This window comes from Helianthus annuus, chromosome 17 (assembly GCF_002127325.2).
Source record: "Helianthus annuus cultivar XRQ/B chromosome 17, HanXRQr2.0-SUNRISE, whole genome shotgun sequence".
NCBI classification, from domain to species: domain Eukaryota; kingdom Viridiplantae; phylum Streptophyta; class Magnoliopsida; order Asterales; family Asteraceae; genus Helianthus; species Helianthus annuus.
In genome coordinates, this window is record NC_035449.2 from 45,260,485 (window position 1) to 45,332,573 (window position 72,089).

Sequence of the window (72,089 nt, forward strand, 5' to 3'; positions counted from 1 at the left end):
GTGAATAGCAAAAGAATCAAAAATAATAATATAATATTTTGTTCATACGTGTCTAGTTTGCAAAGAAGAATCAAAACTATTAATGTAAAATTTATTAAATATGTGTATGTGTCAAGAATTAGTATACGTGTAACAATTCCAATAAAAAGGAATCTCATAAAAACTTACTCTAACATTCATGGAAAGTAGTATAAATAGCAAGCAGGGTAGACATTGAGAAGTCGCTCAATTTCTTGCTCTTACTCTCAAACGCCCCTCTCTTTCTCTAATTCAAAATTTTATCTCTTTTATATTATACTGATAATAATAAAAGCCTTGCCTCGTTTTAAGTATTGTAACCCTCGATCACCGCTACCCTTTCCGATTGATCTGAGCCTCAGGGCTCTGCCTGACTAAGTTGTTGGGATTTGGTCTCGGGACATCGGGACAAGGTTGATTTAGGGGTACTATACTTAACACGGGTGCATTATATATTTTAAAAGTTATACCCAAAATTTATACCAGGAGTCCTTCTAGTTGAACCCTAAAGTTACACAGTGGGTCCATTCCTTTTTCTCACCATTTTATTCTCTTTTTGTGAATTATCCCAAAACTATTATTATTTATTATTTCTATTTTGTAAACAAACTTTCATCAAAAGTCATGCCTATTATTTTATTTACCCAATAGGGAACCATAGTTGAGACACCCAAGTAAACCTGCACAAATCCTAAAATTTTCATAGCAATCAGAATCAGGATCAGAACCCCTAAAACTCAAGGGGGGCAAAACCTAGTTGACGATTATCTTCGTAAAAACGTTGTCTAAATACTATTGGCCGAATTATCGACTCAGCTAGCCTACTCCTAAGCGTGGCAACCCTATGGTGAAAGGCGACCTGTCGCGCCACGCGACAGGAACAAGGGGACCCCTCGCGTGGCGCGAGGGGGACTAAATTCCAGCTATAAATAGTAGAGGTTGGGACTGGCTTCTGTGCGTTGGTTCGACGAAGAAATTCGCTTCAGGCACCGATTTCTGTTCTGTTTATCACAATTAACACACACACCTCGAAATTCTGCCGCAATAACAGGGTAATAACTCAATCGCTATTACGATTCATTTTCCGAGTGATAAATATATCCAAGGAATACCTAAGTGCCGCCCACATTGGGTTATGCTTTGTCGTTTGTCGGTAATCCGATAAATGAGTTGAAGCATTGTACTTTGTCGTTGTCGATAATTCGATAATGAGTTGAAGTACTATACTTTGTCGTTTGTCATTTTGATAAATGAGTTGAAGCATTGTACTTTGTCGTTGTCGATAATTCGATAATGAGTTGAAGTACTATACTTTGTCGTTTGTCATTTTGATAAATGAGTTGAAGTATTGCACTTGGTCATTCATTGTGAGAATTTGATCTCGGGAAATTATCGTAACTGCTGTATTGATCATTAACCCGGTTTTTGTGAAATTCGTTAAGGTTCGAATCTCATGACTACCGTTAAGGTTTGATTTGGGTTTTACACCAATACGTATTCTATTCTGTTAAACCACCAAAAACACTCCCAACTACACCCTTACAATCAAACAAACTATTAAATCATCAGAAGATCCAGAATAATAAAGTACATGCTTAATTATCGGAAGAAGTAGAATCAGGAAGTTTGTTAACTCAATCCTGCATGCTGATATGTGAGTCATTCTCTTTTTATCAACTGTTTTACAATACTCCAAATCATTTTTCAGAGTTATAATTACAGTGATTAAGTTTATGTAATCACCAAATTACAGCCGGTATGTGGGGTATTGTGCACAGTATTGTTATTATTGTTTCCTTCACATTAGGTGGGCGAGCCTAATTGTGACATACGTCACTCATTGGGCCAGCCAATGGTGATATGACCACAGTCACAGAGCTGGTCTGTGACAAATACCTATTCTTGGAAATGTTGGTTGATAATAAACATATGTAAAAACTCTTAATACTGTAAATTATAACAAATGTGTCGTTTTCAGTAAAATGAATGAACTCACTCAGTATTTCCCGCTGACAAAACCTTTTTAAAACGCGTTTCAGGTGATTACAGTAGATTGGAGTAAGGATTGAATCCGGCACTAAAAGACTTCAAGAAGTGGCTTATTTTATTAAATCAACTTAAGAAATATTGTTTTCATTAAAAGCTACCTTTGTAAAACTTGGAATTTATTCCATCCATTTAAATAAAATCCGGTGTTTCTAAACTCTGATATTTTTCCTAACTCACGGTCCTGATGAAATTTCCGCTGCAATGTTTTTAAAATAATCACCGGTACCACTGGACTGCTCACGGCACCGATTCCGGCTAGATGGGGTCGGGGGTCGTGACATTCGCTGCCTTGGCATTCGTCAACTCCTGACGAGCACGAAACAAATTGTCATTCTGCTTAGCACAGGATTCATTCCACTTCTTGCGCTCATTGGAAAACTTTTCGTTCCAACTCTTGCGTTCATCAGAAAGGAGTTTGGCAAGAGTACGAACCTGTTTCAGCTGAGCAGTGGCAGCCCACTCCGAGGTCTGTTTATGCTTCTCAAAAGCAGCTCTATCCCTCTCAAGCTGCTCCGCACCCGCACGAGCAGCCTTAACCAACTCTTCCGCTTCGGCCCGCAAGCGAGCAGCTTCCTCCTCCCTGCGGCCTAACACCTTGTAGTCTTCCAAAATGGCGTTCGCCACTATGGAACTTCCTACTAGCATGGTAGAAAGTTGGTTGATGCGCAGCTCACGGGGTGCGGCACGGGCACGTTCAACTTCAAAGGGGGTGCCCAGACCACCCAAAATCTCCCTGCACGCGGAAGGGTCGTTGGAGATATCATCCCCCTGCATCACAGTCCAGGGGGGTCGGTGATAAACAGTACTTCGACCCTGGGTATAGGTGCGGTAATAATACTCCAATTCAGACTCCTCAGGCTGAATTGGAGGCCCATCATCACCCGCACCACCGGCAACCGAACCGGTAACCTTCTCACCAGCAGAAGATTTCTGCGGCTCAGCACCATGCTGCCGCACCTCAGCATCAGACTTCTGTTTCCCAGCATCTGAAAACCTAAAGTCCAATCCATCATCCTCATTGGGAGAGATTAGATTGTCGGAGGAATCCACAGTATCAAAAATCTGGGAAGCAGTCTTCTCCACCGTCTTCTCCACCTGCACGGTGGGATCGCGAACAAATGGTGCCGCAGGCTCCTTGGGCACCGCAGGCTCCGTCGGCACCCCCGCATCCGCAGTAACGGTATGCACGGGAGACGAAGGGAAATCAAAAAATGAAAGACCTGCCTCTTGGGATTCTGCAATACAAAAAGCAATAACTGTTAATCCAATATGTTGTGCATACAAAACAATGAAACAAGTTATACTCACCAGCAGCAACCGCAGGTTTCTTTTGCGCCGGAGCAGCCCTTTTCGACTGCAGTTTCCGACGTTTTGGTTCACCACCACCAGCAGCCTTTTGCTCTGGTTCTCTCTTATCACCAACAACGGGGGGACCCGCAGCAGTTCCACCCGCAGCCGCACCACTACCTAGAACACCCAAACCCACAAGGGTATCAGATACTACCACGTAATCGGTATATCTGTGATAACAGGATTGATAGGTACCTGCGGCCTGAGACACCGAAGGAGGGACAGTTGAGCCTTCAGCCCTCCCCTTACCACGACCCCGCGTGGTTTTCTTCACCTGCTTCTTCTCTACGTGCTTCTTGGGGATGCGCTTTTCAAACTTCCCCAAGTCCGCAAGAATAGCTGCATGGGAGAAATCAAGCAAACAAATTACAAAGACGAACGGGGAAAACAAGTACAACTTAGAAAATACCTTTTGCGCCTTCTGGCACGGGTGCCTGCACCACATCACGTCTGGGTACACGGAAGTTACCAACAATTTCTAAATTGAAACCTTCCCGCAACTCAACCGGAATCAGATCAACTTGGCCCTCGAAATCGGGCTCAAACATCCTCCACAAGCCAACCGCATCCACTGATACAACACATGCATGCATATTACTACAAGGATAACGAAGCAAGAAAAACAATAAAAAGCAACAGGCTTACCACCACTTTTTTCCCGCAGAACGGGTCTTGCCTTCCTGTCCGGCCTCGTAAGCATCATCCGCAACACCCACAGCTGGTTGTTGTCTAACTTCTTGAGTTCAATAGGCCGCAGCCTAGAGAACCAATCCACAGTCTTCGCGGTGGCAACAGGGATGTCCTCATCAGTAACACCAATATTGACATCCCGGAAAGTCATATTGGCATATACCGCACAGGCTTTAACATAGAAGAACTTCATCTTCCAATGGGTCACACCCTTCGGAGGTGTCATCAACTTCAAACTCCCACGACGTTGATTAAAAGAGAAAAATCCGGTGTTCACCGTCAACTGGTAAAACCGCCAGAAATTCTCAACAGTAATGGGCAAGCCATGGGCACGGAAGGTATACTCAAAGTTCCTGATTCGGAACATCCCAAAGGGACTAAGTTGGGAGATATGGAGATGGTAGTACTCCAACACCTCCGCAACGAACACCGTCACCGGCAACCGAAGGTTGCCTTCGGTGAAAAAATCTACCCACAAAGTAATATAACCGGCCGGAGCATCGGCACCGGTATCCCCCTCTTGTGGGTAAGTAGTGTCACACCCCCAAAATCCCACCTGCGGAGTACTACCGCTTGGAGGCGTGACTGACCAGGATCCAGCCACCAATCATACTGAACAAGCATATAAATAGTTATAAAAGTTTAACCATTCACGATTGGTGTTCCAAAACAAATAAGTTTAAGTTGCAAGCGGAAGCATAAGTTTAAAGTTATAACATAAGTTCCAAAAGTTTCAAGTTTAACATAGTCTTGTAGCAATCCCTGTCCCACAACGATCCTCCTCCATGCAAGCTCCCACTGAGTACCTATGGTCCTGCAAAGCATGTAGTAACGAGTCAACAACTAGTTGAGTGAGTTCACGGGTGGGCGTTCGTTTTAGTTGTTTCGAAAACAGTTTACTTTATCTGGCATCCTGCCGTGGGGGTTACCCCTTAGTTTAAAAACGTGACCAGTTCGTTCCCAGTTACTCCGGCACTCCGGCCGTGGGGGCTACCCCATGTACATCATCTGGCTCTCCAGCCGTGGGGGCTACCCCATGTGTATACTAGACTCGTTACCGTATCGATTGCTGACTGTAGTCATGTTTATGTGCCCTGAAAACATCAATGTCTATCATCATTGACGTGCCCCAGATCCATTAGTTCACGCCCGTCCTCTGCGGCACGGTGTGAGGCTTGTCAGACCTAAATAGCGCTATCTAACTAATGACCCGCTCGCCATTGGCCCGGCGATTAGTCGATACAAAAAGGAGGGACTTCGTGATAGAGTTTTAGTCTAGTACGTTTATCCGTCCATCCGGACGAGGAATTACATTCCTGAACCACTGACGTCCTACCCAAGGTAGACGAGGAACCCACGTTCCTTAACCCCGTTCCCAACCCAGGGAATCCCATGCTTTGTAAGGGTGTGAACTCACCTTGGTTTGCTCGGCAGTCAAACACAGAAAGTCAATCAAGTCGCAAGTAGTCAATAACGTCCTAACACGGATATCACGTATAATCAGATTCGAACCAAGTAGTGCACAAATGTTCAACACGTTTGGCAAGCACGTTTAATCAGTAGCAGTTCATAGGTAACAGTTAATCACATGTTCAAAGTCCAAACAGTTGGGCTCGTGATAACAGGCCCAAATAACTCATCAACAGTAGCACAGAAGTTCATAAGTCCGGCCCACTAACTAAGGCCCAAAAGTGTGGTCTCGAGTCGCAACCGGACTCGCAAGCATGGTCTCGAGTCATGCTGTGTGTTGATCATGGATGGTTGCGAGTCGCAACCGGTGTCGCAACCATGGTTTCGGTTCATCATGCTGAGGTCTCGAGTCGCAACGGGACTCGTAACCTGCGGTCTCGGCTTGTCCTGTTATGGTTGCGAGTCGCAACCGCGTGGTCTCGAGTCATCACGCTGTGGTTGCGAGTCGCAACGGGTGATTGCGAGTCGGTAAGCTGTCGTTTTCAAGTTCACGTGTTGATGCAGATGGTCAGATTAATGGTACAGTATAATCAGGCCCAAATCCGGAAATAACCAATAGAATTCCACTAACAGTTTTCCTAATCAGGTTACTAGTCAAGGATGGATCAAAATCACAAGGGTTTTCATATTCTTAACTATCATTCAAAGTGTTCTTCACATATTCAAACACATATATTCAACAAGTTCATAACATATTAACCACTTATTCACCCAAAATCATGAACAACTATCAAGATACAATTTTACTAGCATGCATCCTACTTGACAAACATATTCATTAGCCGATTTTCATAGTATAAACACCCAAACTTTTCGGATCTAATCCAAGTGCAACCAATATCATCATTCACCCTTTTTAACATACAATGAACCCATTTTCAACATCAAGCCTTTATGCAAATTTCAACACATAACAAGAACATTCATGAACCGATTTCTATGTATAACTCAACAACTTAACATATTGTCACATAATCTCATACAAACATAACATGAACACACTAACATTCAACAAAACATCAAGAACACTAACCGGTTATGGGTTTCGAGGGTGTGTGAAAAGCTTCCAACCGGGTGTGAGTGTGAGCCGATCCAAGTCCAAAGATCCAAGAATGATGGAGTGTGTTTGTGTTCTAGAGTTTAGGTGAGAGAGAGAAGTAGGAGAGTGTGTGTTGTAATGTTCAACAAAATGGTAACACTAACTAAGGTAGTGTATTTATAGTCAAAGTTCCAAGTGTGTGCACCCTATGGGTTTCGGCTAAGGGTTTTCGGCCCAATGGCCCAACCGGCCAAAGGCCCAAACCGGCCTAATGGTTCCGGTTCACTCGAGACCACATGGTCTCGAGTCGGGTCCTTGTAGTTTCGTGTCGGGTTCTCGGTTCACATATAACACACATACATATATACATACAATGCACACAAAACAAAGCACATAAAAGTTCACGTTATCATTAAGTTTAATCATTCAACTAATCACATAACGTACAAGTAAGTTACAACGAAAGGTTCTAAATTTCGAGTTGTCACATCATCCCCAAGTTGAAAGAAATTTCGTCCCGAAATTTGATGGCACTCACTGAGGAAGCTAGTTAAGTTGCATGGTTTTCCCGGTTTTCCTGGGGTGTCACATCCACCCCCCGTTGATCTGGAATTTCGTCCCGAAATTCCGTAGCTTCAGCCTCAGTAGCGTTTGTACTGTTCTCAAACAGTTGGGGATACTTTTGTTTCATCCGATCTTCGCGCTCCCAGGTAAACTCTGGGCCGCGATGTGAGTTCCAACGAACTCGAACAAGAGGTATTCTAGTGCTCTTGAGGACCTTAACATCCCGGTCCGTGATTTCGACAGGTTCTTCGACGAATTTCAACTGTTCGTCGATCGTGAGTTCCTTCAGAGGAACTACGTGCGTCTCATCTGACAGACACTTCTTCAGATTTGACACATGGAAAACGTTGTGAACTGCACCGAGTTCTGCTGGTAATTTCAGTCTGTAGGCCACCTTGCCTATTTTCTCAAGAATTTCGAAAGGTCCAACGTATCGTGGGTTGAGTTTGCCGCGTTTACCAAAACGAACCACACCCTTCCAGGGTGAAACTTTGAGTAAAACCCGCTCCCCAACCTGGAGCTCGAGTGGTTTCCTGCCCTTATCGGCGTATGCCTTCTGACGGTCACGAGCGGCCGCCATGCGTTGTCGTATTTGAGCGATCCGCTCAGTAGTGTCTACCACATGTTCTGGACCAGTGATTTGACTATCCCCCACCTCTGCCCAACAGAGGGGTGACCGGCATTTACGTCCGTACAATGCCTCAAACGGAGCAGCTTTAATGCTGGTGTGGTAGCTGTTATTATACGAGAATTCCACGAGTGGCAGATGTCTTTCCCAGCTGTTGCCAAAGTCGATTACACAAGCGCGAAGCATGTCTTCTAAGGTTTGAATAGTACGCTCGGACTGCCCGTCCGTCTGTGGGTGATATGCTGTGCTCATATCTAAACGTGAGCCAAAAGACTTGTGCATTGCCTGCCACAGTTCCGAAGTAAAACGTGCATCTCGATCAGAGATGATAGAAGTGGGCACCCCGTGCCTCGAAACAACTTCCTTGAGGTATATCTCCGCTAGAGTGGAGAACTTATCCGTTTCCTTGATTGCCAAAAAGTGTGCGGATTTCGTGAGTCGATCCACGATCACCCAAATAGTATCGTTTCCGCGCTGTGATCTAGGTAGGCCAGTAACGAAATCCATGGAAATTTGCTCCCATTTCCATTGTGGTATCTCTGGTTGCTGAAGTAGGCCTGAAGGTTTCTGATATTCTGTCTTGACTCGCGCACAAGTCAAACACTTGCTGACGTAAGTTGCTATGTGGGCCTTCATGCTAGGCCACCAATACGTGGTTTTAATATCGTGGTACATCTTGTCCGAACCAGGGTGTACCGAGTAGCGAGATTTGTGCGCTTCATCCATCACAAGTTCTCGTAAGTCGCCATAGAGTGGGACCCAAATGCGTCCTGTTACATAATAAGCACCATCTTCCTTCTGTTCTAAACGTTGCCTTGACCCGCGTAGTGCTTCAGCTCTAATGTTTTCTGGCTTCAGTGCTTCTATCTGAGCAGCTCGTATTTGCGAAGGTAGACTAGAATGGATCGTGAGTTGTAAGGCTCTTACGCGCTTAGGCGTAGTGTCCTTCCGACTGAGGGCGTCTGCCACAACATTGGCCTTGCCCGGGTGATACCTGATAGAGCACTCGTAATCATTCAGCAGCTCGACCCATCGTCGCTGCCGCATATTCAGTTCCTTCTGCTTGAATATGTGTTCTAAACTTCTGTGGTCGGTGTAGATGGCGCACTTGGTTCCGTACAGGTAATGCCGCCATAGTTTAAGTGCGAAAACAACAGCTCCCAGCTCTAAATCATGTGTCGTGTAGTTCTTCTCGTGAACTTTGAGTTGTCGTGAGGCGTAAGCTATGACTTTATCTCGTTGCATCAATACACAACCAAGACCTTGAATTGATGCATCACAGTAAACCACAAAATCTTCTGTGCCCTCTGGCAGTGAAAGGATAGGTGCACTGCAAAGTCTATCCTTTAGATGCTGAAAAGCTAACTCTTGTGCATTTCCCCAATGATAAATAACGCCTTTCTGTGTTAGTAGGGTGAGAGGCTGCGCGATCTTAGAAAAATCCTTAATGAATCTCCTGTAGTAACCTGCCAATCCCAAAAATTGGCGAATTTCCTTTGGTGTGCGAGGCGCAGGCCAGTTCTTAATAGAGTCCACTTTGGATGGATCAACGTGAATCCCATCCTTGTTCACCACATGCCCTAGGAAATGGACTTCACGAAGCCAGAAGTCGCATTTCGAGAATTTTGCGTAAAGCTGTTCCTTCCGAAGGAGTTCCAAAATAAGTCGTAGATGTTGTTCGTGCTCTTCTTTGCTCTTAGAATAGATCAGGATGTCGTCGATAAAGACTATAACAAACTTATCCAGGTACGGTTTGCACACTCGATTCATCAAATCCATAAAAACTGCCGGTGCGTTCGTCAGCCCAAACGGCATGACCAGAAACTCATAGTGCCCATATCGAGTCCTAAAGGCCGTCTTAGAGACATCCTCTTCCCGAACTCTCAGCTGGTGATATCCCGATCTCAGATCGATCTTTGAATAGTAGCTCGACCCCTGCAACTGGTCGAACAAGTCGTCAATACGCGGTAGAGGATAACGATTCTTCACAGTCACCTTGTTGAGTTCTCGATAGTCGATACACATTCTGAAGGTACCGTCCTTTTTCTTCACAAATAGTACTGGAGCTCCCCAAGGCGATGAGCTAGGACGAATGAAACCCTTATCCAAGAGTTCTTGTAGTTGCGTGGAGAGTTCTTCCAATTCTGATGGCGCTAAACGATAAGGTGCACGGGCTACAGGCGCGGCTCCAGGAGCTAGATCAATCTGAAACTCGACTTGGCGATGGGGCGGAAGACCAGGTAATTCCTCAGGGAATACCTCGGGATAGTCGCGTACAACGGGAAAATCTTCTAGCTTCTTCTCCTTTCCTGTGGTATCAGTAACTAGAGCCAAAATCGCAGTGTGGCCCTTTCGTAAGCATTTCTGGGCTTTAAGAAGAGAGATAATGTTCTCAACAGCACTTCTCTTGTCGCCACGAATCATGAGAGGTTCACTACCTAGACCAGGAATACGGACGATCTTCTCGTTACAAAGAATCTCTGCTCGGTGTTGGGATAACCAATCCATTCCAATGACAACGTCGAAACTACCCAAGACAATAGGAATAAGATCAATAGAGAAGGTCTGGTTAGCGAGAATAAGCTGGCAACCCTTGACTACGTGTGAGGCTTCCAAACTCTTACCATTAGCTAGCTCTACAGTGTGCTTGTCGCTCAGGGGTGTAGGAATACGCTTAAGCATCTTACTAACTTCTAGTGACACATAGCTAGTATCGGCACCCGAATCAAATAAGACTGTAACATAAAAGTCGTCGAGAAGGAACTTACCCGTCACCACGTTGGGATCATTCCTTGCTTCACCTTGACCAATCACGAACACTCGTCCCCTAGCACCATTGTTGTTGTTGTTCCCATTGTTACCATTCCCCTGATTGTTGTTGTTGTTCTGGTTCAGTTGGGGACAATCTTTCTTGAAGTGGCCTTCAGCTCCACACTGAAAGCATCCTTTGTTGTTACCCTGCTGCTGTCGTTGGTTCTGCTGAGGTTGCTGACGATTCTGATTGACAGGATATGCGCTCCTGCAATCCTTTGCAACATGACCAGGCTTGTTGCATCGATGACAGTTGCCCCTGGTGCATGGCCCACTGTGGTGTAGGCTACAACGATTGCACTTGGGGTGATTTCCTTTGTATCCACCATGACTTTGACCACCAGACGACTGCTGACTGGGGCTCTTGTGATCATCTGTCTTTCTCTGCTGAGACTGAGTTTGCACTGAAGTTGAACCCCTGCTTGAAGTTCCATCCCATTTCCGTTTATCCCCACTAGAAGCACCAGAAGTAGTTGCAGCACCTATACGCTTCGGTAACTTGTTCTGCTCCACCGCTTGATCAGTAAGACGGTGAGCCAACTGTACAACCTGCTGGATAGTAGTCAACCTCGCTGAAGTCACATGACTTTGGATCTCTGGCACCAAGCCCTTGAGATAGAGTTCAATTCGCTTATACGGAGGATCCACCATAGTAGGACACAACAAGGCAAGCTCATGCGATCTCTTAGTGTATGCCTCAATTTCTGATCCTGACATCTTGAGATTGTAAAACTCATCCTCCAGTTTGTGAATGTCGTCACGACTGCAGTATTCCTCCCTGATCATTTCCTTGAAGTTTTCCCATGGGGTGGCGTTGGCAGCAACCAACCCTAACATCTGCACTTGAGCATTCCACCACGTGAGAGCCAAACCCTCGAGAGTACCAGTAGCATACTTCACCCTGCGCGCTTCAGGGCATTCGCACATTTCGAACACAGACTCCAGTTTCTCAAACCAGTGTAGGAGACCTACTGCTCCTTCAGTGCCGCTAAAAGTTGTGGGTCGACAGTCCATAAAGGTCTTAAAAGTGCACACCGGTGCCTGACCTAAGGTAGGTGAAAGAAAAGGCAGAGTTTAACACAAAGGTTGGTTCACGAGAGTAGGATCCAAATGATCCTAGAACAATTTCAGACTGCAGGATATACCTCCTGCGTGTGCAGCTGCGAGCGCTGCGGCAACTCGTTCGTTGATCAAAGCCGTCAACTGGGCTTGTGTCATGTTAACGCGTCCAGACATGTTTCTTCATAATAAAAGCAATACGTGTGAGAGAGGTTCGCGAAAGCACGATAGTAGGACAGGGTAAGCACGCACGTGTTCAAACAACAGTAGTTATACTAATCAATCATACCATGAGCAATGTACTACGCAACTAACAAGTAGGCAATATACATACATCATATTACCTAGAACGTCGAGCCTTGCATGAGGAGCGAAGTGTCGTTGTGGACCGTTGAGCACTAAACCGGTTATAGTCTGGTTTTAACAAAAACGTTTCTCCTTTATTAAAACCAAGTTCACTATAACCAATGGCTCTGATACCAATCTGTCACACCCCCAAAATCCCACCTGCGGAGTACTACCGCTTGGAGGCGTGACTGACCAGGATCCAGCCACCAATCATACTGAACAAGCATATAAATAGTTATAAAAGTTTAACCATTCACGATTGGTGTTCCAAAACAAATAAGTTTAAGTTGCAAGCGGAAGCATAAGTTTAAAGTTATAACATAAGTTCCAAAAGTTTCAAGTTTAACATAGTCTTGTAGCAATCCCTGTCCCACAACGATCCTCCTCCATGCAAGCTCCCACTGAGTACCTATGGTCCTGCAAAGCATGTAGTAACGAGTCAACAACTAGTTGAGTGAGTTCACGGGTGGGCGTTCGTTTTAGTTGTTTCGAAAACAGTTTACTTTATCTGGCATCCTGCTGTGGGGGTTACCCCTTAGTTTAAAAACGTGACCAGTTCGTTCCCAGTTACTCCGGCACTCCGGCCGTGGGGGCTACCCCATGTACATCATCTGGCTCTCCAGCCGTGGGGGCTACCCCATGTGTATACTAGACTCGTTACCGTATCGATTGCTGACTGTAGTCATGTTTATGTGCCCTGAAAACATCAATGTCTATCATCATTGACGTGCCCCAGATCCATTAGTTCACGCCCGTCCTCTGCGGCACGGTGTGAGGCTTGTCAGACCTAAATAGCGCTATCTAACTAATGACCCGCTCGCCATTGGCCCGGCGATTAGTCGATACAAAAAGGAGGGACTTCGTGATAGAGTTTTAGTCTAGTACGTTTATCCGTCCATCCGGACGAGGAATTACATTCCTGAACCACTGACGTCCTACCCAAGGTAGACGAGGAACCCACGTTCCTTAACCCCGTTCCCAACCCAGGGAATCCCATGCTTTGTAAGGGTGTGAACTCACCTTGGTTTGCTCGGCAGTCAAACACAGAAAGTCAATCAAGTCGCAAGTAGTCAATAACGTCCTAACACGGATATCACGTATAATCAGATTCGAACCAAGTAGTGCACAAATGTTCAACACGTTTGGCAAGCACGTTTAATCAGTAGCAGTTCATAGGTAACAGTTAATCACATGTTCAAAGTCCAAACAGTTGGGCTCGTGATAACAGGCCCAAATAACTCATCAACAGTAGCACAGAAGTTCATAAGTCCGGCCCACTAACTAAGGCCCAAAAGTGTGGTCTCGAGTCGCAACCGGACTCGCAAGCATGGTCTCGAGTCATGCTGTGTGTTGATCATGGATGGTTGCGAGTCGCAACCGGTGTCGCAACCATGGTTTCGGTTCATCATGCTGAGGTCTCGAGTCGCAACGGGACTCGTAACCTGCGGTCTCGGCTTGTCCTGTTATGGTTGCGAGTCGCAACCGCGTGGTCTCGAGTCATCACGCTGTGGTTGCGAGTCGCAACGGGTGATTGCGAGTCGGTAAGCTGTCGTTTTCAAGTTCACGTGTTGATGCAGATGGTCAGATTAATGGTACAGTATAATCAGGCCCAAATCCGGAAATAACCAATAGAATTCCACTAACAGTTTTCCTAATCAGGTTACTAGTCAAGGATGGATCAAAATCACAAGGGTTTTCATATTCTTAACTATCATTCAAAGTGTTCTTCACATATTCAAACACATATATTCAACAAGTTCATAACATATTAACCACTTATTCACCCAAAATCATGAACAACTATCAAGATACAATTTTACTAGCATGCATCCTACTTGACAAACATATTCATTAGCCGATTTTCATAGTATAAACACCCAAACTTTTCGGATCTAATCCAAGTGCAACCAATATCATCATTCACCCTTTTTAACATACAATGAACCCATTTTCAACATCAAGCCTTTATGCAAATTTCAACACATAACAAGAACATTCATGAACCGATTTCTATGTATAACTCAACAACTTAACATATTGTCACATAATCTCATACAAACATAACATGAACACACTAACATTCAACAAAACATCAAGAACACTAACCGGTTATGGGTTTCGAGGGTGTGTGAAAAGCTTCCAACCGGGTGTGAGTGTGAGCCGATCCAAGTCCAAAGATCCAAGAATGATGGAGTGTGTTTGTGTTCTAGAGTTTAGGTGAGAGAGAGAAGTAGGAGAGTGTGTGTTGTAATGTTCAACAAAATGGTAACACTAACTAAGGTAGTGTATTTATAGTCAAAGTTCCAAGTGTGTGCACCCTATGGGTTTCGGCTAAGGGTTTTCGGCCCAATGGCCCAACCGGCCAAAGGCCCAAACCGGCCTAATGGTTACGGTTCACTCGAGACCACATGGTCTCGAGTCGGGTCCTTGTTGTTTCGTGTCGGGTTCTCGGTTCACATATAACACACATACATATATACATACAATGCACACAAAACAAAGCACATAAAAGTTCACGTTATCATTAAGTTTAATCATTCAACTAATCACATAACGTACAAGTAAGTTACAACGAAAGGTTCTAAATTTCGAGTTGTCACAAGTAGCCTCCCACTCATCGGCCATATGAACGGTGGTCATCAGGTTTTTAAAACTACCCTTTGACCACTTCAACACCGGTAACCCACCACCGGGAACATCAACGTCATCATCTTCGTCTTCATCAGCCGCTACTACCGGCTGTTCAGGGTTCTCACCCTCCACATTGTGTGGATTCGACGGTTCAGCCATCAGGAATAAAGAAGACGAACACTACAAACTCAGAAAACCTCACCGGAAACTTCAAACAATTGATCAGAGAAGACAAAGTAACTTCTTTTCTCTCACAGGTAAATTTTTGAAATTTCGAAGAAGTGAGGGGAAACCACGAACGGTTTCCCCTTATATACCCATCGTAATTAATGCGGAGGGAGAAAACGAATCATCACGTTCAAAAAGAACGAATTACGCGACACCACGTGTCAAGCGCCGTTTCCGCTGACGGTTATCACGCGCGCGTGGCCGCCCACGCGCCTGACAAGAGAGACCTTTACACTCCTTGCTACAGTGCATTTAATGCCTCGGGCAGTGCAAATGTCCTTTCATTTCAGCACATGCCAGAATGATCTCACCAACTTCCACCAACTCACACGTGAGATCAGCCACGTATGCAACAAAAAGCGACTACCTTATCCAATTACAAGCGACATGCGGTTTCTCTGGTACCGCACCATAACCCATACCGCATGTCGTTTTTTTACATACCCCTAAAAATAGGCAAAAATATATATCTCCACACTATAAGGGGGTATAATACCTGTCCGCACTACCCACGAGCACACGTGGAATATGCGGAAATGACACACACGAGCCCGTTCAGGTGTGTCAGATACTCAGAACCAGCGTTGTTCTTTGGACTGAACCGCATCTCAGAAACAGGTAAACCGCATTGCCTTCATTCTCTTCAAGCTTCAAATCCCTCCTGTCCGGTTCACAACCACAGAGGGTGCATAAACACCTTCTTTAACAAGAAGAAGGAAGGGAATGTACGCGCGCGTACATCAGCAACCCTGACTCCTGAACCTTCAAGAGCCACATCCGAGCAACACACCGTTTCGAGCGAATATGGGAATGCAAAACCGCAGACACTCATGAGTCACTGCGGATATAACCATAGCTTCCGCAAATGGTTGCTACGGAAGAGCCACAACTAACTCCACATCGAGGAAGGAAACTACTCCAAGGAAAACTCCTCGGTATTGGAGCGTGAAGGAAGGTGCCTAAGGAAGAGATGCGGACGAGATCCCCAATGATCATACGAGCCCTTGTCGAACAACAAGCGATCGAACAAGCGGTAACAAGTCTGCTTATGACTTTGTTACCCTACTTGTAAGCTGGATAGAATAAACAATGGTAGGCATGACCATGCCTATGACCATGTTTATTTGACCATTATCCAGAATCACATTGCTCGACCAAACATGGCCAACAATGACGCAAGTACCCAACGTTGTACCCACAACCGTGGCCAACAATGTCAAGCAACGAGGTAACCGCAAAGGACGTGCGGTTACTTGAGAGCTAATGGGAAGAACATGAACACCCCACGAAAGGAATCATCATTAGATATCCAATCATGGGAGCAGCACGCTCTTTTCTTCGTTCACCACCTCAAAGGTTGGTTCGAAGTTTGTGCACACCTTCAACCACCATCTCAGAGATTGGTTCGAAGTTTGTACACTTCCTCCAACTAATTCCCACAGTTGGTTCGGCACACCAACAGGTGGCAACCAGCCAAAGGCTGAGAATTTCGCATCAGACGAAACATTTTCACCGGTACGGAAGAGGTGTCAAATGACTCTTCCAGACCTCCAGCTTGATTTACAAAGAGCAAAGACCATCCACTTGGTCTAGGATCTTCTCCAGACTCCAAACTACCTTCTAGACACCATAGTCCAGTACTCCTCCCACATGCAACTTGCATATGGCAGCAACACTATACTGGGGGGACTTGAAGGGGTATGGTCCCAGATCTCGTGTCAGCATCGACCGCGAGTGACCATTACCCTTATCAAAACCCCCACTAGCTAAACAACCTACTTATGTCCATGCGGGAACGCATCGACACAATGGTTGAATCCAATCGGTCCAGTGATGGAGGACTTACCTGGAATATTAGAACGGTAGAGTGATGCGGCATAACATCACATCTGGTGTATGAAAACGGAAGTATTCACAAGCGATGCGGCCTAGCACCGTGTCCAGTGAATACTTCTATCAATACAAGGAAGCTGGATAACAGCAACAGTCACCACAGGCGACGATGCGGCCAGCACCGCATCTCGCGTATTTCTTGATCACAAGCAAGAGACGCGATAACATCAGATGTTACCGCAGGCAGCGATGCGGCTCGCACCGCATCCTATACGCCCAACAAGTGGGACTGGCACACCAGTGCAAGTAGCGCCAATGACAGTCATCTGTCAGGACTACGTAAGCAACAGACTGACGTGGCGTAACCTCCACACCCGACAAGCCTGACACACCTGCAAAGGTGCAGCACGTCGTCAGTCTGTCCTCATCCTCCTCCTTCACTCCTCGGCTATAAATACCAACCCCAAACCAGGTTTGAGGTATCTCTTGACAACTCTCTCACTACTACTACTATCTTACTTTGCTTCCCAAGCAAATTACTGATTCTCACGCCGGAGAGTGGTAACAAGGAGCACCCCCCACCCCATCCTCCTTGTTACGAGTCACGGTTTGTTTCCTTGTGCAGGAGATCAACCCACCGGTGATCCAGCCAGCGATCCTCGAGAGGAAGGGATTAACCCTTCTTGACGAGACCAGTGTGTTAACCCTGCCCGGTTAACCATTGTTTCATCAGTTAGAATGAAATTTGTCGTTAAAAAAAACTTCGTTCGTTAATATTTTCTGGACACAAGTACTGATTACATCGATATCTTTCTGTTTATTCTTTTTTAACTTACTCAAACATGCTCCTCATATAAAGAAATGTTATCTTTTAACTTACCAAAACATACTCCTTATATCCATGTATACCTCTTTTCCTATACTTTCTAAACAAACTCCCTTTTTATACATGACTTTGCTAAACACATACCCTTACTTTTAACACCCTTTTCATTGTTATACATGCCTTCTAAGTACACACTTCCTTCCTATCACATGATATAATCTTCTTAAATCACTTTATATGACTAAATTAAAAGCAAAATTTATAATGTATCAAAACATAGTTATTTTAAATATAACTAAGATAGGAGTGGTATTTACTATTAAAGATAAATAAATAAACAAGTGTTTCTATATACACACGTCTACATTTCTTATTTCGATCCACTCTTTCATGCTTTTTCTATTTATCATTTTAAATCACTAAAACGGAGAAATAAAAGCATGAACACCAACACACGTACTAAACACAATCTTACTTATAAGTTATGACAAATTTGTTGCTAACGTATGAGGTGAGTTTGATATGAGCAAACGTGATTGATACCCACACTCCAAAACAAAGAGATTCCGCTGACACTGATTCCTGGACTCCAAAACAGAGAGATTCTATTCACACTGATGCCCCGACTCTAAAACAAAGAGATTCTGTTGACAGTGATACCCGACTCCGAAACATGGATATAAAAGTATCTAACTTTTTAAAAATTTGTAACCAAATGTGCTTGGAATAATAAACTTTAGCTTCTTGTTATAGTTTTGTAATCTTTACTTTTTTATCAATACTTAACTTGTTAATTAAAAGCAAAATTTACATAGAGTCAACACTTGAGCTACTCCCTCAATTTCAATTTTCATCTTTCCCCTTCTCTCTCGCTCTTCAATCTCTCTCTCTCCCGTTAAATCTCCGGCACCTCCAAATTCCGGCAACAAACCTCTCCGTTTCCGATTTCGATTCTGTTTCCGTTTCACTCACCTCACACACACATCTATCCTACAACCCGAATCCCCCCTTTACGACATCGTTTCGCCACACATAAAAAAAGCCCTAATTCAAATCCACACCCTTGTTTATTCAATTCTCAATCAAGCTTCCGTAATTCGAACTTTCTGTTGTTCGATTGCTGATCTGGAATCGTTGATGCGCTTATTATATTCTATGATCGATTGATTCTACGACCTAGGGTTTGTGATTATTGGAAATTAGAAAAGGGGATCGGAAAATTGGGCAGTGTAATTCATGTGATTGTTATTATTATTGTGATGGAAGAAGGTTATTATGTATGGGCGGTTGGACGGTGAGGTGCGCTTCCACCGGTGGCACATGTGGCCGGTCCCTAGTTCCTCCACTCCCTCTGTAGCTGCTCATTCCAGTTGCTTCGTTTTCATTGATAATCACACTTTTTCCAAAGTATATATTTTAATTTCAGTGTATATATTTGTTATTTACATACGTCTTGATTGGTATACCTGTTGTTCTAAGATAGTATAGTGCTTGAATTCTGTTATTACATTAGGTTATAGTGTCAGTTGCTGTATTTAGTATTTAGAGACATTATGTGGTCACTTGCTGTTTGGTTTACCATTGTGGTTTTATTTGATTATGGGGGTATGATAAGATAGGTGAAACCGATGTTAGTCATCGGTATGTTTTGTCGTGGATCATTTCACCTATCGCGTATACACGGATGCGTCCGAAGTATAAAAGAAACTGCCTTTTTTTTTTCTGAAATCTTGGTGTTTTTATGTTGAATTGTGATCGGTTTATTTGAGAAGATAAAGATGAGGAAAAAATTAAGATAAAATAGAAGATTTAGTTAACTTGTTTAGTTTAAGTGTTTAGATTTATCAGTTAGATCTATTTAATCATCATTTAAAGGTTTGAGTTGGTTGGGATGAGTTTATGTCTAGTATAAGTAGAGGGTTATGTATTCAGTTTTATTTGTCGGTCGAGTTTACAACAATAAAAGAGTTGAACTCGAGTTTATCTATTATTGAGGCATATATTTTGTTTAATTTTTTTAAATTACCTGAATTTATCCCCGTCAGCTATGCATTGACTATGTTTGCTATTAGTAATGTGAACGTATTCTCTGATTATCTCGTTTTTTATTATTTTATAGTTGAGTTAACGATAAAGACACTGCTTTAACATGGTTCATTTCTTGTAGGATGGTAGAAAGATTAACGTTGGCGACTGTGCTCTGTTCGAGCCACCCCACAATTCCCTTCCGTTTGTTGGAAGAATCCGTAAATTAAAGTTAGGAAAAGATAACAATATAAGTCTTTTTGTGAATTGGCTTTACCGGCCTGCAGACGTAAAGCTTAAAGACGGTGCTTTGCTTAAAGCAGCACCAAACGAGGTTTTTTACTCATTTCACAAGGATGAGATACCTGTTGCATCATTACTTCATCCGTGTAAAGTCACATTTCTTCGTAAAGGTGTTGAACTTCCTTCAGGGATATCCTCATTTGTGTGCAGACAAGTCTATGATGTTAAAACTGGGCGTTTATGGTGGTTAACTGACAGAAACTATATTAACGTAAGTTTTATTGTTCGATTTTTGTCTTGTGTTCTATAACCTTATCCGTTGAAAGTTATCTTGATTCGATATGTAGTCTTCTTTGACACAGGACTTACAAGAAGAAATAAACCAGTTATTAGATAAGACGTTGATAGAAATGCATGGATCAGTGCAGACCGGAGGTCGGTCTCCGAAACCCTTGAACGGTCCAAACGGGTCAGCAAACCGAAAACCTAATTCAGATAATTTACAAAATAGTTCCTCGTCTATTTCATCACATGCAAAGAGTAAGAAGCGAGCGCATGGCGTTCACAATTCAGAATCTGTGAAACGTGATCGTTTATCTAAAGTTGACGATGCAGATTCTCGTCAACTTAGACCAGAACACAGGCTAAAAACCGAGATTGCTAAAATTACTGATAAAGGAGGATTGGTGGATATTGATGGAGTTGAAAAACTAATACAGCTCATGCGACCCGAGGGTACTGAGAAACAAATAAACTTGGCTTGCAGAAAAATGCTCGTTGACATAATATCGGGTACTGACAGATTCGATTGTTTAGGTCGATTTGCGCATTTAAAGGGATTGCAAATTTTAGATGAATGGCTTCAAGAAATCCACAAGGGCAATATTGGCGATGAAAAATCTGTTGAGCAGTTTCTTTTTTCTTTACTTCGTGCACTTGATAAATTACCCGTAAATCTTCATGCTTTACAGATGTGTAATGTCGGGAAGTCGGTGAATCATTTACGTAGCCATAAAAATCCTGAAATTCAGAAGAAAGCCAGAAGTTTAGTCAGCACATGGAAGAAACGTGTGGAAGCTGAAATGAATTTTATTGAAACAAAGTCTAGTACAAGTCGAGGCGGTTCTTGGTCACACAAGCCAATGATTTCAGATGTTTCTCCTATGGGTAGTACTAGACGTATAGGTGGCAGTTTTTCAGAGGTGGGTTCCAAGAGTTCTGCTTCACAATCTTCTGCGTTAAAAGCTCCGCAACCGAAACAAAGCTCAGGTGAAGCTATCACCACATCACCAACATCTCCGGGGTCCACAAAATTGTCCCCGTCATCAGCTAATAGTCAATCTTGTTCTAGTGATCATGTGAAGACTCAGGTGTCAAGTGTTTCTCATAGTAAAAACTCACGCAACGGTTTTGCTTCTGACAAAGAATCGCCAGCTAGACTTACAACAGAAGCAAATATTGGAAAAAGCCGGAGACTCATTGTGAGGTTGCCAAACACGAGTCGAAGTCCTGCACAAACCGCCAGTTTGGAATCGCCCGAAGATTCATCTAGGATATCCGGCAAGGGCTCGCTTCCGGTACCTTCCAAGAAACAAGACAAAAAAGTGAGTGGAAGCGATGTACCAAACACAGGTGATGATTTGTGTCGGGAGAATGAAGGGCTGATTGTCCGTGATGACGAACATGGTAAGAAAGATGCATCCTTTGGCAGCGGTTTATCATCAAGGGTTACACCAAAAGTATATGAAACTTCTTATAGCTCGATAAATGCATTGGTGGAGAGCTGTGCGAAATTTTCGGAAGCTAGCGTGTCTCCGTCGATTGGTGATGATGGTGGAATAATTCTTCTTGCCAGCGTGGCTGCTGCTGAAATGTCGAGATCTGATGTGTCACCCGCATGTTCCCCTGATTGTAACTCACCCGTCCCTGAAGACGTATGTTCTGTGAATGCTGCTAAGTTGAGACAAGTAGCTCATGATGCTCATGTCAAGGTGGAGCAGATCGGTTCCGTACGTGCGGATGTTAATGGTACAGGGTCGGTGAACTTGGCACCTGACGTAAAACCACTAGAGGAAAAGAAGTGTGTTGATGATATTCTGGTTAGAAACACTGTGAGTTCGCTTGATGCAGCTGAGACATGTGTCAAACCTGAAACTGCAGAAACTAATGAAGAAATTAATGCAGCTTCTTGGTCGTCTTCAGATATGCGCAACGATGAGAAGGAATCGGTGCACAAACAGTTAAATGATGAAACCGTGGTCCCCACTTCTTGTGCTGATGTTGATTTAGCACCAAAGTCTGAAGAGACTGATGACGAGAAGTGTCGTATGAACATGGATTCCGGGACGTCTGTTAGTGAACTTGCTTATGAGAATACAGAAAAAGACGATAAAGCCTCTGTGGTTGCATTGCAAGAAATAGGAACGTGTGGAAAGGCTACCTGTGTAACAGAGGCCAACTGTGTTGAAGACCGTACGGTAAAGTTGAACTTTGATTTGAATGAAGTTCTTCCTAGTGATGATGGAATACAATGTGAGGATGAAAAGGCTGCCGTTGATGCACCCGACCTGTTACCTTCTAATGATAGAACGCAGTCTGATTCGATAACTGTAGCTGCTGCTGCAAAAGGACCGTTTTACCCCTCTGAGAGTCTCTTAACAGGTAAGCCTGAGATTGGGTGGAAAGGTTCTGCTGCCACCAGTGCATTCCGTCCAACAGAACCTCGAAAGGTAGATGTTCCGGACCTTCCGGTTCCTGATACTTGTACTGATAAACCAACTCATGCTCTTTTTGACTTTGACTTGAATGTTGGAGTCGATGATGCTGGTCAACACAATGCTCCATCGGGACTTGATCTTGATTTAAACGCATGCGAGGAGAATCCCGAACCCGTCCAGTTGTCCGTTAATACCAGCAGTAGACCTTCCAGGTCAACTCTACCTGGCTTTGACCTAAACGGGCCAGGTACGGAAGAATTTGGTGGTGAATCGATAACATTTTCGAAAAACAGTATGCAGTTTATAACCGGTGTGCCTAATGTCAGAGTGAATAATACGGACCCCGCAAACTTTTCAAATTGGTTTCCACCAAATAACGCCTACCCAGCAATTACAATCCCGTCTCAAAGAATGATGACACCCGTGACTTCCAGCACATCACTGAATCCCGATATATTCAGGGGGGCCGTTTTATCGTCATCTACCGTTCCATTGCAATATCCAGCTTTCCCGTTTGAGACCGGTTTCTCGTTACCTTCGGTTTCAAATGCATACGCCGATTCTCCGTCATACGGTGGTGGGCCGCTTTGTTTTCCAACTTTTCCCTCGGTGGGACCTAACGGTGTGGTGTCGATGCCTTACTATACGAGTCTACCTGGTGGCTCGAGTAATGTTGGCCCCGATGGTAAAACGTTTGGAAGCCAAGCTTTAGATCTAAACGCGGGTCCCAGAGATGATAAACTGGCAACCACTTTGAGGCAGTTACATGGTGGTGGTGGTGGTGATGATGAGCAGTTAAGGATGTTTTATCAACTGGCGGCAAGTGGTGGTGGTGGTGCAGCGAAGAGGAAAGAGCCGGATGGCGGTTGGGACGGTGATATTAGGATTAGCTACAAACATCCACATCGGCAGTAGGGATACATAGCCTGGTGAGTTTTGTTTGTTTTTATACTGCTTTAGTGGTCGAATGTGAATGTTTTGGTTTGTTTTCTCATGTGTTTGATATGGATTTTTGCAGGATATAAAACTGTCTTGTTTATGAGAAACGTTGATGGTTGTAATGCATAGGGTTGAGTTGTTTGAAATGGTTTGAACAGAGTGGCCTGTGTTGATGTTTAGTCATCATGCAATTTTATGCTGCAAGTTTAGTCAACAATTCAATATTCATACAGTTAAATACTTATCATATAATAACTCTTTATACCGTTTAAAAAATATATAATAACTCTTTATCTCATCCTTTATTGTCATTAGTTTCTCTTTCGATTAATACGCACTACTATAAATATTAAATAATCGCGCTAAGATGCTTTTCCGCTTTTTTTATGGAACACCATCTTATGACTGCTTTACTTATGAGTTTAAGCTGGAAAAGGGTTGACTTATGGCATTGAGTATAGAGTTGTTTCGGGAAAAAAATGCAGGAGACCGGGTACAGTTAGTCCTGTCAAAATGGGTCGTATTGGGTGTTGGGTAAAACAGGTTTGAGTGAACTCGAGTTCGGGTCAAATGGGTTCAAGTTGACTCGACATTTCATTTTTTTCGGTTAAAGGCGATGGCACCCCAGTAAATTTTAGAATCTTGATATCACTAGGAATATGAAAGTGTTGTGAGTTTTGCATATGAAAGAGGATTTTTAAAAAATTGTGAAGAGAGATGCCTAGATATCCAAGAAGAAATCCCAGAAGGTCATTTCATGACTTAGACCGTGCATCAAATGTGGATTTCGCTCTCAGGAATTAATCCATTACATCGTCCAAAAGTAATTTAAACTTTATGATAAAATTTAAACTTTATGATAAGACTTTTTGCATAGTGGAAATCAAAGAGAATTTAGTTTATGATTAAGTTTGACATAAAAGAGAGACACAAGTTTAGCATGTTAAGCATCTTTGTTTACATCATAGTCTGTCTTTGTCTCTTTACCTCTTTGATTAAGCATTCCCCATTTGTATAATAATCCAAATAAATTTTGAAATAATTCCTCTTGGGGGAGATCTCATCCAATATTTCATTAACCACTAAATATATATAAACCATCCTTATAAAAATTGTAATATTATTTGTAAAATGTTTTGTACTTTTAATTAAACATGGTATAGAAATAATAATTGTATATGATATATTTACAGAAAGAAAACATTACAAAATTGCAAAAGTTTAGGGTGTTACACAAAATTTGTGGAAACATGGTCAAAATTAGGACATTTAATCTAATTAATTTTCCTTTACAATCATTTATCATTCTTGAAGAACTCAGGTCACGAGGATTGATCAAGAAAGATCTCTTTTTTCTTGTTATAAGATCGTGATTGCATCTGCATATGTTTGATAAAGAGAATAATAAAAAAAAAAACGGAAAGTGTTCAAGTGGAACATTAAAAGTTGACCAAATTGGTCCTAGTTACTCTTCGGGACGGTGTGGAAGAAAGGAGGGGATTCTCGAATGCGGAAAAGGAGTATACCATATACAATTGATTAATAATACATGATACATTTCGTGATTTTCTTATTCCATATAGTAGGCCTCTTGCCTTTCTCTTTTCCCTTCCTCATACCCTTCTGCACTGCTAGGGTTGTGCAAAGAAAAATTGAAAACCCCAAAAATCGTATCGAATCTGATGCCGGAAAACACCAAACCGAATTCGGTTCCTATCCGTATCCAAATTGTGAATTCGGTTATCGGTTCCACACATCTTGCTTATCTGGATAACCGGACCGAATTCAATTGAATACACCGAATAATGATCAGTTTAATCAGACGAAACAATATTAATCAGTTGAAGTCGAGTAGGATCAACAAAGTTCTAATGATGATCAGTCTCGTTTTCTGTTAAGTCCAAAAAAAAAATTAAAATCGAATAAACTGAGATCTAAACCGATGGGCACCTTTATTTGGGTGCTCACCACATAATCTTGGTTGGCTGTTGGATTTCTTCCAAATCGCCTACTGGTGTGATAACTTACTTTCTCTTTTTATCCCCATCATCGAGATGTGCTATGCAAATAACATATTAGGTTTTATTTTGTGTTATCTCTTATTGTCGTTGTTGTTGTTGTGTTGCCATAGTCATAGGTCACGTCTATAACACTCCAAAAATGTTTAGTATAATAATAAGTGAAAATAAACAAAGAATTTAACATAGTTAATGAGATATGGCAAAATGGTAGTTAGTTTATGGGAAAGCCTAAATTAAACACTCTTTCAAAGTGGGAGGGTTCAATGTGTAAATAGTAAACTAAAAGGTTTTACTAATAAACAAAAATTAAAAAACCCCCACATTTGGGTACTGACCGGGGAAGAACAAGCAAACCCTTGTTTGCAAAATTCCAGCAATATACTTGAAATCTCAAGGAGAATCTAATGCATGAGCCTCTATTTTCGAGTATCTAACCCTAATTAGTGAAGTGGTAAGTTTTATTTTCTGAAATTATGATTTGTAGGATGAGGGTTACAACCCAATCTCGAATTCTTGTAACAAATGTGGTAAAACTGAGTTAGGATTACCTTTTTGAACAAGAATCAAGTTTGATTTCAGGTTATTTGAAAGAGAATTGTATAAACCCACTTGATGAGAAATTAGCATGAAAGAATGATCATGCAGAGGTAGATATGTGTAATCTTGATATATGGTCTTGTTTGTAATACCTGAATGCTAAATAAATTGATGTAGAATAAAAGAATTGTATGAACTTGATTGATTCTCAATGATATATAAGATGAACTAGTAAAGTCATGCTATGAATACTTGTACATTATGCTTTATTAATGTGACGCACACCAAGTGTTTGATAAAATGCTTAAGAGAATAAATGTGTGAAATTCTGAAAATTAGTGATAATGTTTGTCACTTGAAAATGAGAAATTTATGTAAATGATGGAATGAAAGTGTTGGGCTAAATGAATGAATGCGTTTAATGTAGGCGTGAAAGAAGAAGGCTCAAACACTAAGAAAACGGGAGACTCACAGGATCGAGGTACGTTAGTGTACATCATATTCTATAATGTTGTCAGAAGTTTAATAGTCTCATTTTGAATTGTGTTGTTATGTTAAAATTGTGAGATTTGAAATCTATGGTTCTTCGAAAGCAAAAGTAAGATCCGTCATAAACGGATTGTGAGGAATGAATAAGTTATGAAAGACAATGCATCATATCCGGTTCTTTTAGTTGAACCGGGTATGGGAAATTAAGTATGTGATGAATGAAAGTCTACTCGATCCGTCCTTCTCGGATCGGAGTATGAGGAAAGAATGTAAAGAATACGTTTGTTCGTCATGAACGAATCGAATGGAAGTTATGTAATGTTACTAGTATCCGTTCTTAGCGGGTATGTTGAGAAAAGAATGCTTAGTCTCTACCTTGAGGCAAGCATGTAATGAACCGTTTAACGGTTAGTTAAGTAATTGAATGATATAATACCGTGAAAGAGACGAATCGGTTTATTATTTAGATGTGTTAGTGACGAAATACTAAATTATTTGTTTATGTTGAATGTAGGTAAATCCTCAATCTAGGCGGTCGGACGATTTGGAATGAGCACACTTGATCTACGCCCACTACACGCTTCCGTCATAAGTGAATATAATGTGGTCTAAACTTTTGGTCTTATGTACTTTAACTTGTGTAGTATTTTGATGTCTTTATGGTTTGGTTAAAAACTTATTAGTGGTAGTCTTGTTGTAAACAACTTAAACGTATGGTTTTGGGTTTTTGTCAAGGATGTTTTATGTAGAAATGGTTTATCGTATAAAACAGGTGTTAGTGGTCTATTTACGTACGGGTCATGCCGAAATTTCTAACATCTATTATCCACGTTAAGATCTTTTGAAAATGATAAGTTAGAGGCGTTACAACGTCACATCACTTTAGCGATGTTGTCATGCCTCTTGTCAATTGCCACTATTTCTCGACCCGCGGGCAACGTTTCGTCATATAGTTTCTTAGTGTTCATTTTTTGATGATTTTTAAAGATTGTATGTTCTCCTTATACCGTAATATTCATTGTTTTTTTTTTTTTTGAATGAGCGTCATATTTTTTTCCCTCTCCAACTACGAAGGAGTATTTGATTAAATAGTGGTTATGGCTTATTTTTATGATCTTTTCATAATTATGATAGGGGTAAAGTTATCCTATAAAGTCTCCTAAATATAAACAGCGTATAAAGACGCAATGGATTGCAAATATAACACAATGTCGAGAAAAAATGACAACGAATTGCAAAAAAGACACAGTGATGCCAATATAGAAAAGACACAATGCTAAATAAAAGAGTTAAAAGCCATTTTAGTCCCTGTGGTTTGGATCATTTTGCCAGTTTAGTCCAACTGTTTCATTTTTTTGTCCGTGTGTCCAAAAAGGTTTCACCGTTGCCGTTTTACTGGCTTAAATTCATCCATTTTTTCTGTTAACGAGAAGGGCAATTCGGTTATTTTTAATGTAGTTATGTTAACTAGAAGGACAATTTGGCCAAATAAAATGACCGAATTGTCCTTCTCATTAACAGAAAAAATAGATGAATTTAATCCAGTGGATTAAAATGGCAACGATGAAACCTTTTTGGACTCACATGCGAAAAATAAGACCTTTGGACTTAACTGGAAAAATGGCCCAAACTACAGGGACTAAAATGACATTTAAGTTTAAATAAAAAGACACAATGATATAAATAAAAATTCTAAAATCTAAAAGCTATAAATTCAAAAGTAAAAACCTAGAATCTCATAATGTAGAGTTCAATGAGACGGTTTCAATGTCGTTTGAATGAGATCAATTGGAGTCTGTTTGATACCCTTCTTACGACATTTATATTTAATAGTAAGCTTACAGTATGTGATTTGATTAGATATTCTTTGTAATAATTATCACTATATATATATATAGTTTATTAATAAAACAATACATATTACCATATAAAGTTTTCATTTTGACATTTTCTATATCCTTAAAATTTTTTCAGTTATTCATTTTTAGATTTTTTTTTTTGGAAATTAGAATTTCATTTCATTTTGACATTTTCTATATCCTTCAAATTTTTTCAAGTTATTCATTTTTAGATTTTTTTTTTTTTGGAAATTAGAATTTCATAAAACACACGGGCTCACCAAGACGGAGAGACCACAAAAACCAATTACATCAAGTATAAAGGAATCACAAAAAGCTTCATCATTATGAGAGATTGTGTGTTATTTTTGGAAAATATCAAGGTTAAGGTAAGATGGGTAAAAGTGACCTTAAGATGGAAAAAGATAAAGGATGATCATTACATTTCAAAGAACAAGAAGAGCGAATCAGCCAATCAGGTGATGTTGATGTTATTTTTTTTATTCTTTTAACGATAAATTTAGATTACTGACGAAACACAAAAGTATTAAAAACATTATTAATTGAAAAAATTGATATATTCACATATTCATATTCATAGTAAAATAAATTTTGAACGTATTGACTTCAAAAGTAAAAAATATGTTAACATATGAGGTGTGGTTTAAGTGGAAATGAGGTCTAAAAGATGTAATTTGAGCATTACATCATTTTTATACATTTTCCACATATGAGAGGTGTAGCATTTCACTTTCATTTCGATGATGTGGTGTACACCCTCAATGCCATTTCTTTAATCAAGCACCTTCTCCACGCCCGTGACCGTGGAAGTCTCTACGCTAAGCCAAGCTCCTCATGTCGTGGCCATGCACACTATTTGAATACAATCAACAATGATACCATGTTATGGCACAAAGTGTAAACATCAATCAATAATGATAATACAATGTATGGTATGGCCTCCCTCTATATATATAAACCTAAAGTACGGATAGATACCATACAAATGCGGAATAAGTATAACATCTAACTAACTAACTATAATAACTGTCTAGTACACATTCGACAAAGTGTTTGATACCGTTACCTAGTGCCACAATCCCACGCCGCGTGTTTCCGATAGTCTTAACAGAAATACAAAAGTGTGAACATTATACATATTAAAACAAAGTTGCCATGAATAGTGATTTTCAATTTATAAACAATTTTTTTAATAATATTTATTTATCGTATATTTTTATTACTTTTGCTGATAACTTGCATTCCATGTTTATTTTTTTAACATTGCAATATAAATATATTAGAAACGGGTAATATGCCACTATTATACTAAATCGAACAAAACTGATTGTTTTTTTTTCAACATTGCAGTATTTTATTGAAACGAATATCGTGCCGCTATCGTACCAAAAAAGAACTGAAACCGATCGAATAACATATGTATTGATACCAATATTTATTTATATTGTTTTTGCTTTTGATAAACCGGTATTTATTTATATTGTTTTTGCTTTTGATAAATTGACATTGTATCACTACCATATCGTATCGAACAACATCGGTACCTGTACATGTACTCATTTGTATGGTTTCTGCTTGGTAATGAGTTTTGTGCCGCTACCGTAGTAAACCAAACTAAAACCAACTGAACATCGGTATTGGTACCGGTATTTATTTTTATTGTTTTTGCTTTCGATAAATTGACGTATCCTACCGAACAACATTGGTACATGTACCTGTGTTAATTTTTATGGTTCCCGGTTCCAGTTGTTTTTATTTATACAACTATGTTTGCGATTATAAACATGTATCATTACCAGTACCGTGATGATTTGAACTGGTCGATACCGTTCGGACAACATAGTTGTCGATACCAGTGTTCATTTTTTTCTTTTTCGGTCGATGTAAAACATGTGTTGATTTATATACCGAGTGCATTTATGGTACAGTACTATAGCGAACCTAACCGATACTGATCAAATGTCCGTGATAACGTACCGCTACAACGCGCGGAGAAACAACGTAGTTATTATTATTTATATAAGTAATTTTATTTTTATTAGGTTAATTACAATTTTTATTTACAGAAAAAACATAAAAAATTCCGTTGACCATGGTCAACACTTGATCGCAGTTTGGCAGCAATACAACCCCATCTCTCTCTCGGCTTTCATCTTTCCCATTCTCTCTCGCACTTGAACGTCTCTCTCCGGCCATATCTCCGGCACCCCCAATTCCGGCTACAAATCTCTCCACTCTCACTCATACATACATACATACATCTATCTGATAATCCGAATTCTTCCTTTACGACATCGTTTCACCACACATAAAAAAGCCCTAATTTAAATCCACAACCCTCGTTCGTTCATTCATCGCTGATTAATTATCCGTATTTGACGTTTCTGCTGTTCAATTGCTGATCTGGAGGCGTTGATCGATCATTTCAGCCACCTAGGGTTTCTGATTATTAGAAATTTGGAAAGAGGATCGGAAAATTGGCTACTGTAATTGTTGTGATTTTGATAATGGAAGAAAGCTATTATGTATGGGCGGTTGGAAGGTGAACTGTGGTTCCACCGGTGGCACATGTGGCCAGTCTCTGCTCCCTTCAGTTCCTTCCTGTTCATTGATACTCACACTTTCTTCAAAGTATATACTATACATACACATATTTATTATTATTATTATTATTATTATTATTATTATTATTATTATATGTATACCTGTTTGAGCCTTGTATGTTAGAATAATATTGAATGTTATTATTACTTTGATTTAGTTTCAACAGTAGTTCATAGTTATATAGATCAAATTGTTTCTTCATGTTTCACTGGATAGATGAATATATAACAAGAATTGTGGTTATATCTGTAGTTTATTGAATTTTAACTCAATTCACTGCTGTAGAGTTGGCGGGGATTATTCGACCCATCACAAGTTGTTGATGGAAAGGACAGTCGAAGAATCCAAAACCAGTTTAGGATCATAGTTGTCAATAGCGTATAACGGTCAATAGCAACAAGCTACCTATATGTTACCTAGCGATAGTGACAAAATAGTGCCCGCAGTTTCATGTTTAGCATAAAGTAGAGAAACAGAAAAACACTTGTTATCAAGCAGCGGAGATGAGAAAAAAATAAAAAGTTGTCACTATTTATTGCTATATACTATATAGCGACATATGACCTATACACTACATAGCGCGCTATAGGGAGCTCTATAGCTGCTATTGACAGCTATATTAAATTCAAAAGTCAAATAGTTTGCTTATTTACCAAGTCGGTTAGGTAATTAATAGCAATTAGCAATACGAATTTGAGTCTTAATAGCAATTGGCAACTAGCCGCTAGAGATTATTAACCTATAAATACCAAAGTTGTGGTGTCATTGTGATCGGTTTTTGAGACTTATTTTTCTGATTAGTTAGAGTATTACGTGGGAGTTATCCACAATCGACCTAATGTTTATCTTTCTTATATTGATTTGAGTAGTTAGAGACATTTTGTGGTCACTTAGCGTTTGCTTTTCATCGGTCGATAACTAAATTATAAAATTTGCCAAACTAGGTAAAATCGTTATTATTCACATTATGTTTCCTTGTTTTTTTTTTCACTTCTTGCTTAACACGTGGGTATGCCTATAAGTATTAACAAAACTTCTTTTTCCGATCGTACAGTTGATCTCAAAATCTGTATTAAAGCCATATGTGTAGTAAATGTGAATTTAAATGCTTTCTGAAATATTGATGTTGTATATTAAAGTAGTTTCTTTTTTTCAGTTATCGGAGTCATCCTTGCCAACTATACGATGGCCATATCTGCTATTAATAATGTGAACAAATCCTCTAATTATCTCAGTTCTTATAATTTTCTAATTTCTATGTTAGTTAACAGTTTAACACTGCTTTAAAGTTATATATGGTTCGTTTCTTGCAGGATGGTAGAAAGATTAATGTCGGCGACTGTGCTCTGTTCAAGCCACCCTATAATTCCCTTCCGTTTGTTGGAAGAATTCGTAAATTAAACATAGGAAAAGAAAACAACATAAGTCTTTGTGTGAATTGGCTTTATCGACCTGCAGACATAAAGCTTAAAGAAGGTGCTTTGCCGAAAGCAGCACCAAACGAGATTTTTTACTCATTTCACAAGGATGAGATACCTGCTGCATCCTTACTTCATCCGTGTAAAGTCACGTTTCTCCGTAAAGGCGTTGAACTTCCTTCAGGGATATCCTCGTTTGTGTGCAGACAAGTGTATGATGTCGAGAGTGAGTGTTTATGGTGGTTAACTGACAGAAACTATATTAATGTAAGTATTATCGTTCGATTTTTGTCTTGTTTCTTATCACCTTATCTGTTGAAAGTTATCTTGATTGTATATGTAGTCTTTTTTGACACAGGAACTACAAGAAGAAGTAAACCAGTTATTAGATAAGACGTTGCTAGAAATGCATGGAGCAGTGCAGACCGGAGGTCGATCCCCAAAACCGTTAAATAGTCCAAATGGGTCAGCACACCGAAAACGTAGTTTAGAAAATGTACAAAATAGTTCTTCATCGATTTCATCACATGCAAAGAGTAAGAAGGGAGAGCATCGCGTTCGCAATTCAGAATCTGTGAAATGTGATCGTTTATCCAAAGTTGATGATGCAGATTCTGGTCAACTTAGACCAGAACACAGGTTAAAAACCGAGATCGCTAAAATTACTGATAAAGGAGGATTGGTAGATATTGATGGAGTTGAAAAACTAATACAGCTCATGCAACCCGAGGGTACTGACAAGAAACTAGACTTGGTTTGCAGAACAATGCTCGTTAACGTAATATTGGGCACTGACGGATACGATTGTTTAGCTAGATTTGTTCATCTAAAGGGCTTGTTAGTTTTAAACGAATGGCTTCAAGAAATACATAAAGGAAAGATTAGTAACGGAAGCTGTAAAGAGAATGATAAGTCTGTTGAGTTTCTTTTTTCTTTACTTTGTTCACTTGAGAAATTACCCGTGAATCTTCATGCTTTACAGACGTGTAATGTCGGGAAGTCGGTGAATCATTTACGTAGCCATAAAAATTCAGAAATTCAGAAGAAAGCCAGAAGTCTAGTCAGCACATGGAGGAGACGTGTAGAAGCTGAAATGAATATTATTGAAACAAAGTCTAGTACAACGGAAAAAGCATGTGATGTGTCGCTTACAGCTAATGGAAACCGCCCGAAACTCATTGTGAGGTTGCCAAACACCGGTGGAAGCCCCACACAAACCGCCAGCGGAGAATTACCGGAAGATTCCGCTACAGTATCTGGAAATGGCTCTCTTTCGGTACCTCATGCGAAACAAGGTCAGCATGTAAGCAGAAAAATTGATTCTCTTCAAGTAAAGAATGTACCAAAGACAAACACAAACACGGGTAATGATTTGTTTCCGGAGAATGAAGGACCGATTGTCCATGATGAAGAACAAGGTAAGAACGATGCATCCTCATCAGGGGTAACACCAAAACCAGGTAAGCTATGCGAGCGTTCTTATAGCTCAATAAATGCATTGGTGGAGAGCTGTGCGAAGTTCTCGGAAGCTATCGCGTCTCCGTCAACCGGTGATGATGGTGGAATAATTCTTCTTGCCAGCGTGGCTGCTGGTGAAATGTCGAGATCTGACGTGTCACCCGCATGTTCCCCTCGAAGTAACATACCCATACCTGAAGGCTTGTGTTCTGCGAATATGAAACTTAACAGCAGAAGTCCATTAGAGGAAGCCATGTGTCCTGACGTTAAACCTATTAGAAACACTGTGGGCCTGCTAGATGCAGCTGCTACAAGTGTAAAACCCGAGACTATGCAGATTAAAGAAGAATTGGTCTTTAGGTCATGTTTAGATATACATGAGGACGAGAAGAAATTAGTGCATAAACGGTTAACCGATCGGCCCGTAGCCACCCCAAAGTCTGAAGAGACTGACGAGAAGGCCCATGAAAATATGAAAAAAGACGACAAAAGCACTGTGGTTGCAGTGCAAGAAGTAAGAACGTGTGGAACGGCTACCGATGTAACAGAGGCCAGCTGTGTTGAAGATCGTAGAGTAAAGTTGGACTTTGATCTGAATGAAGTTCTTCCTAGTGATGATGGGATACAATGTGAGGTTGAAGAGGCTGCTGTTCATGCACCTGACCCGTTACCTTCTAATGATAGAACTCAGTCTGGTTTGATAAATGTAGCTGCTGCTGCAAAAGGACTGTTTTACCCTTCTGAGAGTCTCTCAAGAGGCATGCCTGAGATTGGGTGGAAAGATTCTGCTGCCACCAGTGCATTCCTTCCAACAGAAGCACGAAAGGTAGATGTTCCGGTTCCTGACACTTGTACCAGCAAACCGACCCACACTCTTTTTGACTTTGACTTGAATGTTGGAGTTGATGATGCTGATCAACACAATGCACCGTCAGGACTGGATCTTGATCTGAATACATGTGATGAGAGTCCCGAGGCTGTCCAGTTGTCTGGCGAGCCTGATTCTTTAAAGGGCTTTGACCTGAACGGGCCGGGTATGGAAGAAGTTGGCGGTGAAACGTTAACTCTCTCCAAAAACAGTATGCAGTTTATATCTGGTGCACCTAATGTCAGAATGAATAGTATGAATAGTGGGAACTTTTCAACTTGGTTTTCACCGAACAAAGCCTATCCAGCAATTACAATCCCGTCTCAAAGAATGTTGACACCCATGACTTCCAGCACATCACTTAATCCTGAAATATTCAGGGGCCCCGTTTTATCATCATCTCCCGCAGTGCCATTTCAGTATTCAGCTTTCCCATTCGAGACCGGTTTCTCTGTACCTTCGATTTCAAATACAGTTTCATCGGTTTCGAATGGTTATGCCGATTCTCCGTCATCCGGTGGTGGGTCGCTTTGTTTCTCGGCCATTCCCTCAGTGGGACCAAACAGTATGGTGTCAATGCCATACAGGCCTTACTTTATGAATCTACCTGGCGGTTCAAGTAATGTCGGTGGTGCCAATGAGCAGTTAAGGTTGTTCCATCAAATGGCTGCAGGTGGTGGTGGATCGAAGAGGAAAGAGCCAGATGGCAGTTGGAATGGTGATAATACAATTAGCTACAAACATCCACATCAGCAGTAGGAAAAGCGTTGTTGTAGCGCAAGGTGAATCCATTTTCTTTTGTGTTGATTTGCCTCAATTGCTTTAGTTTATTTTCTCATACATTTAATATGATTTTTGCAGGAAACCAATCTGTCTGGAGGACTCCTTAGAGGTTTTGCCTAGCGAACTGTATGTTGGGTTCCGCGGGTTTCTTGAAATGTGTGACAAACCTTCGTGGTTGTAATGCATACGGTTGAGTTGTTGCTTAACGAAATAGTTTGACAGCGTGTGGCCTGTGTTATTAATGTTTAGCCAATACACAATTTTTAATATACAAGTTTAGTCAACAATTCAATTTTCATACAATCAAAAAGTTATCATATAGTAACTCTTTATATCTTGGCATGTTTGCATAATTTTTTCATTGGACACCTTTTAACTCATAATCAAATTGGTTACTTGTTTTTACTTTTTAGATCTAAACCTTATTGCATCTGCTACGCCATCGCAAATCTGTGTTGATGTTGACTTCAATCTTTATGACTTGCGATCTTCACTTTGTTCTGCTTGCAATGGTGTAGATTCTTTACTTCAATCTTGGTCCCCGAATGGTTGGGCCTGTTCGATTTTCATCGATTCTGAAATCTGAATTCGGTTATGCTAAGGACCTGATTGGCTGATTTGAATTTTGAAACCCGAATTTGATTTTGTTATTAGAATTGGGTTGAACTAAATTTAGGGTTTTTTCGAGTCTGATGGCAACAGACTGTTTGTTCACACACACTTTTATGTTCGTCTTCGAGACCAATATCACTATTACAAATTCTTTTGGGTTGAACTTAAATCATGTGAACTTAAGTGTCAATGACACATACATGTCAAACTACTTGCACACACCTACACAATATATCACATCAAATCTACAAGTTTGTATAAGTCATGGATGTCTCCTTTAGGAAGCAAGTCCTTATTTTGGGGCTATCTTGCAAGTTGCAACCTAATAGATTCTTAGCTTACATATTCTAACACATAGGTCTATAAACAGTATGTTGTATGTCAAACCAAACACATGAGCTTATCTAAGCCTTTCTTCATGGCATGTCTTACCTACCTTTTATTTACTGAATCTCATGCACATTTGAGTAAGTATATATAACCTAAATAGATAGTAAAACAAGATAAAGACTGTCTCCAATGCAACGGCCTGCATTTACTACATGCATCCTAGTCATCACTGCCATATCAGCTTTTTACCCATTCTTCTCATATGCACTCTCTCTCCTATTTTTAACTCCAACTCATCCTTCTCACATGCATCCTCTCTCTTCCACATCAGCTCTCTCACATGGGCCCACCATTCTCTTGCATTTGGTTGCACTTCCCCACCTACAAGCCTTCCCCTTCATCACCCACTCCATTGCATCCTTCTCACATGCTACCTCCACATCACTAAATGCATCCCTTCACTTAGAAGCAAGGTTGGAGAACTCGCTAGTCGCTAGTCGGCCGGTGAAGTAGGGACTAGCGACTACTCGGGATTACTCGGGATTAATCAGGATTAATCGGATCGGGTTTTTTATATGTAATTTTCAGTTTTATGTATAAATATATACATTTTTATAGGTAAATATTTTAAGTAGCTAGGTTTTAAATCTTACTCAACTCATTTATTTAAGTATACATGATTAATTGTTGGAATTCAAATGATTTGGTTGGAAACTGACCGGAATTTAGAGGTTTTGGCCGGAATATACAGGTTTTTTGCTGGAATCGTCGACTTTTGGGTGGCCTAGTCGGACCTAGTCGTGCCTAGTCGGACCTAGTCGGTTAATGGACCGATTTAAGAAAAATTACTCAGTAGCTGGACGACTAGCGATTAATCGCCGACTAATCGTCGCCTAGTCGCGATTTTTACAACACTGCTTAGAAGCATTGGAGGCAGTCTAATCTACAAATTTAAATGATTCCAAACAAGATTGTTCTTTAAACAAACAATAATTTAGTGTATATCTTGCTTTAGAAAGCACTACACACTCTAGTCAACAATTTAAGCACCTGAATTGCTAATGTTGTCCATAGATCCTAAAATTTGAGCCTTGTTGGCTCATTTTCGAACCAACCTGACCTGTTAGTTTGAAAATTAACCTAAATCAGTTTGATTCACCTTTATGTTTGAATAAACACTTATAAAGATTTTATCTATTTAGTCAACAAATTCACCAAATTGTCATTTCATGTCAGTTATAATTTTTCAAATGAGCAAGACAATATTATGTGTTTATTTATGTGCACATTTGTGTGACACAGTCAGGTAGAACATGGTTATTTATTTTTCTACACAACCATATGACCCTGCATATCATGATTTACAACCTTTGTTAGTTCATTCTCGCTTTTCAAATCAAATTTTAATCATAAGATGCATTTTTTTCTAACCTGTTGGATGCTTTAAAGATCATTTCATGGATGCTTACAAGTGATTTTCTCTTGTTCCTAATCGATTCGAAAGAATATATATAACCCATCTAATATAACCACCTCAATGTTTAACTAGTTTAATACCCGTCCGGTGGACGGGTTACGTTAACAGCGTAACAAACAAAAATAATCTATATTGAGGGTGTTTGGGATCGCTGCTCCTTTTTCTTTTCTCCTTTTCCATCTCTCTTTCTCATTTTCACAACCATCTAACTTTTTCTTTTCTTCTGTTCAAACAACAAAAACTCCCTTCTCAACACATTATCTAAACACCACAAAAATGACTTATTAACTTTTAAAAAGTCAAAAAGTTAAAAGGAGCTTAAAATAAGCAAATCCCAAAACACCCACGTTAAGACCGCGGGGTGTGGTGGGGCTTGGATTGGTGTCGTGGCTAGCCATGTGGCGGAAGTGGGCTCCACTAGGCCACCCCACAAAAGTTGGGGGTGGGAGCGGCATTGGCTAGCCATGTAGATATTGTACATATATATATATATAAGCATAACGAACGTGAACAGTATACAACCACAAAAGCAGAAAAAAATATAAAATAAACTTGATAAGAGTGGTAAAACACGAAATGGTGTCACGTTAATGCAAAAGTAAACGGTAGGCAACATTGGGGGAAAGTGTAATGACATTCAAACATAGTTAACCGCCTCAATTTTTTTGGCTTTTGGATCGTCTTCTTTAACCTCAAAGGTGGCCTCTTTTCGACATGTTGACTTGATGCATAGTGCCCATTTGTCAAACTTGGTATATTTCTTTAACCCTAAAAAGAAACAATGCTAAGTTTTAGAAAAAAAATAATATGTTATAGCACTATATATGAAAATAACCATCATCTTACGTGTTAATCTGAAAAAATAATGTCGTTAGAAAGAACACGGTTTGTTTTGGGTCGTATTTTGTCCATCTGCGTGAGACCATAACAACTATATTCCGGTTGTTAGTACGATTGCAACGCAAGTCTCTAACGACAAGTTTTTTATTCGCAGACATATATAATATGCCTAAAAACGTAAAAGCAAGGTTGGAGACAATTTCAATAACTTATATTAGATTGAGTCTTTAAGTGGGCGAGAACGTTAACGTCATAATATTAACACTATATCAATCATTTTGCTTTTGAACATCAAAGCCATCCTTTCATTAAAAGACACACCAGCAAGGAGTTGGATAATTACATGGTACGAAGTAAAACCAACACATTACATTATCAACAACAAAGCCACCAGAACTAAAAAATATTTTAGCAACCACTCTGCTCCCCCCATAACCCCCAGTCCATTCCATGACGCTTGCACCCGGCTAACATCCAGAGAAAAGATAATTCTCACATTCCCACCAAACCTGACACCAGGAAGACTCGCATGTAATTTAAACTTAGAATTCCATAGTTTAGTTATTAGACATGATAAGTAATGAAATGGATCATCACCTGCATACCTGGAACTACTACCCATATAGGAATTCTCAACAACACATTGGCACACCTAAACAAATAAAAATGTTTATATGAGGTACCAGTGTAAAACTTACGTAAGTGACCAGCTCTAAGAATCCAACAGAAGTGTAAATGTTGATAAGACTCGGTGAACCCTTTTGTGATTAAAACATCTCCACAATATAATGGTGTTCTGTCAATGCTCACGAATGCCTTTAGACCTTCCCACCTTTATCATGAAAGAAAATAAAACACAGGTAAAATTGTAATTTTCTATTGGATGCATACCATTATCATATAGGGTAAATATGAATTTACATGAGCTTTTTAACCCATGTTTCAATTCCTATTGTTGAACATATAACATCAAGCTACAAAAAAACCACCAAATTGAAAATAAATCATCTTTCATTTTTTATTGTGGAAATTGCACATCAAGCTAGCTATCAAAGAGGAAAAGGATCTTACTTGACCATTGTATTGTAGAACACGAGTTGGCGTCAGTGTTAACTGGTGCTTGGAACGTGGATGCTCTTGGTAGACTGGTAGTGGTGATGCATGGTCGACGTCTAATGGTGGTTAGAGCTACCATTTACAAACACTAGACCATAATTCATCCAATTGTAAGTATAAAGATTAACACCAAAATACAAACAAACTCTTCAAAACTACAGGCATAGGTTGCAAACCAAATGTTTGGATAAGTTACTATGAAGCACCATCAATAGGAAGTACAAAAAAGATCTTAATGATACTTCCACTTGTTTGATTTTATCCTCCCATGAATCGATTTAAGAACTTGTTGTTTAGTTTATATGAGATTAAGGAGGAATACAAACATCCACCGTCTTCTTAACAAAATAAATTGCAGAAATAATCGATTCAAAACCAGAAATTAGAAGTTGAATATACAAAGAACATACCTTCGTTATTGAGATCTAGGGATGATGATTGACGATTGAAGATGGAAGATAAGTGTGTTTATACATGCAAAGAGCTCGTTTATTCCATTTATCGGAGAGAAATCTTCACCATCGCCGGAGAACTGAGCCCATGCTTTTGACATTTTGGAGGTAAGAAGTGGTGATTGAAACCAAACCATAAATCTCAGCAGGGACATCTTCTCGCTGAGTTTTCTTATTAGTTTAAAAGGGGATGAGAGGCAGTTGGGAGGAAGCACGTAACCAAACAAATCGCATCACGTACCACTATTATTGTGGTAACTGCAAATTATTTCACAAAACATTAGCTTGTATTACAAACTTTAAATGATCACAGAACACAAACATAACTACATATTTCAAAAAATGAAAACCATTTATAAATAATAAATGTTAAACTACCGGTTTAGTTTCCACAGCCATTTCCATGTTCCAAACTGTTTGAATCTCAAACAAACTAAAACATCCAACTTTCTTCAATTGGGCAGTTGGGTCGGTTTGAAGAGTTTATGAACACCCTTAGCTATAAAAACTATAAATGGTTGAACACTTGAACTAATTATTGTAAGTTCAAGCTCCCTAAAAATTATGCTTCTCTAAGTATGCTTTCATTCATTCACTTAACAAACATCAGCTTTCATGTAAACATCAGCAAACTTCACCATAGCTTAATCAAGAAGCTCTCTCCAACATTCATCCAATCAAATTCCCAACAAAACATTTTTTTTTCAACACCTAGATAAATTCCAAAAGATACAATACTATCAAGAAACTCATGTAAAAAAATAACAGCCAAATAATATCCAATTGGGGAAACAGGAAAAAGAATTAAACAACAATAAAAGACAAAAACTAACCCAAAATCATGAACGATTAGGCCAGGAGAGGGAGGTGGAGACCATAGTCCGAAGTTCTCATTCCTCCAAATCAATTTTTGATTTGCAATGTGTTTCTATGTAAGTGTTTTTGGTTCCTGTCAAATATCACAACATATTAAGACCGTGGGGTATGGTGGGGCGTGGGTTGGGGGCATGGTGCGACACATGGAGTATGGGGCACCCAAGACCAAAAGCCAATTTCTAAGGGGTATGGTGGGGCGTGGCTGGGGTGGCATGGCCAAGCCACATCATAATGAGGTTCCGCCATGGCTAGTGCTCTTGGCCAATGAGGTTCCACCATGTCATGTGGGTAGCCCCGCCCAATGCCCGGGCTGAATCCCACACTAAACGGGCCACGCTGAAACCCACGCCCATCCGGGGTGGTGACTTGGGCGTTTGTACCCAACCCACGCCCCAACCCCAAACCCCACCCCATACCCCATAGTCTAACAATCAAACATTGTAATTAAAATGCCCCTGTAACTTTTTGGCATAAAACCCATGAAATCTAAAATTAGGATCAATCCTAATTTTGTGATACAGAAAAAAAACTAACCCTAGTCGTCTGCTACCTGGTCATTCCTGGCTTCAAATGATTTCACAACAACTACTGACCTTTTTGGTTTACCTTTGTAGTAATAAAGACCATACATCTCTCCTAATATAGGAAAACAAATCAGATTATACAATAGAACTAATCGCTAATTGAGAACAGAAAATTATTCAACTTTCACATTACCTGAATTTAGGGCTTAATTCTCCGGAATGATCTGCTAACTATATAACAATCAAACAACATCGCTGCAACAAACCGAATCAATGTGAAATCAACCTTGAATGGAGAAATGACACAATCCACACATAATTAATGGCGAATTCGAACGAATTACCAGAGTGTAAGAAATTCACGGTGGTTGTCGATGCAGATGCAGCTGCTGAAGCTTTGCCTTTGATCTATATGTGTGAAGAATCGTATAATACCTGAACAAAAGAAGACAACAAAAAAATGGCTTCTCACCCATCTGGATATTTCCAACTGAATCATCTCTAAATCTTCAACATCGGTTCTGAATCATTGAGGGTTTTGATTTTCGATTAACTGCTATGTGATGGACTGACTATTCGCAAAGCCACCTAAGTGAAAATCAAGATGAATTTGAAGAAGCATTAGTGTTACGTGAAAGATGAACTTGGTCTTGAAGATTTCAACGACAATGGTAGATCAGTGGGGGTGTAAAACATCTGCAACTTGAAAGGGGTTAGGAATTTAGGGAAAAATCGGGCGGGATAGTAACACAAACACAAAATTTATAATCATAAGAAACCCTAACTAAAATCTAGATGCTTACCAGGTTGTGATTGAATGAAGGTTTGAGATAGCAAATTGATGAAAGCTATGTTATTTGTCTGTGTATAAATCAGATGTGTAGTATATGAAGGATACCTGTGACGTGAGGAGGAAAAAAAGGAGACAGGTTGGAGGTTACCAGACGTGGGCAAAATAACGGGGAGCTGCTAAAAACCGTAAAGGAAGAACTGCCCTGAACTGCCATGAGATCAGTTATTTCTGTGAGTTTAAGTGGCTGAGATTTAATCTCAGCCAAATCCAATGGTGAAGATTGATTTAGGAGTTGGTTAGACTTAATGGGATCCATATATATATATAATTCCTAGGTTTTGTTGTCTCCACATTGACTCTTGTGAAAGCACAACAAGAACTCACACAAGGGTGTGTTTTTGTTCCTACACTTTTCAAAGGATCATGCTAATCACACACGCCAAAATAATTTTCACACCCCTAAGCGCTCCGCTTTGGCAAAAGCGCGGCGCTTAGGGCGACAAAAGGTGATACGAGGTTTCGAATGACTGACTGAGTGACAGACTGACAGACATAAAGTGTGACTAGGTTTCAGTGAGCCCGTGAACCCTAAGCGCCGCGCTATGGCCAAAGCGCGGCGCTTCGATCCCACATTCTGGCTTTAAATCACTGGCCAGACAACGGATTCATCACTCGAATTGTTTTCTGTCGATCTTCTTTGCTCTATTAGTTAAATTTTTTGAAAAAACGATGTCGTGGTTCAGTAACTATCTTTTCGGTGATTATTCTGACGAGTCGGTTGTTCCTGATTCTTACGAGGGGACCGCTATTTCTGACTCGTTTGAGAAACCGGTGTCGTCCAACTTGAGGGAGACAGAGGTTGTCTCTGGCATTCGTTATCGTGATAACACGGTGCAGCTGGATTTGAATACCCCTGTGGAGGACCCTTACGCACAACAAGGTTATTCGAATTTCGGTTACGGTGGCGACTATAGCTTTGTACAGCAGGAGTGTTATCCAAACGACAGTTACGGTTGTCATCAAAGTTATTCAAATTTCGGTTACGGTGGCGAGCAAAGCTTTGTACAGCAGGAGTGTTATCCAACCCAGAGTTACGGTTGTGAACAAAGCTTTGAACATCAAGTCTATTCGAATGTCGGTGACGATGGTGAGCCGGAGGATGTGTCTGTTGACGAGGAAGGTTGTTACCCGGTTACATTTCGTTTGATACAACGCAGACCTTTTCGTCACGTAAAGAGATGGTGCGTTGGGTACAAGACACGGCAAAAGACAATGGTTACCTCATTGTGACAAAGAGGTCGAATAAAAGAGGAGAGAATTACAAGATTTGGTTTCAATGTACTTTTGGTGGGGAGCATAAGAGTGTAGCTACACAGAGGAAAACGGGTAGCAAGAAAATAGGCTGCCCGTTCGAGATGATCGGGTTTTCGGAATCATCCGGAAGTGTTTGGAGGATCGAGGTGACGAAGGCGAAGCATAACCACACTCCTATTGAAAACTTCGAGGGTCACGCGTATGCGAGAAGGCTTTCTTCGGAGGACAAAAAACTGGTTAAGGAGTTGGCAGAGCAAGATATTCGCAACCAAAGTATTTGGCGAACGCTGACAAAAAACAATCCGGCTAGAAAGCTTATTCCGAAAGATATACACAACGCTGTTCAGAAGATCAACGCCGAAAAAAATGTAGGTAACTCTCCGATGCAAAAACTTGAAAACATTCTTATCGAAAAAAATTACACTTATTACATGCGCACGAATGAGATATCGAACGAAGTTGAAGACGTCTTCTTTGTTCACGAAAAATCATTCACTATGTGGTGTGCCTTCCCGCATGTGCTAATGATTGACGCCACATACAAAACGAACATGTACAACCTGCCATTTGTTCAGGTCGTAGGCATGACGTCGACAAACAAATCGTTTACGGCTGCTTGTGCTGTAATTTCCGCCGAGAAGTCAGAGAACTACCTATGGGTGTTGCAGAGGATCAAGTCTATGCTGGCAGGATGTATGGAACCGCGCGTGATTTTAACAGACAGGGATTTTGCGCTAATGAACGCGTGTGAACAAGTTTTTCCAAAAGCGCATAAGTATCTTTGTCGGTTCCATATTCAACAAAATATTAATAAGAACAGCAAGAGGAAATTCTCTGACAAGGAGTGGAAAGAATTCGTACGTACATTTTGGACATTGTGCGAATCTACGACCGAGGAAATTTACATGTATAACTTGGAAAACTTTGAAGCACAGCTGAAAGAGGCTGACCGTGAACGTGAGTATTTCTTACATAATTATGTTCAAATTTTATATAATAACAAAAACTGACTATTTACGTTTTTTAATTTTAGAGGTTTATGATTATATGAAGAAATCCTGGTTGGATCCGTACCGTGAAAAGTTTGTATCTTGCTGGATTAACCAAACTATCAACTTTCGCCAGACTACGACCAACAGGGTTGAGAGCATGCATGCAACATTAAAAAGTCACTTTCCAAGTCATCGCAACACACTGGATAAACTTGTACTGTATGTTGATCATGTTGTTGCTAAACAATACGCCGAGATTAGAAGTACCTTTGAAACAAGCCTCCGAAAAGTGATGACGCACCACAAGAAGCAGCCCATGCTTGCATATATTCTCAGAAAGGTTTCAATATATGCGATTGAGCTTTTGAGTATCGAACTAAAGCGTAAGGAAGACGGGTTGAGAGCCTACGGTGCAAGCTGTGGTTGCCAACTTTTTACCAGCTGTGGTTTGCCATGTGCCTGTCGTTTGGAAAAGTTGGAAAATAAAGGTAATTATTATTTTTGAACTTTCTCGTTATGATTTTGCCACCTAATTTGTTTTCATCCACAGGTCAGCAAATCCGGATCACACACATAGACGTGTTTTGGAAGAAGCTTGACTTCAAGCCTGCAAGGAATAAAATAGAGGATATTGATGTAGACGCGGAATTTGAAAAATTGAAAAAACAGATCGATCCAACACCCCCTCAAGTGAAAAGGAGCTTCTTTGAAAAGTTTCAGCAAATCCTCAATCCAGGGAACAGTAACAAAAAACCTCCTGCTGTTCTGAAGAAAACTCGTGGTCGACCAACATTGAAAAGGCAGGAAGAAAGAAAGGCTGAAGCTGCTAGACAAAGCTCTTACAATCCGTCAGAAGAAACTTGGGTCGATGCCTCAGACGATCTTCCCCGTCACAGCTCGTACGTATCAGCCGAAGATTCTTGCAGAGGAAAGAATACCAAACCGCTCAACCTACACCCTGATTTCCCGAATATCAAGCTCGGTCCTAAGACGGATATAGCGATCCGCAACTACGCATCTCAGATTCCCAACGTGATCCATCCATACATCGTTAAAATAAAGGACGTGAAACCAGATGGTCATTGTGGATTTAGATCGGTGGCTGTTGGGTTAGGATTGAAACAAAATTCATATTTGAAGATCCGGGAACAGCTTTTAAAGGAGTTACGTATGCACGAATCGCTTTGGAGGCAGGTTTTCGATCCGGAAAATGTAGGACATTATGATGAGCTGGTTAAACGGATCGATTTCAAGGGGGTGGGACGAGCAGGTATCGAAAATTACATGATGATGCCTGAGACGGGGTTTCTTATTGCCCAACGATACGGTGTGATTGTTCACACCTTCGACATTCGTGGGAGCGATACAATTTTCCCTATGCTGGGCGGCCCAAACGAAGCTGATGAACCTCACCTGGTAGTTGCGGTTGTGTTTGTCGACAAGGGTCATTTCATACATGTAGAGCTTGGAGGTTCTTATCCAATGCCTCCCCCAAACCTACTATGGACAGCGAACAGAACAGAGCGCGCAGCAGCCTGGCATACACTATACAGTGATCAGATCAACACGTACGAAATGCTTACGTATCGTGCCCCCGACCTTAATGCAACCCCATATGTTCACGATGTATCTTAAATGTGTTTAATAATAATCACGTTTGTGTTCGTGTATCCTAAATGTGTTTAATAATAACCACGTTTGTGTTTGTTCAATATACGCGTTACATCACGTTAAAAACCGAATGTCACCGACACGACCCAATCGGATTCAATACGCACTTGTACGACCCGAAATGACAACATACATCATAATACTACAATTAATGAAAAATTAAGTCATGTTCATGTACGGTAGGCGGCTGTTACACATAACACTTCTCACAGGAGTACTTGTGATTTCAAACCTAAATGACACGAGATAACGGAATAAGACATCACACGTAACCGATTTGATCCGAAACTTGCCGTATAGTCCATATATATTAAAAAATGATGTATAAAAGAAAAAACGGCAAATTTAGACTATTTATTGACCCGTTTGTTAATTAAATACAATTTTAAAAAATTTAAAAAAACACCAAAACGCCCCGCTATGACCATAACGCAGCGTTTTGGACCCAAAGCGCCGCGCTATGGCCATAGCGGGGCGCTTCGGTCCCTCGTTATACCCTGAAGCGGGGCATCTTCCCCCTCACTTCACCCAAACAACCAAACACACACAAACAGTGCGATTTACACACACTCGAGCAAATTTCGTTGATTTTCAGAGCTTATCTACATTATAAAGGTTAGATCTAAAACCCTTAGTCTTCGTGTATCATTTCATTCGATTATATTGCATGATTGTTGTTGATTTGAGGTTGATCCGCTGCCATGGGGGGTTCTGTTCTTCAGAATGAAGAACCAAAGCGCCGCGCCTAGGCCATAGCGGGGCGCTTTGGTTCATGTTGATTTTTTTTTAATTTGTTTTATTAAATAATCTGTTTAATTATTATTATTAGTTTATTAATTTTAATTATTATTTGTTGTTTAATTATTAATATTTGTTTAATAATTATTAATATTTGTTTAATTATTAATATTTGTTTAGTTATTATTATTTAATTATTATTTGTTTAATAATTATTATTTGTTTATTTATTATTATTTAATTATTATTTGTTTAATAATTATTATTTGTTTATTTATTATTAGTTTATTAATATTTGTTTAATTATTATTATTTAATTTTTATTTGTTTAATAATTATTATTTGTTTATTTATTATTATTTAATTATTATTTGTTTAATAATTATTATTTGTTTATTTATTATTAGTTTATTAATATTTGTTTAATTATTAATATTTGTTTAATTATTATTATTTAATTTTTATTTGTTTAATAATTATTATTTGTTTATTTATTATTATTTAATTATTATTTGTTTAATAATTATTATTTGTTTAATAATTATTATTTGTTTAATAATTATTATTTGTTTAATAATTATTATTTGTTAATAATTATTATTTGTTTAATAATTATTATTTGTTTATTTATTATTATTTAATTATTATTTGTTTAATTATTAATATTTGTTTAATTGATCAACGTGCAGGGATGGATTTATCCGATGAGGAGATTGAGCATATTGATGAGGGAGTGGAGGGGGGCGAGGAGGAGCCGGAGTGTCCGTATCTTCAGTTTCCGGTGGGGTCACGGGCGAGAGGGAGATGCGCTAGGTTGCGCACTATACCGATTGGGGAGCACGTAGGTATAGACTGGGAGCTGCTAGCTACCGTGGGGGAGATCGAGCGGGCGTGAGAGATAGTTGGGCTAGATACTCCTTGGTCGCGCCTATTTCAGTTGGCGATGGAGGACTCGTACCCGGAGCTTACGTACGAGTTTTGCTCTACGTTTACATACGCGCCGCATCCAGCGGATTACGTGGAGGACCCTTTATTTCCGGTACACGAGGTTACATTCCGTCTGGCCGGTCAGCAGTTTGAGATGAGTGTGCGGGAGTTTGCTGTCCACACAGGTTTGTACACTGAGCCTGAGCTTGATACTGATTTGTATACGCAGGCTGTTACGATGATGGACAGGCAGACGCTTATTAGTTTCTGGAGGGCCATTTCCAGGGTTCCCTTTGGGAAATCCTGGCAAAAGGCCACCACCATTGTAGATCCCTTGTACCGATACCTGCACCAGGTGATTGCGTCGACTATCGTGCCGCGGGGTTCCAGCAAGGAGAAGGTCAACCTTAGTGACCTTTTCTTTCTTTACTGCCTACTACGCCGCCAGCCCTGCGATCTAGCAGCCAGCCTGGCAGAGTACTTTGCTACTGCATACCACCGGCAGCTCCGCGGGTTTCTTCACACTGGCTCGTTTATCACTGCCATTGCACGATCGCTAGGGATCGTGCCCGAGCTAGATCCGCTGCTGTCCGATCCGGTCCCGTCATCTAGGTTGGGCCGCGCGTCAGTATCCGCTATGCAGATCACCCGTACCTTTGATGTCGGTCTGCGGTTCAGGGGTGCTGACGGGCTGATTTTTCAGCCAGTGGAGTTGCCGGAGGTCATCCGGGTTGTTATCGAGGCGAGGCCTGGGATCTTAGCCCCTCCTGATGTTCAGCAGGCCGCTCGGCGGGCTCAGCGACGGGCTCTGGGCATCGATGAGCCTGAGGATCAGCCTGAGGGTCAGGCTCAGGCTCAGGCTCAGGCTCAGGCTCAGGCTCAGGCTCAGGCTCAGGCTCAGGCTCAGCCTCAGCCTCAGGCTCAGGATGATCCGGCGCAGGAGGACCGGGTCGAGGAGGTCCACGTACCACCAGTTGAGCCAGCTCCTGAGCCTCCACAGTACCCGCAGCACGTTTACGCTGACCTACCTCCGGTAGCGCGTGAGGTGGCTCGGGACTTCGACCGGCGCCTCAGACGTCAGGGCGCACTCATTGAGTGGATGGTCGAGACGCTCGTTGAGCTACGAGAGCTCGCTGCGTTGCCTCCACGTCCCCTCCCACCGTCCCCACCGCACGAGGATTAGTACATTTAGTTTGTTTGTTTAGTGTTTTGTGATGTATTATTATTGACTCAGTTGTACCTTTTTGTTGTGTATTGTATGTACAAACTGATATATATATATATATTGCAGTTAATCTTCTATTTACATCACGTTGGTTCTGGATTGTTTACGTTTAATGCTTTCTGTATATTTTATTTAACGTGTTCGCTTTATGTAGGTCCCTCGGAGGTTGAGGTTTAACCTATTCCTTGTTATGTTCAACACTCTAGCAAGTGCGGAATCCAAGCTAGAGTGCAACCGGAGTTTAGATGAAAGCAAAGATTACAAAGAGAAAGATAGACACGCAAGATATCAAAGTTTTCTCTTGTATTTCAGTGGACACGGTTACAGACCTTGACCAAACTGAAATGCTCTCTATTACAGACCTGGGTTTCACACACAAAAGCTCTCTACTGTGAATACAAACTTTGGACAGAACTCTTTGTGAAGTGAAACCCTCATGGATATATATACCCATATCAGATTCCCATGCACGAAGGATAGAGATCCAGGTCGAAGGATCATCTGTCGACCAGAAAGACTATCGAAAGATCTCGAAGGATCTAAGCATACCTCGAAGGATGATATATCCTTCGAGGTCCACAAAGATACTTCGAAAGACATCTTTCGAAGTCATCGAAGGATACTAAACATTCTTCGATGACATCCTTCGAGACAGGTCATCTTTCAACTACTAAGTGTTGAAGTTTGGCCAAGTCAAACCAGGAGGATGGTTGACTTGGTCAAACACATATTACAACACATATTACAACACATACAAGACGTAAACACAACCGACAAAAGACATCGTTTTATACATTACAAAATATAGACAAAGTACAGACACAAAGTGCACCAACAAACTCCCCCTTGGCTGTAGCTTTGTCTTCGTCTTCATGTCTTAAGTCTCTAACGCCCTTTCCACGGCTAAATGATGCGACGACCATGCACTTCCTGCATTGATCAACAAGTTGAAGCAGTATCGAGCCATCCTTTGAAACTTCATGGCTTGATCTCGATCTTGAACTAGGTAATTGATTTCATGATCCTTCAACACAATGATATCCGATCTGGACATGTTTGTAATCCACATCGGATCGATTATCCTGAAGTTCTCTGCATTGTCTCTGAACAAGATCACAGCTTCACCAGTGTCAGCATCATAAACCCAGCAGCGGAAATTCCCAAGAAAGTCGGTCTTCATTTTCAACAACGGAATCTTCTTCATCACCCTAGGAGGATCATATACCAGACGATAACGAGCGGTGTTAGTCTCTGGATCAAGAGTGAACTTGATCTGCTCGTATCTTGGAAATTGAGGTTTGTATAGAGGATCCTTCCAACCCAAACGCCTTTCTAGCCTGATTTTCTTCGCAAAGAGATCTACCATCGATTCTTTAGCTCGATTGATTACATCAAGCTGCGCCAACACTGCCACATCATAATATGGAAGTGTGAGAATACTAAGGAGAGTTCTGAAGTATTGAAGACCAGATTCTCTCTTCACAACCATGCAGTGTAAGTCTTTCACAAACATCCAGCTGATGATGCGACCCCTTGCCTGATTTTTCTCCAACAACATGTAGTTAGCCTGTTCCAATGGGGCAAGCGGAGGAGGATTCCTAGCCAGGAAATCCGCTCGCCATTCATTAATAGTTCTCTCACGGCTTTCTTGAGCAGTTGGCGAATCAGAAGACAGATTTTCAAACTCTGCTGTCTTCTCAGCAACAAAGTTATCATCCAGAGTATTCATTTCAGCATCGTCCTCTCGAACATAGACAGGATGTTCAGGATCAGAACTGATGAAGATTTCATCAATTGAGGAGAAATCAGTCTGATCCTGTACCAGTGGAGTAGCATCAATCAAACATTCAGCAACGTCATCCAACTCAAACAACCTTGATAACTGTTCATCTGTCATCCCAGATACAAACTCTCCCTCTTCCAGTAGTTCACCCGTGATAGGATGAAACTTTTGAGCACTTGAGGATTCAGGAGGATCTTCAGTAAAAGTTTCTGGTTCTAGGCTGATCTGTGAAGGATCTACAGACGTTTCCAATGTTTCAGTCTGTTCAGTTGGACCAGTAGAGGCTGTAGGAGGAGCAGACGGAGTCTCTTGAGAAGTGCCAGATCCGCCTGCAGCACCGGATGCAGCTGCACCGGAGCCTGAGGCTGCTGTTTGATCTGGATTAGCAGAATCATCATCCTGATCATCTTGACGTCTTGGGAGTACTATCCCTTGAGCGTTGCACCTCTCTCTCCATAATATCCCAACCTGTTTATGAACCCTACCAAAGTTTTCATGCATAGGTTGGAATGCTTTCTTCAGTCTTTCATCACGACTGCTAACTGTTTCCCTTAACGCTTTTGCTGAATTTTCCAGATTAGTGCTGTGTCTTTTCATGATCTCCACCTCTCTATCTCTTGCCAAGTTAGCCTTCTTTAATCTATCAATTTCTTCAGCTTGTTCTTTGATCTTCATACTTTGAGCATTTACAATAGAACACAGCTGATTGTGAGCCTCTGCATCCTTCACTCGTTGTACACGATGTTCTTCAATCGTTCGTGTATGACGGCCAACTATATCACCCAGTTCACTGATTTGTTCAATCAAGAACTGTACCTTATCAGCTTCAGAGAAACCCGACAAGGTTTCTGCCAGAGATGGCCTAGAGGGCTCAGGTCTCGATGAACCAGATTGACCTGCCTGACCCGAACCACCTGAAGGACCAGTTATAACAAGGGTAGGTCGAGGTTGTGTACCTGTGGTGGGAGTTTCAGGTGGCTGTTGATCAACAGACACCTGATGAGCTCCCGAAGACCTTTGTGGAGAAGACATAAGATCAATTGTCTCAGAAGCAGTTAACTGATCGCCAATTGGAGGAAGCTGCTGCTCAGGATCAGATGAAGGCTGAACTGACACTGGAACAGAAGTGTCAGCAGTAGATTTCTTTGATCCACGACCACCCTGTCGTTGAGCCTTCCTTTTCCTAATAAAGCCTGGAGATGTGAGCGTATAATCTTCATCATCCTTATCTGAGTCTCCAGTACCACCCGTCTTCTTGATTTTCTCAAACCTGGTATTCCCACGACTATCCTTGTATTTCCTCAACCCCGGAGGAGTAGGATTATCATCATCAGGCGAAGAATCACCATCATCATCACCAGAACCACCTGCTTCATCTTCAGAAGATGAACTGCTATCATCAACAAGTGTTCTCGGCTGATCCACTTTGCCCTTTCCCTTGTCAGTCGCAGCAACACTCGACTGACCAGCACCAACATCACCACCAGAAACAACTGGAACATCAGGATCAACAGGCATGTCCTGAGCCACTTCAGCAGTCACATTCACATCAACCTTAGCACTAGCTGCTGCACCAGAACTGCCAGCAGATCTTCTAGTGGCTTTGATTCCATGCTTAGATGTGAGTTGCTCATCAGCCATAGCAATCAATCTTGGTTCTTCATCGTCAGACACACTTCCTTCACGTCGCCATCTGTTGTTCTGTGGAGGCTCATATTCAGGAGCATCAAGATGACCAATCATTTTCCTATCTGGATGCGTTCCCGTGTAAACCCCCATAGACTTGACGATTAGCAGTGTGCGTTCGTTCATCGGATTCACAGGAAACACATCTGCCGTAGCTTTAGCAAGATCAGGAATCTGATCATCTATCATCATTTGTAGAAACCGAGGGTATAACCAAAACTTGGTGTTAGTTCGCTGCTTATCGGACGGAAGTGGCCTCTGAGAGTTTTCCTTCAGATTGTTGAAAACATACCGAGAAATGTTGAACGGCTTGTTCAGAATCAGCGCCGTAAACAATCCTGTCAGATCAATAGGAGACAAATCATACCCAGAGCGCTTGTTGCTTAGGCAATGAATGAGGATGTGCAGAAGAAACTTGTATTTAAGCGGTAGGTATTTCTTGTTGATTTGATTGGTAAGGACGTTCTGGCTGTACTTGATCCTTAACAATAACCCACGTTGACACTGCAAGTCTATAGAGGTTGGGTCTTCAGATTTATCACCAAAACGAAGACGTTCTCTGATAGAATTCTCAGTAATAACTACTGGCTTTTCAGCGACGATTGCCCTGATTACTTCCTGATTATCCACTGTTTCCACCCTAGCTGTATTCCAGAATGCCTTGATATGTGATTGATAGGCGACATGCTGTGTGGTGATAGCATAGTTGATTCGCGCCCGATGAAGATATTCCATAATCCCAGCAAACTCAGGACTGATGCCTCCTTCTGGTTGTAAGTACGCCACCATATTATGTCTAGATTCAGACATAGCTTCCAGTTCAGATTTCACTTTCTTGGTGGGTTTGGCCCGTTCAAACTTAACCTTTGGTGCCATTTCTGCACATCACAATTACACGTAATAAGCACGGGTCAAACAGTCAACATTGAGTTTCACACTTAGAAAATTTTCAATTTCTTGAAAATTTCCTAAGTGTTGAAACTATCGAAGGATACATTATGTCCATCGAAGGATGAAATGTGGCACGAAGGATGAAACACAGTTCGAAGGATGATGAATGATTCGAAGGATGTTGATCCAGCTCGAAAGATGCTGTTTATCTTGAAAGATGTCAAACTTATCGAAAGATCATCTTTCGAATGATCAAGATATTTTGAAAGATACCTTGATCTTTCGAAGGCTGATCCAACGAAGGATGATCTTTCGGGATATCCATTATCTTTCGAAATTCACTTCGAAGGATGCTGTTTGGCACATCTCTCGAGGTGATGACTCATCATCTTCCTTCGATCTGATCCGGTGACTGTTCATCGGCGATTTTCCGGTGAGATATCAGTGTTTTTCCGGTGACATTTTAAATGGTTTTGTTATGTTTTATGTCAAACATCAACACACCAACATCATCAAGATTATTACAATTTTCAAATCAAAACATTTTAAACCAACCCGGAACATGAACACAAGCCAAACACATAAACTTTACCCAAACCCTAACCTCCCCTATTTTAACCCAAACCAAAAATCTGTTATCAAAGATTCAACAACAATACTTAGGCATCAACGATTGAACACAACATTGATACGCCCAAACATATACAGAAACATTATATTAACATTGACAAATACATTAACACAAGTTCAGATTTCATATCAAACATAAGAACATAAGTGTAAAATATCATGATCAATGAAATCATTAACATGTTTTTGTTTTAATGTTTGATTAGATGACAGAGCATGGTCATCCTACCAGTATGTTAACGAAATCCTGAAACTTTAACAAATTTTGAAAATTTTGGCAGAGGTTCGAGAGGATTTTGAGGGTTTTTGAAAACTGATAAATGAGAATGATGAAGAAGACACCTTTTTATACCAGACCTCGAAAGTCGAACCGTCTCGAAAGACACAACTCTACTCGAAAGATGGACAGCTGTCACGAAGGATCCCTTTTTGTTCGAAGGATCCAGATATTTGAAGGATCTGGATCGAAGGATGCCAGATATTCATGGATCCTTCGAAAGATATCCTTCGATCTAGAATCATCCTTCAAAGGTTCTGGTCAACTCGAAGGATCACTTGGTCAAATCTTTCGTTGACCAAGCATCTTTCGACAGAGACTGTTTGACTTTCATTGACTTTCTTGACCATCTGATCTTTCGAGGGCCATTGCTTCCTCGAAGGATCAGATTTCCACCAACACTTGGATTTTTGGGGAATTTCCAATTTAACCCTTCAAATTTTGAGGTTTTCCAAAAATGACCATGTTGAAAAGTTGTCCATTATGAAGTTCTGCAAGGTTAATTTTATGAAGTATTTCGGCTTGTCAGGTATCGGATCGAGCACCAACATCATTCAATCAAAAATAAGGTTAAATTAAAAATCTTTTTGGTTTTTGAAGTTTGATAAAGATAAAAGGCAACAATTTTAGAATCCTTTGAATGTTATCAAACGACATCACCGCTAATGTCGTGCTGATATGCACCAAACGACAAAAACTGTTTAAAATTAAAGCAGTAAATTAAGCAGAAAGTAAATATGTACAAACACAACAATATTTTTGCGAGTTTCTGGCGAAGAGAATCATATCAGCTTGCGGTCTTTTGTCAAAACACACCCTTTTTTTTTTTAAAATTCTTTTACAGAAGCGGATAAGTATTCTACCACAATTACCGATATTGTTGTCCACTTAAACTCAACGATCAGGTGTAATCATAATACAATGAGATACGTTTAAGGTATGATTTATACTTACCGACCGGTGTTCATCCACTTCACGACACATTCCCGTATCAAGGTATGCACGCGATTCATCATACTGGGGAGTATACCGTTTATCATCCGTTTTCTTAACGTATATATATTTACAATGTGAACAAGTCACTTATTTTGAATTTGAAAACAAGCCCTATGTGATAGAATCACTTATTGATGAGGAACTTGATTTTCGATGCATGAGGGCACAGGAGCAAGTCCGTGAACAGGTCAGTACTTCCGTACAGCAGAGAGACGAACTTGACTCCCGGATAAATGTGATATTTTATCACTTATTTGATGGACATGTGATTGTTTATCACTTATTGAGGTCGAATGCAGTATGAGATATGTACACGTATGTATGGTATCATGGAAGAACTTAGACTTTGTCTTTTATAGAAACAACCATGATACCCAGATGATAAACAGCATAAACCCCGAATATCTCAGAACCTCGGCAATCTATCAAACGAAATTTCGGTACCAAGACCATATGCCAATGAACGGTTCCCACGCGGTTTTCAGTCTGTTATGTTTATATCTCCTGCATACTTTAAAATGATCGTGAGTCTACCGGTACATCATTAGTAGAGCTACTTATCATTTTCTTTTTCTTTTGATTTCTGGAAACATGTTTCAACCGACCTCTGATGTAATATCACTTTCTCTTATATTGCCAAGAAACTCATTTTTGTTTTTCTATTGTTTTTGTGTTTTTCTGAATTTTCTCCCCCTTAAATGCAGAAAGTAAATAAATTAAAGACATATTTTTGTATTTTTGTGGTTTTTCAATGTTTTTGTATTTTTCTTGAAACTTTCTCCCCCTAAAATTCAAAAATAAAGAAAATGAAAAATATTTTTGGATTTTTGGTTTTTAGAAAAATATTTACAAAAACGATTTCCTGATGTCGGTTACTCTTGCTTCACCTTAATGCCGTTTACCAAAAGTAAATAATCAAATCTTGATTTATCAAATGCTTTGGTAAAAAGGTCGGCACGTTGGTGGTCGGTATGAATATGAACCACATCGATAAGTCTCTTTTCAAAGCAATCACGTATGAAGTGATATTTAATATCGATGTGCTTCGTTTTCGAGTGCTGTACTGGATTTCTAGTGATCTGTAAGGCAGCCTCATTATCAACATAAATAGGAGTAGTTAGGAATTCAAAACCGTAGTCCCGCATCTGTTGTTGGATCCATAGAACCTGGGAGCAGCAACTAGACGCAGCAATGTATTCTGCTTCACATGTAGACGTAGCCACACATGTCTGCTTCTTGCATTGCCAAGTGACTAGGCGATTGCCTAAAAACTGACATCCTGCTGTAGTTGATTTTCCATCCTTTTTGCAGCCGCCGAAATCAGAATCACTGAAAGCTTTAAGATCGAAGTTATCATCCTTAGGATACCATAACCCGGTGTCAGGGTAAGTCTTCAGATAACGAAAGATCCTTTTGACAGCAGCATAGTGAGAGACCTTCGGATTCGCTTGATACCTAGCGAGAAGACAAGTTGGATACATAATGTCGGGTCTTGATGCGGTGAGATACATTAAAGATCCAATCATAGCACGATAGAGCGAAGAATCCACAGCATCTCCTTCGTCATCCGGAGTAATTCCATGATTCTGAGGAAGAGGAGTAGAAATAGGCTTCGCATCGGACATCTGGAACCGGCTCAAGATGTCCCCGACGTACTTGGTTTGATGAATAAAAATTCCAGATTCGGATTGATTAACTTGCAAACCCAAGAAGAACGTCATTTCCCCCATCGCACTCATTTCAAATCGATCCTGCATCACCTTTTCAAATTCTTTACACAACTTATCATCGGTAGAACCAAAGATAATATCGTCGACATATACTTGTACCAACAGAAGATCTTCACCATTTTCTTTGATGAAGAGGGTACAGTCGATCAAACCCCGTTTAAAACCATTGCTGAGCAGATAGGTAGACAACGTTTCATACCAAGCCCGAGGTGCTTGATGAAGACCATATAACGCCTTGTTTAGAAGTAAAACCCTGTCAGGATGTAATGGATCTTCAAACCCCGGTGGTTGCTCGACATATACTTCCTCCTCGACTACTCCGTGTAGAAAAGCACTTTTGACATCCATCTGGTACACCTTAAATTTCTTGAAAGATGCATAGGCTAGAAAGATTCTAATAGCCTCCAGACGAGCAACAGGAGCATACACTTCATTGTAGTCAATGCCTTCAATCTGACTAAAGCCTTGGACAACCAACCTTGCTTTGTTTCGGACAACAATCCCACGGTCGTCCTTTTTGCACTTGAACACCCAGCGAGTTCCGATCTTTTTGTAGTTATCGGGCCTATCAACCAATTTCCATACGCCCAATTTCTCAAACTGCTGAAGTTCTTCTTGCATTGCTTCCACCCAGGAATCATCCTTCAATGCCTCTTTCCAAGATTTAGGTTCTTCTTGGCTAACGTAGCAGGCAAAGGACCATTGATTCTGTTGTCCCGATTCTCGTATCTCAGCATACAAGCCAGCATTTTCGTTGTTTCTGATTTGATTTCTTGTCCTTACACCACTGAGAACATCACCTATTATATTCTGCTGAGGATGAATGTTATGAATTCGGGTTTCAGTAACTTGAGGAACTTCAACATTTGACCTCAAGTTAGTGATATTTAAATTCCCGATATCATTCTGAAGCTGGTGAGTTGTAGAAGAAGATGCATTTTCTTCTTGGATAATTGGCGCAGACACTGGATCCGTTGCTTCTGAAGTACCTTGAACGGGACGCAGTGCTTCACCATCATTTGCATCAACATACTCCTCATCTTCCGATGACAAATTGTAATCGACAGCATCATTAAACACCTCATTTGAAACGAGATTGTTGACAGAAGAAGACGCTTGTGAGTCAACAATGATTGGACGAGCTAACTGAGAGCCAGTCGCATTCTCGCTTTCAGACAACATTTGAGCAATTGCATTATCATCATCAAATGTAGGCAGATTGAATGAGTCGAAAAGACCATCATAATCGAACATCCATGGTTCACCAGAAGGCTTCGGAGGATTAGAATATCTTTGGACTCTTACTTCACCCCATTCTTCAATCCTTTTGGTAGTCAGGTTCCATACTCGCAGATTAGGAGTAGCATACCCAAGGAAATAACCTTCGATAGCTTTGGCACCAAACTTCCCGTCAGGCTCAATCATGGTACATGGTGCACCAAAAGGTTCTAGATATTCCAAGTCAGGAGTCTTCTTGTGTAGGAGTTCGAAGCACGTTTTTCCATGTCTTTTCACTGTGAGAACCCTGTTTAACGTGTAGCAAGCCGAGGCAACAGCTTCAGTCCAGAATCGAACTGGAAGCTGAGACTCAACCAACATGGTTCTTGCAGTCTCTATTAAGGTTCTGTTCTTTCTTTCAGCGACTCCATTTTGTTGTGGCGTGTACCGAGAGCTGTATTCATGAAGGATTCCTTTTGCAGTGCAAAACTCATCCATAACCCTGTTTTTGAACTCGGTACCGTTGTCGCTTCGAATTCGCCTCACCTTTAGAATATACAGATTTTCCAACAATGTGATCAAATTCTTCAGAATCTCTGGAGTCTCGCTCTTGTGGACCATGAAGTCTACCCATGAAAATCTTGAGTAGTCATCAGTAACTACCAAGCAGAAAACTTCTCCGTGCACACTCTTGTGTTTGACAGGGCCGAAAAGATCCATGTGCAAACGCTCAAGTGGCATGTTGACAGTGTTAACCTTCTTCAATGGATGAGATTTCTTGGTCTGCTTTCCCTTTTGACACGGCACACAGACATCTTGAAGTTGAAAGTGTTTCACATTGACACCTCTCACCAAGTTGTTTTTGACAAGGTGATTCATTTTTCTGAGGTGAATATGACCCATTCGTCTGTGCCAAGAGATTGTCTCCTTTTCAGTGGCCTTTGAAACAAAGCAAGTAACTTGTTTGGAATTCGTTACTGCTTGGCTCATATCAAGGACATACAAATCATTCACCCTTGGAGCTGATAAGAGAATCCATTCTGGGGGGATCTTGAAACCTGGCTTCAGCACATAACAACCGGCATCATCAAAATGCACGGTGAACTTCTTGTCGCAGATTTGAGAAACACTCAAGAGATTGTGATCCAATTGCTTCACATAATTGATCTTGTCGAAACTCACGATCCCATTAGAGATCATTCCCTCGCCGGTGATATAACCTCCCTTATCTCCCGCAAACGCAACATATCCTCCTCTTATACTTCTCACATCGAAAAGAAGACGATAGTCGCCAGTCATGTGCCTGGAAGCCCCACTATCAACAATCCAAAGACTATTAATAGTTCCTCCTGGAGCCGCCTGCACATGCAATTAACACATCAGTTTGAGAGGGGGACCCAAGCCTTTGTTGACTTGGGTCGTCCTTGATCATCAAGGAAAGTGATCTCAATCACTTGATGATTAGGAAATAAAATTTCTGGTGCTCCCCCTGACTTAATTACCTGTTTTTGTTTACAAGCTTGTTTTTGTTTACCAGTATTTGAATTAATTGATTTTGTATTTACTGGTTTTGCATTTGTAGGTTTAGCTTGAACAGGTTTCTCATTCTTGACCTCAGATTTTAAGGCCTTCTCAATTACCTTTTTGTTCTTTTGTTTTTCTTTCTTTTCCCTTTCTTTCAAGACACGTGGGTCTTGTTTCGGGGAAACCGGTTGTTTTTGGTAATTGGTTTCTTGAGGAGCACTTGTTTTTCCTTTCAATTTTTGCAAGTATGGGCAGTATCTTACAATGTGCCCAATTGTTCCACATTCAAAACACATTCTCCGCTCTACAAACCTCGGAGAAACGTGTTGATGACCAGACGAAGAACCAGATACTGAAGTTTGTGATCTAGATGTGCTTGGACCTAAGTCACATCCGTTTGTGTGTTGGGTATAATTGTTTTGCTCATTTCGTTTCAAAATTCTAACTTGTTTTACAAATTCATTGTTAGATTTGTTTTGAAATGTTTCAAGTTTGTCCGTACCCGTTGATTCAACAAACTTCACTATCGGTTTTTGTTTCTTAACAGGGGCTTTCCTGTTTTGCACCTTTTGAACCTTAGATTGTTCAACCTTAGATTGTGGAACTTTAGGTTGTGCAACCTTAGGTTGTGGAGCCTTAGACTGTTCAACTTTAGGTTGTTGAACCCTTGGTTGTTCAGTCTTAGGCGACTGAGCTTTTGGTGCTTGAACATTCTTGTTCTGAGCCCTCTTTTCTTGTACCTGCCCCTTACCCTTTCCAGAATTCACCTGTTGTTTTCGCTCAACTGGCAGTTTTTGGTTTCCACATTGTTTTCTAATTTGTTCACGTGGAACTGGTTCACATTGAGTGACAGTGACTTTGTTACCTTTGTTTCCCAAAAACTTATCAGTTCGTCCTTCAAAAATTTTCTCAATTAAATCTTGATTTACATTTTTGATTGGAAAATCTCTGTCAGAATAAATTTTGCTGTCTCCCTTGAGCGTATACAACAAGTTATTCTTTTCACTGCTAGGTACACTGGGCTTCATTGCCTTTGGTGTTTCAGCCTTACTCGGTTTCACTGGTGGATCACACAAGATGTGATTCTCAATTGGAATGTCTGATGTAACCGAGTTAGACTGTGGCTTCACAATTTCTTCAGATTCATCGTCTGAAGAGTCAGCATCCTCAATGATGGGAGGACTCTGTTCCTTTTCACACGATGAATTTTCCACATTCTCAGAAGCTGATTGTTCCGAGGAAGATGTACCAGTTTTGAACCCGAGGCCTGCAGCAAAGTCATCTCGCGCAAGTGGCACAGTAGGTTCAAAACGGGGCATATCCTCGTCATCAGGCTGTTTTGAATAATTGTGGCTCATTGGGGGAGGACATTTTTTGTATCCAATACATTTTTTATCCCCCTTTTCTTTTTGAACACTGATGATGTGATCCAAAACAAAGCGGGAATTGGAATAACTGTCCAATTTCTGCTTGATTGCATCACACTCGCATCGAGCTGTAGCTAACTCCACCATTTGTTTCTCAATTGTGTCAATTAAGTTATTATTAGCATGTTGTTTTCTCAAAACAGCCTTTTGTAATTCAGAAACATCATGTTTTAATGACTTAATTGTTTCTTTAAATTCTTTTTCATTTTTGGTTAAAAAGAAGTTAGCTTCAGATGCTTTGGCAAGATCAACAATCAATTCTTGATTATGTTTTTGTGTGATTTCAAACAGACTTTCCTTTTCTGCATATTCTAGACATTTAGCACATTCAACAACAGCAGAAACAGAGTCAGGTTTAGAATCACATACCTGTGAGGTTTGTCCTTCAACATGAGCCATGAAGGCTGTAAGAAAAGAGAAAGATCCGTCTTCAGAGAAAAATTGAGAAAGCTTCTCAGAAGTTCCAGCAGCTTTCTGGCAAAGAATAGACCTTCTCTTGCATAATGCTTCAGCATCAGCCAATAATTCATCAACCTCCAGATCTAAAGCATCACTTGATATATCACCAGTATCCAGTGATTCACCATCAACACTTCCACTGTAACCCGAGCTATCTTCATCTTCAGAAGATTCACCAGCAGACACGGGTTCTTCAACCTTTTCAACTACTTTGGCATAACAAGCTGTGCCACCATTACCTCCATTACCTCCTTCTCCAAGCTGAACACTCCAGTTACAAATCTCATCAGCTTGAACAACTAATCCTCTGTGGGAATTAGAGTTTGAGGATCCAGAAGTATTTCCTCCCACGGGAACTAATTGTCTGTCAGAATTGTTCTGTTGTTGCTGAGGCTGTCTTTGATTCCTGAAAGGATTCTGATTGCCTTGCTTGGGTGGCTTCTGACATTCCCGTTTGAAATGACCCTTTTCACCACAGTTGAAGCAGGTGACAGCATTTTTATCAAAACCATACTTGGTGTTGTTATTACTTTCCAAGCTGGTTCTCCCCGTTCTTTCCATAAACTCTTTAGCTCTACGGATAGCACTAGCAAGAGCCCACTTTATATCCATCATCTCAAACTCTTCTTTATCAACCTGCTGATAATCTTCGTTTGTTAGGTTGATATTTCCAATCTGACCCGCAACCAACCCACAGTAGGCGCTAACCAAGGTGTTCAACATCTCCATATGTTCCTTGGCTATCTCAACACTGACTTTTGAAAAATTGGAAGTATCCAATCTGACAGTGTTCGGATTGGAAGTAGCTTGAAAGCTTGAAGAACTTCCATAAAATCCCTGCTGTTGTGGTTGTTGCTGTTGAGCTCTGTTAGGATCCAGGAAAGGCGGTGGAGTGAATTGTTGAGCTGTCTGCTGTTGTTGTTGTTGAGATGAAGAATCTGGTCTTGAATACATCATTGTGTATGCTGAAGGATCAAATTGATTTGCTGTTGGAGGTCCGGTGTTGGAGATGAACGCTGTTTGAAGCTTAGCATGCTGAGAAGCTGGCTTTTCTCCAGTAATACCACCTGCAATCCCAAAATACATCTCGGGATTCTGAGGAGTGGTTGTTCTTTTCGCCTTGAGCTTTTCTTCAACATCTTTGTTTTCCAATTTCTGGATTAGCTCATAAATGGTAATTGTATCCAGAACACCGTTTTCCTTGAGAATCTCAAGATAACTGCTCCACTTTGCTGGTAAGGCATCAGCAAATCTCCTCACCATATCTTGTGGAGTGGCAGAGACTTTGAAGGCAAACATTTCACTCAACAGATGGTGATATCTTGTAGACAATTCTGATAGACCTTCATTCTCCATGCAGGTATGTGACAACCGTCACTTTTCCGTACATTCCGTACACTAAATGAACAGTGATCTGTGCCTTAATGAACATACATGATCTAGTTTACAAGAGAAATAAGTTTCTGAATTCCATACAAGTGAATTCATGTACGTTTTATACTACAAAATATTGCTTTATGCAAAAACGAGAGCGTTGCGTCAAAAATATTAGTAAACTCACCGGTAAGACACACTGTGTCAACGGAACTGCAGAAAGCAGTCAGACAATAAAATTGGAGCCTAGGTGTAGGTCCAATAACAAGAATACATTAAAACCCAAGAGTACATACAAGGGTTTAATATATATGCTATATGAAAGCAAAAATAAGCACTAAAAAGCACCCGAAACACACTTTAAGAGCAGAACTAATTGCGACAAAACTGCGAAACGAACGTTGATGGCCGCCCGGATAATATTTAATCCCACAAATATTCTGTTATGATTAAAATTTTATTTTAATCAGGTTCGTGTTGAAAAATAAATTAAAACGCTTAAAAACGTTATTTTTCAAGTTTAAGCACGTACCGTGTGTTCCTACGCGACACAGTGCTTACATTGCAAAACGCAGACAACGCAGAAAACCTAGGAATATTCCAGGAATATGCTAGGAATATGCTAAGAATATTCCAGGAATATGCTAGGAATATGCTAGGAATATTCCAAGAATATGCTAGGAATATGCTAAGAATATTCTAGGAATATGCTAGGAATATTCCAGGAATATGCCAGGAATATGCCAGGAATATGCTAGGAATATTCCAGGAATATGCCAGGAATATGCTAGGAATATTCCAGGAATATGCCAGGAATATGCTAGGAATATGCCATATGGAATGTCTATAAATACCTTGAGATGGCACACTAGACAATTCACCACCCAACACCACAAAACTACTCTCTCCTCTCCCTCAAAAACTTTCGGCCGAACACCCCTTGATCATCCATCATATTTTTCGATTTTGTTCTTCACATTCCAACATCATACAAGTGTCAAGTGTCACGCATAAGAAGGCTTGGTGCACTCGGAGCTCGAAGGACCTCTTTCTCTAGCTTTTATCCACCACATTCGCGTCTAGATACTTCCCTAGCCTCGAGCTAGTGGTATGTTGCTTAAAACACATTCTTGAGCTATTTTGAAGTGGTTAATGTGATGTGTAATGATTAAAACTCGAAATCTTACAAAATGGTGCATTAAAGTCTACTAAAAACATGAAAAATGATGGTTAAAAGCTCACTAGTTGTGTAAATGTTGTAGTAATTGAAATTTGTGATTATTTAGGCCCGATCTACGTTGTGGTAGCTCGGATCATCATTTAACCCTGTTTGGTTAAGATCATGGATCTTGACATAAGCTTGTTTGAAATGGTGCCAGGGTTAAAAGATGAAACTCTACCACACAAGAAACATGAACTTGTGTAAAAGTATTTTTACTTATGAAATAGTGTCTAAAACTAGCCGATCTATGTGTCCACAAGTGGTATTTTCAAAAGACCAAGCGTCAAAAGAAATCACATGTTCTAATCCGGATCTTACACAAACAAAAGTGATTTTTTTGTGATCAAACAAGTGTGCGAACACTAGGGTAACAAAAGTTTTAACAAAGAAATAATTTTCGTAAAAACCGACTAGAAGTTGTGGAACTTCATATTCTTTAAAAATAAAGTTTTTTTTTAAGAAATTAAACTTATTTTTAAAGATAACAAGACTTACTAAATGTGCTAGTAAATTGCTACACATTTTTGTAAATATGCAAGTTCATGAAATGGGGAAAATTAGTGATTGTTGTTGATGATTATTGTTGATAATTGTTGTTGATGATTATTGTTGATAATTGTTGTTGATGATTATTGTTGATAATTGTTGTTGATGATTGTTGACGATTTAAAAGAAAATAAACACATGTTTTGAAAACATGGGAAACCTCCATTTTTAGGGGAAACTCTGTCAAAATTTTTATAAATTTTGACACTTAGAAAAATATAAGTTTTTGAAGAACTTATTCGCTAAAAATGTATTTAAAGGTATTACCAAGGTTTCCCTAATTTTTGGTGATAAGAAATGAGGATTTCTTCAAAAATAAAAGTGGATATAAATATGTATATTTTTGAGAGAAAAATATATATTATTTTATCACCAACTTTTGTGCTAAGTGTATATAGTATGTGTTATACGTGCTAGCGTATTGAGACGTAAAGATACACTAAATACTCATGAGGAGTATAAACATGAAAATACACATACAACATGGTTAGACACATACAAGAGGATATATTTATGAAAATATATTACTTGGACAAAATACATAATTCGGGTGCAAAATACAAGATACGTATATTTATTTTTGAGAAAATGATATAAGACAAATAGTTAAAAATATAAATATTTTTAACACAAGAACACAAATACAAAAGATAGTGACTTGCACTTGTGCGATACAAGTCTAGTGACTAACGTTAATAAAACGCGTTTAGGTCACGACGCTAGATAAGCAACTCCGGTGAAGTTTACGACGCAGGAACGCAAAGTTGTGAGTTCATGCTCCCCCTTTTCTTTAACTGTTTTTGGTTTTATAACTCTCGGGGGTGAAATACATGTTACAAATATTATAATTTTTTACAAGTAGTAAAAATACAAGAAGCACTCTTGGTGAGAACGAGTACCGAGTGCAATACGAATCGAGAATACAAAAATACGAGAAGCACACTTGGTGAGAACGAGAACCAAGTATGATGTGCTTTAAGAAATGCCTAGAAATTACTAGATCATGTGAGCATAGACTTAATACTAAAAATGCCATAAAGTCTTTGTGAAAAGTAGTACCAAGCCATTAAAAACATTCAGTAATTAGGGACGAGGGTTAGATCTAACGGGTACGGCCGAGCCCCACTCATGGTCCTTATGTGACCTCTTGAGTGCTTCGGTGTCCCAGTCGAGGTAAATCGACACAGTCGAGGTAAATCGACACAGTCGAGGGTAATCGACACAGTCAAGGGAAATTGACACAGTCGAGGTTAATCGACACAGTCGAGGGTAATCGACATAGTTAAAGGAGCCAACACTAATGCTCCATAAGTCCTCACATGCCTTAAAGGAGCCAACACTAATGCTCCATATGTCCTCACATGCCGAAATGTCTTTGTACAAACATTCAATTAGTACGTGGTGTACACAAGAAAACTTGATTTTTGCAAGAATACTTTATTTATACAAGATACATACCATGTTTTCATACTCGGTATGCAAAAAGCATGAACTCGCTCAACTTTATGTTGATGTTTTCCAAAATTACATGTATTTCAGGTGACAGGATGGATCTTGGGCGCAAGTGTTGTAACTAGAAGTAGACTACAAGTTTAGATGTCATCCACTTTTGTTGAATTGTAACCTAGATGAAGGTTGTGTTTTAAAACTTAAATGACAAGTGTTTGTGATCCTCAAAATTTTCCGAATGGATGAACATCGTTTTAAATCATGTAGTTGTTTATTATGATCGAATGCAATGATAACAAGCTAGTCACACATCATACGCTTCCGCAAAAGACAGGGTGTGACAAGGTAAAACCTTCAAACTCTTTCTTTAGCAGCTCCTGCTTGATCTTTCTTGATTGAGCATTTCCTTCACACCTTAACGTGAGCATATCCCACAAACTTTTGGTAGTCGTACAGTAGACGAATTGGTGGTATATATCTCTGTGAAGAGCCTGCGTGAGAATCATAAATGCTTTCTTTTCCAATTCAAACTTCTTCTTATCTTCATCAGACAGTGCCAACTCATTTTCAAACGAAGTGAAGAAACACATCCATAAGTCTTGACCTTGCCCCTGAACGTAAGTTCTCAACCTTTCTTTCCACCATCCCCAATCATTGATGTGATTAAGCTTTGGCGGTTTCGTGCTTGTACCAGTTTCACTATCGTTCTGCATCATTGCTTGAATGCTGTTGCTTTGATTAGTGACCAATGCCCATTGATTTGCCGTTATCATTGCAGCTTGAGTTGGGGCAATAGCCTGCATCCATGCAGTTTTGTTGAACTCTGGCGCAGATTGTGTGGTTGATGATTGCGTAGATGATGACTGTGGAGTCAAAGTTGTCGTAGTCCACGCAGAAGGATCCCATTGACCATTTGTTCCCATTTTATAATTAATATATTAGGTGAAAATAAATTTAGAAAATTGATTTTCACAAACTATATTAAAACTTGAAAAATGACAACAGCCGAAGGATAAGGATCGAAAGACCTGAAATCACAAACTGTTAAGTTCAAACAGATAAGACTCGAAAGATGGCCCGAAAGATAACACTGTTCGAAAGATCAACAGTATTCGAAAGACTACTGTTGAGTTTTCGAACAAAAACTTCGAAAGATTCCCCTACTCGAAGGATCCTTATCTTTCGAAGACAAACAGTAACTCGAATGATGAATCTTTCGAGAAGATTCCTTGACTCGAAAGATGGTACACTGACTTCGAAGGATTGTTCGAAGGATAGTTATCTTTCGAATCTCCTGAATCGAAAGATGATCTGTCGAGCTCGAAAGATATCTTTCGAACACACTCTGACACACTGACACAAGGTTGACTGAAAAGTGACAGGTTGATGTGGTTGGTGAACCACCTTTCGGCAGAAAGGATGTTCTGCACAACTTTTCACCAACTTTCACCAACTTTGAAAATTTTGCCAAAAAGGGAAGCTTCTTATCCACACCTAGCAACCGGAATATGACCGGAATATTTGCCGGAAAATAGCAAACCTTTCAAGACAAAATTTTAAGTTACCCAAACCTTCCCACACAACACCCGGTTAGTTTAAAACACGTTTTTAAGGCTAGAAAGTCCAGAAACACACTAAAAACGGGAGTTAAACCAAGAAAACTTTTGTCCAAACACAAACCAAGGTCTTGCACAAACCCGGTTTAACAAGGAAAAGAGCCACGGCTCTGATACCACTTGTAGGTCCCTCGGAGGTTGAGGTTTAACCTATTCCTTGTTATGTTCAACACTCTAGCAAGTGCGGAATCCAAGCTAGAGTGCAACCGGAGTTTAGATGAAAGCAAAGATTACAAAGAGAAAGATAGACACGCAAGATATCAAAGTTTTCTCTTGTATTTCAGTGGACACGGTTACAGACCTTGACCAAACTGAAATGCTCTCTATTACAGACCTGGGTTTCACACACAAAAGCTCTCTACTGTGAATACAAACTTTGGACAGAACTCTTTGTGAAGTGAAACCCTCATGGATATATATACCCATATCAGATTCCCATGCACGAAGGATAGAGATCCAGGTCGAAGGATCATCTGTCGACCAGAAAGACTATCGAAAGATCTCGAAGGATCTAAGCATACCTCGAAGGATGATATATCCTTCGAGGTCCACAAAGATACTTCGAAAGACATCTTTCGAAATCATCGAAGGATACTAAACATCCTTCGATGACATCCTTCGAGACAGGTCATCTTTCAACTACTAAGTGTTGAAGTTTGGCCAAGTCAAACCAGGAGGATGGTTGACTTGGTCAAACACATATTACAACACATATTACAACACATACAAGACGTAAACACAACCGACAAAAGACATCGTTTTATACATTACAAAATATAGACAAAGTACAGACACAAAGTGCACCAACACTTTATTTAACGCTCGTTCAACTTATTATATACACCTTCTGTAAAAATAACGACGTAACGACGTAATTATAAAACAACGTTAATTTAATAAAATAACGACATTTTAATTCAAAAAAGGCAACATTCAATCATTCAAAAACAAATTCCCATTCATAACGGCAAATATCACATAAAAATTTTTTACTTCAAAAATATCTACCATACTAATTCAACCAAAAATCCCTACAAAACTAACCAAAATCAACCCAAATAATCCCCACCCCAAGCCCCAAGCCGTTTGTTTTTTTGCAAACTGAAAGCGCCCCGCTATGGCCAAAGCGGGGCGCTTTGGCTTAGTCAACAGACAAGGACTGATAGAAGTCAGTCCTTGTCTGTTGACCAAAGCCAAAGCGCCCCGCTTTGGCCATAGCGGGACGCTTTGGGTGTGCAAAAAGACAAAGGGCGTGTGCGAATAGACCTAGCCTTTTCAAAACGACCCACACCTTTACCATAAATATTCATGAATTAGATTATAACAATTGTCGTACCAAGCCCCTCTAATGTCACTTATGGGATGATTTAAACAATTTACACTTTTAACTCTTTAGTCTAAATTTCACAATAACTAGATTAAACCTTTGCCAACACATTATACATATGAATTTATCATTATTTCAGAAAATATTATTCCTACTTTTTCATAATTTTTGAGATTATTCGGTTGTTATTGTTTCTTGTTGTTTATGCTAATTTAGTAATGTTTCGATTTTTTTGGAAATTTTATATTTCATGATGTTAGTGATGATTACTTATGCTATTTTTGTTGTTCGTACTTTTGTATTTTGTGTTTCTAATGATGTGTTCTGTTTTTTTCAGTGTTGTTTCTTTTTCTTTTTTTTTTTAATTATGTGCATTTTTTTAATTAGTGTTTTTTTTTGTTTTACGTTTTTCCAGTGTTGTTTTTTTTTTTGTTTTACGTTTTTCCAGTGTTGTTTCTTTTGTTTTATTATGTGCATTTTTTTAATTATTATTTTTTTTTTTTTTGTTTTAAAGTGTCGGTTATTAGTTTATAGTTATACTTTTCTATAATTATTATTCTTTTATTAAGATTATTACTAGAAATAAGAAAACTATTGAGGGTTGACATTTAATGAAGATGTGATAGTTGTGGATGGTTTGTTAAACATCGACACATTGTATGCATTGGATGATATAAAGTCGACAATGACATTTACAACATCTTAGAACAATTATTTACAGAATCCCTTTTTAGAATCCAGTATTTTAGGTAAGAAGGAATTACATATCAAATGAAAAAGATTGGCAAGCACTTTATGATAAGTTGAATAATACTAGTGGATATGGTCATAACAAAAATTTACACGTGTAAAAAATGTATTAAGAGTGATTTTGAGAGCAGAAATGAATTATTTGATTTTGTAAATTATTTTTGATGTTGTATTTTAATTAGAATGAGGTTTGTATTAAAAAAAAAATTCGGTTTTGATTGGTTTTTTCATTCGTTCTCATGGTTCTCGCAATATTTAGCGTTCTCAAGATAACCCTCCTCTCTATATATATATATATATATATATATATGGGGATGGTTCAAATGAAAACCACTTTTATTGTGAAAACTCGAAAACTAACTAAAAAAAGCCTAAAAAACACACAAATTTTTTTTTCAATTTTTTTTATAAAAATCGCTAGTTTTTATATATAAAAAAAACTTTTTTTCAAAAAAAAAAAATATATTTTTGTGTAGTGCACATGTGTAATAATACACATGTGTACTACACATACATATGTGCAGTATTACACATGTGCACTACACAATTTTTTTTTTTTAATTTTTTTATAATAAAAAACCTGCGAAATTTGGATTGCAAAAAAAAAATTAAAAAAAAAAATTTTTTGTATGTTTTTTTGGCTTTTTTTAATTAGTTTTCGAGTTTTCACAATAACTAGTGGTTTTCATTTGAACCTTCCCCATATATATATATATATATATATATATATATATATATATATATAGTGTAAGTATCTATAGAAAACCCACTTTAATTTAGAAAACCCGGGAAACTCAAAGCTCCTGATGTTTTTTTCTTTTGAAAAAATTTACACATGTTATATACATGTTTTAAGGGTTTTGGGCAAAAAAAATCAAAAAAGCGCCGAGTAGTTATTTTTAAAAAAAATAAACAAGTTTTGGTGTAACACATGTTACAAATATGTCAGATGAATGTAACATGTGTTACACCAAAACTTGTTTATTTTTTTAAAAAATATCAACTCGGCGCTTTTTTGATTTTTTTTTTTGCCCAAAACCCTTAAAAACATGCATATAACATGTGTAAATTTTTTCAAAACAAAAAAACATCGGGAGCTTTGAGTTTCCCGGGTTTTCTAAATTAAAGTGGGTTTTCTATACATCCTTCCCCTATATATATATATATATATATATATATATATATATATATATATATATATATATATATATATAAAATTAGGTTCAACAGTGAACGCTAGCGTATTTGCGAACTAAGTGAACTAATCCTGGCCATACACGTGTGTAAATCAATGGTCAGGATTTGATGATAAAATCATAGTGAAGAAACAGTGGTTCGAATGACTGGAATCAATCGGACCAGGGGTTTAGTTCTGCATAAAAGAGTTAGTCCTTTCGCTGATTCGGGGGTTTGACTGAGCTCCTTCTCCGGTGATCACTGCAAAACAGAAAGCCGTTAGACTCGCCACAGGGAGAATGGGGGTTCTCTCCGTGACCACCCTCCAGCGTGAAAATAAGTATGGTGATCTCGATGAAGAAGAAGTAGTAGTAAAAGTGAAGTGAATGTAACTTGTGAGATCATACCTGGCATGACTTATTTATAGCTGGATTTGGGCGGGAAAATTTGTTGACGGAGATAGTAACGGAAAGTATTTTCCATCAGCGGTTATGCCATTTTCCGTCAATCACTAACGTCACATCCATGCACACGGATCGTGAATGTGATCGACGGCTGGGGAGATGCCACGTGGAAAGTGGGTTTGTGTGGATCTTTCTCCAACTTAGTGCTATCA

General features: G+C 40.0%; 2 protein-coding genes, 2 long non-coding RNA genes and 1 other non-coding gene across 32 annotated transcripts; 3 read left to right on the top strand and 2 right to left on the bottom strand.

Moving 5' to 3' along the window:
• The first annotated feature begins 18,362 nt into the window (after positions 1-18,362).
• LOC110920672 lies at positions 18,363-23,768 on the top strand. Of its 2 annotated transcripts, none has more exons than XM_022164857.2 (4): positions 18,363-18,951; positions 19,712-20,083; positions 20,160-23,458; positions 23,548-23,768. In XM_022164857.2, the coding sequence occupies exons 1-3, from the start codon at positions 18,820-18,822 to the stop codon at positions 23,442-23,444; spliced, it is 3,789 nt and encodes a 1,262-aa protein (XP_022020549.1). In that variant the 5' UTR covers positions 18,363-18,819; the 3' UTR covers positions 23,445-23,458; positions 23,548-23,768. The 2 variants fall into 2 exon arrangements, with proteins under 2 accessions (XP_022020549.1, XP_022020550.1); XM_022164858.2 differs by having other exon boundaries at positions 20,175-23,458.
• A 2,040-nt stretch (positions 23,769-25,808) lies between these two features.
• LOC110921313 lies at positions 25,809-27,301 on the top strand. Its single transcript, XR_002582350.2, has 3 exons — positions 25,809-25,940; positions 26,454-26,507; positions 27,030-27,301. It is a non-coding gene; the product is annotated as an uncharacterized LOC110921313 (long non-coding RNA).
• A 3,183-nt stretch (positions 27,302-30,484) lies between these two features.
• Positions 30,485-35,839, top strand: LOC110924675. 4 transcript variants are annotated; one of them, XM_022168669.2, is made up of 5 exons: positions 30,508-31,005; positions 32,135-32,187; positions 32,292-32,663; positions 32,740-35,504; positions 35,584-35,839. In XM_022168669.2, the coding sequence occupies exons 2-4, from the start codon at positions 32,164-32,166 to the stop codon at positions 35,479-35,481; spliced, it is 3,138 nt and encodes a 1,045-aa protein (XP_022024361.1). In that variant the 5' UTR covers positions 30,508-31,005; positions 32,135-32,163; the 3' UTR covers positions 35,482-35,504; positions 35,584-35,839. The 4 variants fall into 4 exon arrangements, with proteins under 4 accessions (XP_022024358.1, XP_022024359.1, XP_022024361.1 ...); XM_035987017.1 differs by having other exon boundaries at positions 32,755-35,504; XM_022168666.2 differs by lacking the exon at positions 32,135-32,187 and having other exon boundaries at positions 30,485-31,005.
• Positions 35,840-38,452: 2,613 nt separating this feature from the next.
• On the bottom strand, positions 38,453-42,740 carry LOC110920986. 24 transcript variants are annotated; one of them, XR_004886972.1, is made up of 10 exons: positions 42,536-42,738; positions 42,077-42,428; positions 41,926-41,987; positions 41,166-41,844; positions 40,711-41,043; positions 40,291-40,590; positions 39,836-39,968; positions 39,686-39,738; positions 39,463-39,596; positions 39,041-39,273 (listed from the first exon to the last, which is right to left on the bottom strand). It is a non-coding gene; the product is annotated as an uncharacterized LOC110920986 (long non-coding RNA). The 24 variants fall into 24 exon arrangements; XR_002582076.2 differs by lacking the exon at positions 39,686-39,738 and adding an exon at positions 39,370-39,375 and having other exon boundaries at positions 42,536-42,736; XR_004886969.1 differs by lacking the exon at positions 39,686-39,738 and adding an exon at positions 39,362-39,375 and having other exon boundaries at positions 42,536-42,736.
• LOC118489629 lies at positions 40,058-40,189 on the bottom strand. The gene has a single exon (XR_004887646.1). It is a non-coding gene; the product is annotated as a small nucleolar RNA snoR83 (small nucleolar RNA).
• Positions 42,741-72,089: the final 29,349 nt, after the last annotated feature.

Bases quoted from the DNA above. Each gene is read 5' to 3' on its own strand.
- LOC110920672 (XM_022164857.2), top strand. From the start codon at position 18,820: ATGTATGGGCGGTTGGACGGTGAGGTGCGCTTCCACCGGTGGCACATG. The intron at 18,952-19,711 runs GTATATATTTTA...CATTTCTTGTAG, and splicing joins ATAATCACACTTTTTCCAAA to GATGGTAGAAAGATTAACGT. The intron at 20,084-20,159 runs GTAAGTTTTATT...TTCGATATGTAG, and splicing joins CTGACAGAAACTATATTAAC to TCTTCTTTGACACAGGACTT.
- LOC110924675 (XM_022168666.2), top strand. From the start codon at position 30,898: ATGTATGGGCGGTTGGAAGGTGAACTGTGGTTCCACCGGTGGCACATG. The intron at 31,006-32,291 runs GTATATACTATA...CGTTTCTTGCAG, and splicing joins ATACTCACACTTTCTTCAAA to GATGGTAGAAAGATTAATGT. The intron at 32,664-32,739 runs GTAAGTATTATC...TTGTATATGTAG, and splicing joins CTGACAGAAACTATATTAAT to TCTTTTTTGACACAGGAACT.